General features: G+C 29.8%; 3 protein-coding genes and 1 long non-coding RNA gene across 4 annotated transcripts; 1 reads left to right on the top strand and 3 right to left on the bottom strand.

Moving 5' to 3' along the window:
* Positions 1-24,557: 24,557 nt before the first annotated feature.
* On the bottom strand, positions 24,558-25,076 carry LOC136083464 (uncharacterized). Its single transcript, XM_065802864.1, has one exon. It carries the CDS (start codon positions 25,074-25,076, stop codon positions 24,558-24,560), a length of 519 nt encoding a protein of 172 aa, XP_065658936.1.
* A 524-nt stretch (positions 25,077-25,600) lies between these two features.
* LOC136083465 (uncharacterized) lies at positions 25,601-26,675 on the bottom strand. The gene is made up of 2 exons (XM_065802866.1): positions 26,155-26,675; positions 25,601-25,793 (listed from the first exon to the last, which is right to left on the bottom strand). Exons 1-2 carry the CDS (start codon positions 26,673-26,675, stop codon positions 25,601-25,603), a joined length of 714 nt encoding a protein of 237 aa, XP_065658938.1.
* A 1,994-nt stretch (positions 26,676-28,669) lies between these two features.
* LOC136083466 (uncharacterized) lies at positions 28,670-31,377 on the bottom strand. Its single transcript, XM_065802867.1, has 2 exons — positions 31,007-31,377; positions 28,670-29,072 (listed from the first exon to the last, which is right to left on the bottom strand). Exons 1-2 carry the CDS (start codon positions 31,375-31,377, stop codon positions 28,670-28,672), a joined length of 774 nt encoding a protein of 257 aa, XP_065658939.1.
* Positions 31,378-47,237: 15,860 nt separating this feature from the next.
* LOC136084382 (uncharacterized) lies at positions 47,238-69,363 on the top strand. Its single transcript, XR_010640528.1, has 2 exons — positions 47,238-47,572; positions 69,138-69,363. It is a non-coding gene; the product is annotated as an uncharacterized LOC136084382 (long non-coding RNA).
* Positions 69,364-72,089: the final 2,726 nt, after the last annotated feature.

Raw genomic sequence — 72,089 nt, forward strand, 5'->3', positions numbered from 1 at the left:
TTTTTGTAAACAAGATTCACGACAATTTTTTATTTTATTTTATCTTAGGTGCCCCAAGAAGTCCTTATGGTCTTATCGCAAAGCACCACAGATCGCTAGTTTTGGCGGCAAGCTGGCTAACCACTGCTCTAAGGCTGCTAAAATATTGTTACTCAGAAAAAAATCGAGAAAAATGTATGGTAATAATAAAAAACTGTTGGCACGTTTAGACCACCTGTTGGCCTAACAAAAACTTTCAAGTAATATCAGCAACATTATCGAATGGTGTAAAGTCTGGAATATGAAACTCAATGTTGATAAATGTAAAATCGTGCATTTAGGTAAAACAAATCATTTTTATGTCTGCCCAATCCCAGCTAAAAAACTTTTTGAATGGAAAGTCTTGATGCTTCAGAAAAAATTCTTTCAAAAATATCGTTTACAAAAGAATTCATGATTGTCATTGCCTTTAAAGTAACTTCAACATCCGGATGGACTTGCTTTTGTACATTATATTATTATTATAAATACATTGTTTAAGCATTTTTATATTTAAATAATGTATTTATAATAATAATATTAGGGTTACCATACGCCCTAGGAGAGTTTGCTAAGCTATATGACAGTCAATCATAGTAGAATTTAATCACGGCAGCAAACGTAAAACTAAAGAACTAAATGTTATTGACAACTAGGCGCAAAAAAACATATTTTAGCGCGCGCTCCTTTGTAAAAAGACGTCTGGTAACCCTAAATAATATGTTTATAAATAATAGATTTACTAATTTATTATTGCTCTGTTCTTTATTTAAATTTTATTAAAGGAAAAGTCGTAAAACTTATCTGACTTTAATGAAAAGTATAAATGAAAAGAAACCCTAAAAATGACAAGGAAAAATACAAAACCAAAAAAATCAAAAACTTTTTGATATACATATAAAAATATATATTTTTTTTACTAATATATTTATAATAAATTACATATTATATAAGTCATAAATAATATATTTACTAATTTAATACAGCTCTGTTCTTAACTTACATATATATATATATATATATATATATATATATATATATATATATATATATATATATATATATATATATATATATATATATATACATATACAACATTTTTAATAGCACTTAAAATTCCGTACAAGTGTTCGCGATTTGATACCATCTTCGAACAGATAAACAATATTGGTAAAAATGGAGACGCGAATTTTCTCTTTAAATTCTATTTCGTGGTGCTCTGATATAAAGCCGTTAGATTCTTTTGGGTTACCTTAATACTATTTTAAAAAAACAACAACCATATTTTGCATATACAAGTAAATATCTATAACACTTGTAAAAGGTTCAACTTTTTTCGACGGTATTATAGTAAAGAGGTGGCATTTTAAATATAAGTAACTACCGGGGATGCAAAGTCCGGAGTCCAGAAGTCCTATTTAAATAAGTTCAGAAATTTATTAACTTAAAGTTGTTTAGCCAGTTACGCAAATTTAAACCGCAAATATAAATTATTCATAAATATTAAACGTGTTTTTGGCATATATCACCTGTAGCATACATTGTTTTAAAGAATATAAGAGGTGAATCAAAGCATATCCAGCAAAATCTTTGGTGTAATCTGAGAGCTAGATGCCGAATAATGCTCCGGCAAAAATATTTCTACATTAAAACCTGCGTTTTATGTATAAATATTTTGCTAAATTAACATAAATAATTTATTAGCGCGTTTTGCTAATGATTTTGTTTAAACTAACAGATACGGTTTTACTAATAAAAAAAGGATGAAGTCATTTTTTTAAACGTAAGTCGTTTTTTTAGATATTCTTTTTAAGAACAGTTTTGAAGTATCATTTTACAAGTGTAGCATTGACAATTATTAAATGTGTTTGAGCATATCGTTAGAATAAAATTCGTAAAATTTTTTGATTTGTTTTTTGTTTTGTTCCATAGGCGTAGCGGAGAGTACATAACTTGACTAATATAACTTTAGGCTCAGCATTGCGTGCATACATCGACTGAGGGTTTAGATTTGAGAAGGAACTCTTTTTATTAAAAAAGTTTTTTAAAAATTTGAAATTTAAAATATTTGGATTAAGGTTGTAAATCAAAACAATCGAAAGCGTTTCTTTGTATTTTTTTTTTAATTATATAAACAGCAAAATATGATAAAAAAGAGGAAAAAAAATTGTTTTGAAGAGTTTGATGTAAATATAAAAGTATATAATAGATTGACGGAAATATAAAATTAAAAAAGTTGTCGATTAAAAATCAAAATTGCCATAACCTATTGAAAACTGTATACGATTTTGAAAATTGTATACGATTTTCAAAAGTTAAAAGTTAGGTTAAATTATAGGCTACAGCTAATTATAGGCTATATATTCGAAAAATATGACCACATAAAGTTTAAACCTCCCTCAATATGAGGGGGTTGCAAAATTTATATGGTAATATTTTTTTTAACGCTAAAACATTTTACTATGAAACTTAAAATTTATCGATAAACATAAGTCTAGTTGAAAATAGTACAAAAAATAATTCATCAACTTGTTGATGAATTATTTTTTGTACTATTTTCTCTCTAACTCTCATGTTTGGGACAAGGACGGGGCTAAAATCTTTTGGCTTTTTTGTTCCCAGGCTCCAATCATCGCAATTTTTTGCAAAGCATTCTTATTTGACGAAAGTAAAACATATATATATTTGAAGTTTGCTCTATGTCTGGAAGTTATATATCTCGAAGACAAAAAAATGCTGGCGCTACCTCCCCCCTTCCTCCTCATACAGCAAACTCTCCATGCTTGGTCCATGCATGGGGACCAATGTATATATAATTATATATATATATATATATATATATATATATATATATATATATATATATATATATATATATATATATATATATATCTATATATATATATATATATATATATATATATATATATATATATATATATATATATATATATATATATATATATATATATATATATACACACACATACATATATACATACATATTTACATACATACATATGCATACAAATATACATATACACACACATATACACGCATACATATGTATATATATATATATATATATATATATATACACATATATACATTTACACTCATACATACACAACCATACATAAACATACGCATATACACATACATACGTACATACATACATACATACATACATACATACATACATACATACATACATACATACATACATACATACATACATACATACATACATACATACATACATACATACATACATACATACATACATACATACATACATACATACATACATACATACATACATACATACATACATACATACATACATACATACATACATACATACATACATACATAAATACATAAATACATACATACATATATACATACATATATATACATACAAATATACATATACACATACACACAATACATACTTATACACAATCTCACATATATGTAAATAAACACACATAAATAAGTAAACACATTATACATACACACATACATACACACAATGCACACTCAGGTTCATACAAATATGTATGGAACAGAAGGGTAAGGAGTAGAAGAAGAGATAACTGAATAGGTTTAAAATAAGGGAAAACTAAAAGCCATTATATTTTAGAAAAATAGACAGAATTAATTGAAGATGCGAGATAGTGATAACGCTGTGTTAGAATTTTATTGAGTTTTTATGAAGGATAAATTTTTTGATATAGCATTAAGCCACAATCTTCTTCTCTTTGGATCAGCAGGCAAAATATAAAAACTTCAGTTCGGATGACTTTCAACATTGGTTAAACAATTAAAAACACAGCATCCTTTCACCATTTTTAAGCGCAATTATTGCCCCCATATCATAATGGTAGCCGTTTGGTTTGCTAAAGTGACGTCACGTTCGCCGCAAGGATACTTTATTTATATTATTATTATATATTATATTTTTTATTTTATATAAAATAAATAATATAATAAATATAACTTATGAAAATATATTACATAATATCATAATATTTGATTTGATTTTAAAAGTATTACTTTTAAAATAAAAACTTACTTTAAGTAAGTAAATGTTTTTTTTGAGGATCTCCAATCATTTATACTTTATATTATTTATTTTTTATTTATATCATTTATAGTATAAGTAAATAATATATGTATAGTTATGTTTAAGTATTTATATAATTATATATATACATAATTACATAAATATAATATTATTATAATGTATAAAGATATACATTTATATAATAACTGTATATATACATAAATATAATGTTAAATATAATATACATATATATATATATATATATATATATATATATATATATATATATATATATATATATATATATATATATATATATATATATATATATATATATATATATATATATATATATATATATGTATTTATACCATTTACTGGTGAAGCTACAGTTAAGCGGCATAAAATAATTTTATTTTTTGGTTGTTGTGCTCTCGTGTGAAGACTTGCTCAAAGTAGTGACTTTTTAAGATAAACTTAAGGAATATTTATTGGCTTCAGTATATACATCGACTATCTTATAGCCTGCTGCTACAAGGAGTGCAGCTACATCATCTATCCTATAGCCTGTTGCTACAAGGGAGTGTTGCTAAATCGATTATCTTATAGCCTGCTGCTACAAGGAAGTGCTGCTACACCGACTATGGGTTTGGCATGGGGCAGCAATCTTTTTTCTTTTATTATTTCACTTAATATTCCTAATGGTTAAAAAGCCTCCTCTGACAAGAGCGCAACAAGTGAAAAAATAAAATTATTTTAGGCCGCTTAATTGTAGAATTACCCCATTTACTTATATCAATGGGTAAATCTGCAGTTTAGCGGCATAAAACAATTTTATTTTTTTGCTTGTTGTGAGACTTGCTCAAAGTGGTGACTTTTTAATATAAACATAAGGAATATTTGAATAAACTATTTATTTTTTTATTATTTAATAGACTGTCTGCCCCAACCAAACCCTCAGTCGATGTTGCGGCACTTCCTTGTAGCAGCATACTACAAGATAGTCAATGTAGCAGCACTCCCTTGTAGTTAAAACAAATTCCTGGCAAAATCAATAGTAAGTAAATTAATAGACAATTATTTTGAGGTCATTAAGTGGATCACATCTAAATACCTTGTTTTAAATTTTGAACAGTTGCAGTTCAAAAACATGAAAAAGAGCATGTAATACAGATGTTGAGAGGTCCATAAAGCGATGGCTAATGCAAGCTCCTGACAGAAATGTTGGTTGGGCAAAATGTGCCATAAAAGTGTAAGCTAAAAATACTTGATGGTTTTTTTATTTGTTTTAACTTTTCTCTGATATTTTATATATTTTTCTTGAAATATGTTTTCATTGTTACAATGTTTTTATTGTATTAGTCAAGCATTACAGAGTATTGGATTTTATAGTTTATACTCATTTTTACAGTTTATTTTATATTTTATTCTTCGTTTACTTTACTTATTTTTATTTATTTTGGTTACAATTTTATACTTTTTTTAGGAGCTTGACTTAGACATTTTGCGTGACTGGTTTTAAATCATATGTAGATTAAACGTTTCCTTTTAATTATGCCAATAAGTGTAGAATCATAATTGTTCTCATCATCATTATTATTATTTGTTTAGTTTTTTTAAATATTTTTTCATACATAAAAACCAATGTGATTGAGTTAATTGTTAGAATTGAATTGAATAATGATGTTAGCTTATCAATGTAATCAAGAATGAAAACTAATGATGTAAAAGGTAAAATGAAGATAACACAATATTGTGAATAAATTAGTTTTTTAATCTATAGATAAGTTATAATATATAAATATATTGCTACTTTTTAATGTAAGTTTAGTGCTTTAATATGTATTTATTATTAGAAATAAGGAGCAAAACTTCTTAAATGACTTTTAAATCACCTGGCACATCTTCAGGAGAAAAAGGTTGCAGTAAATCGGAGGTTGAGTAGTATTAAGCATTAGCACATGAAGACATCAAATAATATTAATGATCTTCATTTATGCTTTTGCTTTATTCCTTTGCAAGTTAAACGTGTTTAATGCATTGAAATCTTTTATTGAAATACAGAATGGTTATATTTGTGTAGATCACTATGTATTTATAGTTTCAAGATAATTGGAATCTGTTTTAATAACTTTTATATGTAGTATTTCATTGAGAGTTTTTTTTTCGAAAACAACACAACTATCTAATGTTATCATGGAGTCAATGAGTTCTGATTTATTGGATAAGTAACGTAAGATATTCTTTTTATATTGCATTCCAATAAATTTCATTGATATAGAAACTAATATATAAAAATAAAAGAAAACAACAAAAAAAAACTCATCAAGTGTATGAGTTTTTTGTTGTTGTTTTTTTTTATTTTTTATACTTCTTTTTCTTTTTTTTTTTGTATTCCTTATAATATGTAAGAATATGTATTACTTAATTAATGTAGAAGAGATAAATCTATTACTTTCTTGTTTCATCTTGTTACAAAGTTTTATAGTTTGTTTTACAACTACTTTACTTTCAGCTATTTTGGTTACAATTTTATACTTTTTTTACGACTTCTTCACTTTTGGCTATTTTTTTTTGGGTGACTTGGTTGTAATTGCTAAATCTATCAGCTTTACAGGCAGAAAAATATGGATATTAAAAAGTGCCAAACGTTAGTTCAGGCAAGCCTCAAATTGAAATGATGGTAGAAGTTTAACCGTTCGCTAACTTTAAACTTTTATATATATTGTATTGCAAGGCAATTTTATTGAAATAAAAATATTTAGTAATATAAAACTTATTGCTAAAACCACTGTATATTTATAGTTTAAAATGACCCACATTCCATTTTATATCACCCATGCAATTTTTTTATGTAGGCAAACATCATCCCGCTTCACCTTTTTCTTTCTGACTTGTTTTACTTTAAAATCTTTAAGTTAAAATCCTGCATTTGTCTCCCAAAAGTCTCTGAGTTAAAATCTCGCGTTTATTAAAGTATTGGTTGTTAAAAAAATAGCAATAAAAGTTAAAAACAAACAGAATAAACCAAAAGTAGCATAAGAAAAGGCAATGGCAAAGCATCGGCTAAACGCCGTTCAAAAAACGGCTGCTATGCATGGACCGTACCTTAAACGGTGAGCAAGACTTGGATTGAACGATGCTTATCAGCCGATGGTGGGTCAGTAATGACGCCAATGGTGGGTCATGCATAGGCCAAGTATGGCGAGTTTGCTGGGCCTGGGCAACAGTATAAGCATCGGTCAATGAAATCTATGAGTTTCTTTGCCTACCACCCCCTCCGTCCCTAATAAACTTAGAATAATAATACTTAAAATATTAATCTTCGACTGTCCCCTGTCCAATAGAATACACAAGCAATGGTATCAGCAAAATTAATTCGTTTGGTCAATTTAAAATGTTTCATTTATAAAATTTCTATTATGCCAAAACCTCTGGTATTTTTTGTCAACTTTTTATTTTTACTTCAAGTTTTACTAAACTGTATGCAAAAAAATTTGGTATCTGATATAGTGAAATTTAGTTTAAAATTTATTAAAACTGAAATAAGCACATTGATAACTATCGGGCGTCTGATAAATCAAAAAAAAAAAAATAGACCTAAAAGTATGAGCTGACATAGAGAAAAGAAAATTTCATTTATAAAGAATGACCAAAGTGTAGAAAAGAAACTTTAAAAATATATTAAATTTAACAAAAACAAAATTTTTACAACAAAAAGTTTTGTTTAAATTTGTACTAAAAAATTTATTTCTTACACTTGTTTGCATTTTAAAGTTATTAAATGCTCTCCAATGCGGGTTAAGGAAAAATAATTAAATCTAGTTTTATTAATAATCAAACAAATTTTTAGGGTAGATTAGGGTAATATGAGCACCCTGGTAGAATGAGCATATTTAGATATCTTAGATGTAAGCAGTGAAGTTAAAGTGGCTTTGTATTTTTTGAATCCATCCTTTGTGGTGATAACAGGATTCAGTACAATTAGTACAAATTTATATTAAGTAATTAGCGGCTATCATCTAATTAAAACACTGTTAAATTTTTTGCGTTAATAAAGTAATACGATCGCGCATGAATAAATCTGTCGCGCATGAATAAATCTATCTACATGTTTTAGCTTAAAGATTTGGAATTAGTATTATTTAAGGGTGTTGTAATTAATCATTTTGAGAAATTTTTGATTAACAATTAATTGGTTTATAAAAAAGCGATTAATCGATTATTAATCGATTAATTTATGAAAAATAAAAATAAAATTTTTCTTCAACAACACAATAAATAGTATTATTTGAGTTTTTTATAATATAAATTAATTTTGTTTCAAAGTAATAAAACATTTCACTGTAATAAGAATGGTTATAATATTATAATCGTTAAAAGAGGCAAAGAGTTTAATTTATATAGTTATTGAAAATATAATAAGTTTTATAACTAATTCGTAATACATTAGTAAAAAACGTTTCAAAAGTTCAAATATAAGTTTTATAAGAAATTTTTAATATAAGTAAATTTAAATTTCTGTAAAAGATATATATCGAAGAAAGCATAACGAATCAATAGTTTCATCATTTAAGGATGTTCTTAATTTAGTTAAAAAAAGCCCTGCCGCACTAAAACATCTTTCAGCTTTGACCGACGATGGTAGAATAGTTAACAAAGCATTATACATTTGTTCAAATAAATGACTTCCACTTCTTTTGTTAATTTTTTCAAAAATGCTCATTTTTTTTTTAATAGATGAAACGTTATTTTGAAAATTTACTACAGTCGAAACATTGGTGTTTTTCTTTGACAAAATGCGATTCAATTCTTCTTTTTTTGTTATGTTTTCAGTACATTCATATTTAGCCGCATCTTCTCGATTTGAACTATTTTCATTAACATTCTCATCTATGAGAAATAAACGATAAACAATTTCTTTAATTGTTAGAGCAATTTCGTTTTTTGTTGATTGTTTTAATATTGCATTTTTTTGTGTAAGTGCTTCTAGGTAAGTGTTGGGATCATCTAAATATTCTAACAAGCCTTCTACATTAATAATTCTACGTTCAAATATTCTTTTAATTGCTGTTTCATAGAATTTCATACCAGTTTCACTTGATTAAGTTTTCAATTTAGAAAGTAAAAATTCAAATATTTTTAAAGCATCAATTATATTGCAATCTCACCTTCCCAATGCAAGTGAACTTACCTCAATGATTTCTAATGATTCTACAATTTCCTCAACCTGCCTAATTTCACAATTTGTTGAATATAAATGAATAACTGACAAATTTATTATTACTGATTTTATTATTTCTTTTAACTCCAAGAACTGCTTAAACATTGCCAAACTTGGTTACAACGAGTACATATATCAATTATCATCACTTTTTCCTTTCTCAGTTTTTCTTGACACTCTCTTTGCAGAAAATCATTTTTTACTGGTATTTTCTAAAAAAACGAGCAATTTTTTTAATTTTATTTATTGCTGATGAAAAATCTTGAACAAATTCGATTTCACAATTGTCAGGAGCTACTTCAAGCCAACTTTGTCCTTCGCTTTTTTCAAAATCTTCCTCATCATCATCACATTTGTCACTTATTGAAGAGTTATCAAGTTCTGTTTCAAAATATTCGTCATCAGGTTCTACTAAATGTGTATGATTAGCATATAAAACAGCTACCATAGCCAAATGTATTCCATGACTATGACAAATTTGATGATAAATACCCATCAATCGTCTCATTTTTTTCATTACAGACGATCCATCTGTTATAACTGCGATTATGTGGTTTTTGAGCTGCAAACCAAACTCGTCTAGTTTTTTAATAACAATCTCAATCTCAAGTGATAATGATAATGAAAATTTCTCATCGTCTTCTATTCTCTTTTTTGAATCACTTTTTAATTTTTCTCTAATCTGGTCAGCATACTCAAGTGCAATACTTTTAATTCCTTGTCTTGTTAATGGCATTTTTAAATCTTGAGCTTTCCATCCTTTCATAATTTTTTCACTATTTGCTAAAGTTGAAAACGGTATTTTATCTAAAGCTGTTAGCTTTTCAAGAATTAACCCAGGACAAAAATTTCGTTTTTGAAAATAGGATGAAACTATCAACTGAGAATTAGTTTGTGCAACTAATGAGCTTCCTGAAGCAGGCTCTAATAGAAGGTCGTGCTTGAGTTGCATGTGGTACGTTAAAGATGTAGTTGATAAATGCGATTTAAATTTGGTGCCACAATGCTTGCATTTTAAAGTTCGTGAATCATTTATATTTTCTAATAAATGAACCCAAACCTTAGACTTTCTTTTTTTTGGCTGCACCCATATATTATTGCTGTTGCATATATTGTGTGATAAATCCTAAAATTATAATATAATATATAAAAATATTTGCAGGTACACTATAATTCAAAATAGAACACACATTCCCACGAAAATACATTCAAAAAGATAATTATGAACATACCATTACGAAGTAAAACACAAGGATTAAAGTTTTTTTAAAAGTAACAAATGTAAATATTCAAGACGTTCTTGGAAATTATGGCTTATTCAGTTAGTTCCGTGGTTTAACATGAAACAGTTACGAAATCCAGTGTCGACGATCCGGTGTATAAAGTCGGAAAAATTCTAAAGTGCTTATTTTTATAAACCTAATGATAATATAAAAAGTCGATTTATCGTTCTAATTTTTCGAATAATCGATTAATTAATCAAATGAAAAATAAACGATTAATCAATTAATCAATAACACCACTGTTGTAAAAAATGACCAAAAACTACTTTGACAGGGTGAAACTACAATGTTTCCTGACTCCAAAAATGTAAAATTTGAAATCTAACTATTTCGTCCAAGGAAATCATTTTGAATTTTAGTTTTTAGTACTTTGCACAATAGGGCAAAATGACAGCTTTTTAAATTTTGCATTTTTACAGCATTCAAAAACTCTCCAAAATTAGCATTTATTACTCTAAGACATAACAGTCTATATAGCAAGTATAATTTGTATTTATTTTAACTCAGAAGATAAAATTTTACCTACAATTTCATGGTTGAACTATATTATAAACATTTTGTTGCATCAAAATTGTAAATAAGCTAAAAATTCCGAGAAAAGGCAGTGAACATGTTTATTTTAAGTTTTGCATCAAAATTGTAAACAAGCCGAAAATTCCGGGAATAGGCAGTGAACATGTTTGTTTTAAGTTTTGCATCAAAATTGTAAACAAGCTAAAAATTCCGGGAATTGGCAGTGAACATGTTTATTTAAAGTGTTTCACTTATCAGTTGCGTGAGAAAAATTTCAAAATGCCAAATTTTTCAAAAAATCATGAAGGTTGTCGGAAATCTGTCTGTGTCTTGTGTCTGAAGAAGTGCTCTCGAGAGTTGACACAGTTCCTTGTTGAAAAGATCCTCAAGCATTACCATACAAGTCTTGATTTGACTGATACCAGAGTGCCAAGAGGCATTTGTGACTTATGTCGAACAATTCTTCGGAGAAAAGATGAAGGAAAAAATGTTAACCTGCAACCTTTGTTTCTTTTCTCATCTATAAAAGTTAGACCACCAACAAGAGATCAAGGTTGCAACTGTCTTATTTGTCAAGTTGGACATTTGAAGTTGAATGAGAAGAGCCCAGTGGACTATTCTAAACCTGTGGAAGATTGTACCCCAAGATGTGGTGATTGTTTGAGTCTAGTTGGAAGAGGTCTGCCACATCAGTGCACTCCATTCACTTTTAGAGAGAATCTCAAGCAGCTAGCTACAGCTGATCCACTCGCTGCAGAGCAAATAGCTACTCAAGTCATCTCTACTAAACCTTCCACACCTGGTGGTACTGTCAAAATATCGCATCCTAAAGGCGGCCCACCACTTAGAGTTAAAACAGGTGATACTTTTATATATACATATAAAGATGCCAGGTTCAGAGGGAATACCTTTAGTTTTAAAACTTAAAATTACAAAAATTGTTAATATAATTTCATTTTTAGGAAGCTCAAGTGCAAGAGCTCTTTTTCCTGAACCCAGCATCAAAACTGAAGATCTTGTACAAGTTCGGCTAAACACAGGACTGTCCAACCTTGGCATGAAGAAATTGGCATCAACCATCAACAGAGTCAGTGACACCAAGATTGTGGAGACTAGTTTTCTTGCTAAGTTTGAAGCCATTGGCAAACAGTTGTCTGAGTTTTTTACTCAAACCAGCATCCAAGTTTTATCAGAGGGTAACTCCACTGACTTTGTGGTTGTGCATTGCAAGGATCTTGCCGAGCTTTTGAATGAAGTCCTGCTTTCTCGAAGAGTTTTCCAGAATCATATTGTCAAGTTGGGAATTGATGGAGGTGGTGGATTTATGAAAGTTTCTCTTGGCATCATGGAGTTGGATTCTCACTGTGATTCAAGGTCACCACCGCGGAAAAAACTTTTAACTCAGAGGACTGCCAAAGACAGTAGTGTAAAGCGTCAAATGCTTGTGGCTTTATCAGAAGGACTACCAGAAAACTTTGAAAATGTGAGGCAGATCTTGTCTTTAATCAAGTTAGACAAAGTCAACTTTGTTGTCTCATGCGACATGAAACTTGCCAACATCCTTTGTGGCCTTCAAAGCCATGCAAGTACTCAAGTACAGAATCAAAGCATCTTTCTCAATCAGGATCTTTGAGGACACTAGGCTCACTTGTTGCCTGTTATCAAGAGTTTGCTAAGTCTGGTGGTGATATCAAAAGGCAAGATCTTTTGGCAATGTAGTGCATGAGCCTTTGCTATCTGGTTTTGAAAACAAACTCATCTTGGAGCTCATACCACCAATGGAACTTCATCTTCTCCTTGGTGTGGTCAATCACATGTACAAAGCCATGACAGAAGTTTGGCCCAATGTTGTTAAGTGGCCCTCAGCTCTCCACATTCAACAAGAACCATACCATGGTGGGCAGTTTTCAGGGAATGCCTGTCACAAGCTTCTCAGCAATCTTGACCTCCTTCAAAGAATTGCAGAGACTGAGTCTGCTTTTCAAGTCTTTGGAATCATTAATGCCCTTCGAAAGTTTAAGTCTGTGGTGACAGCATGTTTTGGTATGGTTCTGAAGGATAACTTTTCTGAAAAAATTGATCGCTTCAGAGACTTATATTTGGCAATCATGAACATCAGTGTGACTCCAAAAGTTCATGCTGTTTTCTTCCATGTGAAGCAATTCATTGAGATCAAAAGGGCTCCTTGGGCATCTTTATTGAGCAGGCAACAGAATCAATGCATCATAATTTCAGCTCACATTGGCAGAGATACAAAAGAGACCGCAATTATCCTGAGTATGCAAAGAGGCTTCTTTCATGTGTTGTGGACTACAACAGCAAGCATTTGTGAAGAATCAAATATTGAGAAGAATTTATTTTATGTGCCATTTGCTCTTTATGTGTTTAGAATCAAGAGGTTGTTTTTGTGTTTTGGCTTAGAATAACTAAAAGAATTATTTAAGAAAGTGTTTATTATTTCCATCTTGTTAATGAAAAACTATATCAGTTGTGTCAGAATAAACTATTATTCAAGTGAATTTTAGACAGTTATGTTTTGGAGTAATAAATGCTTATTTTGGAGAGTTTTTGAATGCTGTAAAAATGCAAAATTTGAAAAGCTGTCATTTCGCCCTATTGTGCAAAGTACTAAAAACTAAAAATCAAAATTATTTTCTCGGACAAAATAGTTAGATTTCAAATTTTACATTTTTGGAGTCAGGAAACATTGTAGTTTCACCCTGTCGAAGCGGTTTTCTCGGGTCAGCTCAAAGTAGTTTTTGGTCATTTTTTACAACAGTGAACACCCCTAATATTATTTGTCCGTCTTGTCTGTTACGCAACTGATTGAAATCCTGAAGTATGCTATGTATATAATGATTTTTAATAATGTGTGGATATAAAAATAGCCGTTTAAATAGATAATTCTATTTGTTGGTAGCGTACTTTGTAACACGTTTGGTTCCTTCGCTCACTGTATGCTTTGCTAATTCGCCAGGAAGTATTAGATGTACAGCTGCTTGAATTTCTCGAGAAGAAATAGTTGATTTTCTGCTTTGATTAGAAAGTCTCGATGCTTCAGACGCAATTCGTTCAAAAATATCGTTAACAAGAGTATTTATGATGTCATCATCTTAGAGGAAATTCCAACATCAGGTTGGACTTACTTTAACAGGTTGTATATGTAAACAGCGTTGCCACTTTAGGCCTAACGACTTTTGACTCCTTTGACATTCTGATAAGACCTAAAAGGATTTAATTAGTGTTGTTACGACTATTAAATAATTCGACTGTCGACTAAATTGACTAATATGTTTTCTAAAATTAACTAAAATTCACTAATACATTTTTGAAATCGACTAAGTCGACTAAAGGTCGATTTAGTCGAAGTATGGAAATAATTTATTTTTTTGAAATAAACACTTATAAAAATAATAAAGTAATTTAAATTTCCTTTCTAGTTTTAATTACAATATTATTTAAATAATAATGGAGCAAAATAATATGAGAGAAGGGCTGCTTTGACAACGAGCCAATCTATTTCCAGACCCCAATGGTTTTGAGACTGTCTTACTATATTATCACTGTGTCACAAAATGACTTTTAATTCGAAATTCTTTTCCCGAGAAAAATCTTCGAGAGTATAGTAGTACAATTATGTAGGATGTAGTATGTAGAGTATGTTAGAGTTGGCTTTGAAATCTATCATCATCTATCTATTATCATTGTTTGTGAAAGAAAAATTAATTTGAAATTTTTTATTTTTTGGCGTATTGACAAGATCAATTATTCAAATGAAATAAAATATTTTTTTACATAAAAATTGTATATTTTTGTCACATAAGTTACTAACAAAAGTAAGCAACTTGTTTAAGAAAGAAGGTGTTCAACTTACCTGACTGCTTGACTAACAAAATATAAAAATTCGTCCTGCAACAAGAGAATCACCATGTAATTGCATGATTTGTTGTGTGGGAAAAGCCAAGTTTAGAAGCCCTCAGCTGATTGGAACAAAAAACACAACCAGTCAGCCGAAAGAACAGCCAGTTGTTGAGAAACGTTGTTCAGCATGCTTTTCACTGATTGAAAGTGGGATTCCACATAACTTTACTTCAATACGCCAAAAAGAATACTTCAACAGAACTTGCTTAAAGTTACTGCAAAAGACATAAAAGCAGCAGAAAGAGTAGCTGCTTCTGTTATAGCCAACAGGGTTCCTTCACCCCATGGCACTGAGCGTCTTAGTCAAGGAATAGGAAAGGCATCTTCCAGCTACTCCAGTAGAAAAATATTTTCTTTTAGTCATACATGCTTAATTTGCTTTTGTTTTAGTAACCTTTTTATTACACAAAAAACTTTATAAAATGAGAAACTTTGTTATGTTGATGTAAAATGTTTTTCCAGGGCCATCAAGACAAAGAGAACTTTTTCCAGCAGCTACATCCACCTTGACTGCTCAACAACTTCTACAAGTTCAAAACCAGACTAGGCTTTCAAGCACTTTACAAAAGAGCTCCACAGCAAGTAGTTAAAAAAAACTTCAGAAAATTAAATTTAAGTCTCTTGGAAGCATCTTTTTGACTTGTTTGTCACCTCTTTCAGACACATTTTAACGTCTATTGGTGTACAGCAAAGACGTTGAAGCTCAAGAAAACACTTTAGTGTAGATCAGAAGTTCTTAATCAAATGAAACTATCAAGATGGGGGATTCCTAAAAGTGTCTCTAAATGTTCTTTACTTAGAACCAAATGCTTCTCCCCCAAATAAGAAACCTCTCTTCAAGGACTCAGCAGTGAAGCATCAAATTCTGGTGGCTATCGCAAAAAACCACTCTGAAAATTATGACCATGTAAAGTAGATCATGGAAAAATTGATTATTGAGAGATTGTCTTTTATGGTGTCAAATGGCATGAAGCTTGCAAATATTAATTGTGATTTGCAATCTCACTCAAGTTTTCACCCTTGTATTTTGCATGATATTGAGTCAAAGAATCTTTATCAGAGTGGTGAGCTCCGAGAATTAGGCTCAATTCAAACCGATTTTACAGGCTTCCAAGCAGCAGGTGCCTAAACGAAAAAGGCCAGGGACTTTCAGAACGTTGTGCATAAGTCAGTTATTAAGTTACCTGAAGGAACACTCATCTTAGACTTCATTTCACCCATTGATCTTCACTTGCTTCTTGGTATTTTTAACCACCTCTTCAAGAGTTTGTGTCTGCCATGGTAAAACGCACCAGAGTGGCCAAAAATGACGAACTTTCAACGACAATTTTTTCACGGAGGGCAATTTGCAGGCAATAAGTGCAGAAAGCTTTTACAAAATGTTGGCTTGCTTCAAAACTTGTGCAAAGCATGCTTGTTTTTTAGCATTTCCACTCATTGATACATTTAGAAAGTTTTATGCCTCCATTGGAAATGTTCCTCAAGACAACTATCGCATTTTCATTGAAAAATTCAAGGATTCCTAAATTAAGCTTCCAAACACGAGTGTCACTCCCAAAGCGCATGCTGTCTTTTTTCATGTAACACAGTTTATTGATTGTCACTACCACCTACTGGGCATCAAGAACAAGCGACAGAATCACTTCACCATGACTTCAACCATTACTGACAACGGTTCAAAAAGCCCAATAACCATCCAGACAACTCTAAGAATTTTCTAAACTATTTGATTGATTAAAACAGCAAGCATTTATTTTAACTTTTTTCTTGAGAATACTTTATTATATCAACAATGTGATTGTATAGATGACATTTAGATTGCTTCAGGACCCCGAGCCAGCTTGGAGCGGCCCTGGAGAGTAAACAAAAAACTAGGTAATAGTTATAAATGTGCATACTATTGTTATTAAATGAACATATAATAACTAAAGATTAAAAAGTTTAACTAAATCAAAAGATATAAGGATTTTAAGATTTTTACTCGAGTAAATTGACTTTTAGTCAATTAGTAGGAAGTCCATAGTCGATTAAATCGACTATTCTATTTTTTTAAAGTCGACTTTGGACTAGTCGACTTTTAGCCGATTTAGCCGAAGTCGATAACAACACTAAATTTAATATTAGAGAACTTTTTGCGGTTTTGATTTGTAACATTTGCAGAACTGAGTTGTGGTTTCCAAATTGAGAGCATAAATTTAAAACTTCCAAATTAGAAAATTTGAAAATTGATTTTTTTTCACGTAAAAAACAGTTGTTAAAAATAAAAAAATTTGTTACGCGGCAACTGAATTCGTTTTCTTTTTGTTTCATTTTTATGAAAAACAATAAAATGAAAAAAATCAAACTTAAAAAAGTACAATGTTCAAAACCATTGCCCATTATTTTAGTTTAATTTTTTTTGTCGGTAAGATATAAAGTAACTTACATAACAGTAATTTCTATATCACTTTTTTGTATTTATTATTTTTAAATAAAAACAAATCAGAAATTATAATTTTGATTTAAGACGTTTTTTCAAGTCAAGCAACTTAGGGGTCGTCCATAAAGTACGTACGCTCATAGGGGGTAGGGGGGAGGTTTTCAAAAAGCGTACGAAAGCGTATCGGAGGGGGGGGGAGGGTTCAATTTAAAAGTACGTACTTCGATTTTCTAATTTATCACAATTAACCAGCTAATCAATAGAAAAGTTATATTCTGACAAAAGATTCTAGTTTGCCAACATAAAAAGATGTATGGTATATGGAGTAGAGGGTATAGTTTTCCTCTATGCACACACATGTATGGGCGCCCTAAGAATTTTTTGATGTTCCAGATAGAACACTTTCACACATCGTGCAAACTCATAACTTAAGTTTGTTTATACCTATGCCAAATGAGGAGAACTTGCAAAATATCGGGATGGCGGAGGCCTGTGAACAAAAAGCCTTAAAACGCTTACCCTCCCCTGCCCATATGTGAGGGCACTAATGTAGTAAAATTTTCAACTTTACCATCTAAAACTTAGTTTAAATTTATTGACATATTTTAATTTTTGTAGAAAAATATTGTAAATTACAAAAGTTATGACCATGCAAATTTTCCGACCCCCAAAACGAGAGGGGTTTAAATTTTGCATGGTCATAACTTTTTTCTGTCTATATATCATAAAATCTGTCGATAAATTTAAATTTAGTTTTAGATGGTAAAGTTAAAAATTTTGCTACATATTTCTCTCACGTTTGGGCAAGTAAGGGGGGAGGCAAACGTTTTAGGGCTTTTGTTCCCAGGCCTCCGCCATCCAAATTTTTTGCAAGGCCACCTCATTTGGCATATTAACAAACTTAAGTTTGCACGATGTGTAAAAGCGTTCTATCTGGAACATCAAAAAATCCTGAGAGGGCCCATGCACACATGCCACCTCTTATATACTGGCCCTGAGTAAGACCTGAGGGCCGTGGTTGATGGGACGGAGTCCCCCCCAAAAAAAAAACGTGTCAATGGCGTCTCAAAATCTTCCAAATTTGACCGCTAGGTTTTGCTAAAATAAAAAGCTTCTTAAATTAGCAAAAGGGCACAAAATTTGCTGTTGCCCCCTCCCACTAGGTTTTACCCTTTGTTTTCAATATTACTGATCTCACGTAAGACTCGTTTTTTACTTACTAAAGGTGCCTGAAAAAAAACGTCCACCTTAAGTACAGTTTATTTACATTTGATTCGTTATGAAAACATAAAAAAGGTCTACATGGATTTCACCGGGAATCGATCCTGTATCTCCGTCGACTATTTTCGCCGCATTAACCTCTCGCCCAAATACATACTTACTTTCGCAGTATTTTAAATTTATTTAAATTATTATTTGCATATATATACTTAAAGACATTTTTAAAATGCGCAAACAAAGGGCTTTGGGGTCGTATAAAGTATCTAAGGTACCCTCCGTCTTTTTTTTTTTTAAATAAACTTTTTAATTGAAAAAAAAAAATAAAGCAGGGATGGGGGGATATTAGAGGGGGGGGGTATTTGAGAAACTTACGTACTTTTAAGGGGGGGATGGGGGCATAAAAGTACGCATGGCAACAGGGGGGAGGGAAGGGGGGTGATTTCAAAATTTTTGACGTACGTACTTTATGGACCACCCCTTACTTGCAGCATCTAAAAAGTAGGGGAGAGCGGGGTTGGTTGTCAAGCGGATTGGTTGTCACAAAGTTTATTACAGGAAATGTATGTAAGGTTTAGAACATTAAAACCATACAATCAAAGTTGTATAAAAAAAACATTTTCACTGTAATTTTCAGCTTTTTCTAGCGTGTAGAAAAAAAGTTATTCGCTTTTATAGGTTTTTGATATGAAAAAGTTATATTTCGCTCACTTTGAAATTCTCTTTTACCAAAACGAAAATTATTTTATTGTGCTTTAAATGTACATTTTTTAATCCACAAAAAATTCTCATGAAATTCACACGCTTTTAGGTAAAGTTACAGATGTCTTACAACTTACATAGAAGGAGTTGCTTGTCACAAAGTATATGGGAACGGTTGTCACAATTTCCTCAACTCCGTACGCTGCAAACTAAACTGCAAACAAAAAATTCAATCATACTACCTGAGAGTATTAGGCCTCTGCCTAAAGCAGGTCCAACGTTAGCGTCAAAAAGAGGTAGGAAAAAGCGTTCATCAATGATTCTTATTAATTAACCTCTCTTTAAAAACATTCCTTAAGTTACGTACAACAAATTAGGCATAAAAAAAAGAAATTTGAAAAAAAATGAATTAATTGCATATATTTATATTATTTTAACTGACAAAAAATTTACAATAAAAGGAAATCATGTTTTTTTATAAATCGTATAAATGCGTCAATCGTAAATCTTAAAGAAAAAAAAAATGGAATTATGATAGCATAATTACAAAAAAATAAATAAAATAAAAAACCACATAAAAACTCAAAATCGATTTACCTATTTATATTAACCTATGTTGACATGGCAGTTAATATAAACATTTATCGAAAATGTAACTATAAAATCTGTTTCATAGTACAAAAGGATTAACAATACTTAAAAAAAATAAAAATCAAATTAAGATATAAATTGCATTTTTGGCAAAATGTCTTGGCTTTTAGTAAATAAATAAAAGCAGTAAGTTCCAATAATGAAACTACCAATTTTGCTTTGCGAAACAATTGTTCCTATTTCTATAACAATGAAATAAAAGAATTTCTTTCTCGGGATCATTTAAATGTTATTCATTTTAACATTAGAAGTCTTAAAAAAACTTTGAAAATTTGTGTAATTTAATAGAGGAAACTTCAAATACATTTAGTATAATTTGCTTAACTGAAACGTGGTGTGAATTTGATGACGCTAAATCTAATTTAAATCTCCATATTCGAGGTTTTAATATGATCCCACTAGCGCGTAAAGCAAATAAACGCGGAGGTGGTGTATTTTTTTATATAACGGAAAATTTGAGGTTTTTTATTAGGCCTGAGATAAGTATTTCTGATGACAATAAAGAAATTTTAACAATTGAACTTTCAACCAATAGTTCTAAAAACATACTTATAAGCTGCTGTTATCGCCCACCATCCGGCCATATTGAAAGTTTTAATGCATTTTTGTGTTATGATATTTTAAAAAATAGTTTTAAGAAAAAAAAACTGAATTATATAATTGGTGACGTAAATTTAAATTGTTTTGAATATCACGTTAATAACAACATTAAAAAATTTTACGATGACTTTTTCGAACATGGAGCAATTCCGCTAATTAACAAACCTACTAGAGTAACCTCAACTTCAGCTACCTTAATTAATAACATTATAACAACCGAAATCTTTAATGAAACTCTTAAAAATGGTATAATAAAAAGTGACGTTTCTGACCACTTCCCTATTTTTTTCTCTATTAATATTGACAACAAATTATTACAAGAACATAAAAAAGTCATTATTAAACGTTTTTTCACCGATGCAAATCTAGCATTGTTTAAGGATCAATTATCTTTAATAAATTGGAACCATATTAACAGTTCATTTGAAGCTAATGAAGTATACGATACATTCTTTCAAACTTTCTATGAAATATAGGATGCAAATTTTCCAAAACATGAATTTATTATAACCAATAAAAGTTTAAAGTCACCATGGGTCAATAAAGATCTTAGGAAATCCTTCAAAAATAAAACAAAAACTGTATATAAAGTACTTAAAAAAAACCAACACCAGAAAATAAAGTTATTTATAAAAATTACGCTAAAATGTTTGAAAGTCAAAGAAAAAAATTTAAAAAAAGATATTACTATGATTTACTAGAAAAATATAAACATAATTCAAAATGCACATGGCAAATTATAAGTCAAATTACTGGAAATAGTAAATTAAAATTATGCTCTGTGCCTAACACTATAAAAGTTGATGGCGTATTTTTATATGAATCCAAACAAATTGCAAGAGAATTAAATAAATATTTCGTGTCTGTTGGCCCTAATTTAGCCAAAAATATTCCAAATATGATTAATCCAATAAATGATTACGTGTTTCCATTAATCTCTAGTTTAGATAAATTTGAAGTATCTTCTTCAGAATTTGAAAGTGCTTTTAAAATGCTTAAAACTAATAAAGCAGTTGGTCCTGATGATATAAATTGTAATATAGTCATAGATTCATGCGATACCATAAAATGTATTCTTTTTAAAGTTTTTAAATGTTCTATAAATCAAGGAATTTTCCCCGATCAGTTGAAAATAGCCAAAATAAAGCCTATATTTAAAGGAGGTAAACCATCAAATGTCAGTAATTATCGACCAATATCTATCCTCTCTGTTCTTTCAAAAATTTTAGAAAGAATTCTGTTCAACCAAATATCTAATCATCTTGATGTTAATAATATACTTTACAAAAATCAATACGGTTTTAAAAGAAGTAACTCTACTGAACATGCAATAATTCATCTTACTCGTAGTATAACTGATTCATTCGAAAAGTCAGAGTTTACTTTAGGCGTCTTTATAGACCTATCTAAGGCTTTCGACACAGTTGACCATGAAATACTGTTTAAAAAACTTGAACATTATGGTATCACCGGTAATGCTTTAAAACTACTAAAAAGCTATTTAAAACATCGCAAACAATTTGTCTATGTCGACGGATCTTCTTCACAAGATTATCTAAATATAACCTGTGGTGTTCCACAGGGATCTATATTAGGGCCCTTATTATTTCTGATTTATGTTAACGATCTCCATGAAGTCTCAAAAATAACAACTATAATGTTTGCTGATGATACAGACCTATTCCTATCTAATAATAACATCAATAAACTTTTTTATGATATGAACATTGAACTAACAAAAATATCAGACTGGTTCAAGTAAAATAAACTTTCACTCAACCTTGATAAACTAAATGGATTTTCTTTCATCCACAATTTAAGAAACATTTACTTCCAAGTAATTTGCCTCTTCTTCATATTGATAATATTCAAATAAAAAGAGTAATTTTCACAAACTTCTTAGGTATCATTGTAGATGAAAATCTATCATGGAAGAATCACATCGGACATTTATGCAACGAAATTGCAAAAAGCATTGGAGTTTTATATAAAGCAAGAAGTGTTTTAAACAAGCACTCATTAACTCAACTATATTACTCTTTTATACACTGTCATATTAATTATGCTAATATTGCATGGGGTAGTACCCATAAAAGTAGTCAGCAGAAGCATATTGCACGCCTTATAAATTTCAAAAATCGTTTTACTCACTTAAGGCCACTCTTATTTAACATGAATGTTTTTAATATATATCAAGTAAATGTTTATAATGTTCTTTGTTTCATGTTTAAATGTAAAACCAACTCATCTCCAGGTTCCTTTTTTGATTTATATTCTTTAAAAGAAAAAAATAAATATTCTTTAAGAAATGATAATTTTATTAAACAACCAAAATTTCAAACAAACTTCGGTAAATTTTGCATTTCTTTTCGTGGAGCTTATTTATGGAACCGAATAATTTGAAAAAATTTTGATTTTTCTCATGAATGGAATTATTATATGTTCAAAAGAAAACTAAAAAATGTAATTTTCTCAATTGAAAAAATTTTTATATACTTTTAATTGTACCCAGTTTCGTCATCACTCATTTATATTTTACTTTTATACAATATTGACTTAAAGTTTATGTGAGAAACTATATTTAAACACCATTATTTGAATTTTGTTAAAAGTTCCACTGACATTATTTGTACAGTAGTCAATTATTATTTACTTGTTTACTTTAATTTTCATTTTAATTCGTAATATTTGTAAATAATTTGCATCACGAACGGAAAAGTTTAAAATTTGTATTTATTTATTTTATTTATATTTACTAAGTTCAAAGTTCTTCAACAGCGGTTCTCGGTGACAAGACCTGTATAGTCTTCTTTGAGTATCCGCGTTCTTTATCTTTATTCTATATTTTTATTTATTTTTAACAATTTCTTTGCATGTAATTTTTCTTATTGATATGTTTGTAAATATTGTGTTAAATATTGTAATAAAGAACAAACAAACAAACAAAAAACAAAAAAAAAATCATTTTTAATAATAGACACCAACGTGAAGGTAAGCCAAGCAGTCTATCAACACAAAACATCACAGCAATAACACATAACAATAGAATATTTACACCCTTCATCCTAAAATCCAGCGAAAATAACGAACCAAATTAAAATATGAAGGATAAAATTAGAGAACCAATTTAAAGTTAACTATATTTATCTTTTTACTAAACATATAAATACATGAAAGTATATTTGCTTATATATTCAATATTAGTTAATCAATTACTTCAAATTTAGGACATTAAATCGCCCTAGATTTAAAGATCAAGGTTGCATACTCTCTCATACACACTACGCTAAACATTAACAGGTATTATGTGTTTCCAGAATAATTAAAAAAAGGCTGGACAACACAACCTAGCTCTAAAGCAGTAACACCGCCTAGCACTAAATACTGCCAAGTCACACCTCTGCTATAAGTACACCGCTTGGCTGGCAGGGTTATCAATCTTGCCCAACATAATGCCAAGTCACACTACTTTCAAAACATAGAAACAACATAATTTTAACATATATACAACTATAAACAAATATGGTTTTATATAACAAATATAAACACATTTTTATAACAATACAAAATGACAGATATATTTATCAAAAACTATGAAAAAAAAAAGTTGAAATAATAAATAAAGTTATACATACAAAATGTGCTCACAACCTACAAACAGTAAATTTTCGAAATGAAAATCTAAAGACTATAAGTTAAGAACATTAGAAAATATAACATTATTTGTGTAATACTTTCCACCTACCATACCTTAAATGAGATGTTTATCAATTTTGAAAAACAAACTATTAAATGCTCTAGTTCTTGAACATGCAACATATAGTTGACCATGAGAGAAACACGGTTTTTTGAGATATATTTCAACTCTATCAAATGTTTGACCTTGACTTTTATTAATTGTCATTGAATAAGCCAATCTGACAGGAAACTGACGATGTTTCAGAACAAAAGGTAAACTAGAATCTGAGCCAACTGAACTCGAGGAACAAAAACCCGATTACCACCGGAAACACCTATCAAAACCTCTGCATCAATATAATTATTTTGAAGAGCACAAACTTTCATTCGAGTACCATTGCATAGCCCAGCTTTGAGATCTAAATTCCTAAGTAGCATAATTACACAGCCAATTTTCAATTTTAAACAATGAGGTGGCATACCTGAAGGAGTTAAGCTGTTCAAAAACTCAACAGGAAAGTTATTTCTTTCATTAAGGTCATCAGTATCAAATTGATCGGCACTTACATAAATTTTGACCTCACCCGGCAGACATTCAAGCACTTCTTCATTGATTGATAATGAATCAACATTAGTTGGTGTTAAAATCACGCGTTTAGAATAGTCATTTTGATCAGCATCTCCAAAAATCTTTTCAACAATCGACTCGTTTTCTCTAATAATGCACCGATTTGGTATATCAATGCATCCTTTAAAAGGATCCTCTTCTTTGACAGGCATTGTTCCACTACCAAGTTTTAATTGCCATGTAAATTTCTGCACCCATCGCTACTGTGAGGAACATTTTAAACACGATTATACAATTTCAGCTGGTTGTCCTCTTTTTACAACAGGCAGTATTTGCCTGAAGTCATCACCAAAAAAAATGACTTTTCCTCCAAACAGAAAGTTGTTGTTGCAAACATCTTTTAACAACCTATCAATTGCATTTAAGGCATGTTTAGGTATCATGGATGTTTTATCAAGCAAAAACAAACTAACTTGTTTCAAATAATGTCCATGTAAAGAGTTAGGGGTTACATTACATGTGCTTTTATCCAATATTGGACAGGAAGTTTGAATAAACCATGCAATGTAGATCCATTTGTAAGAAGAGTTGCTGCTATGCCAGTCCATGCAGCTGTAGCAGATTTAAAGCCCCTACTTATGGTTTCAGCAACCAAATAACTATTCGTAAACGTTTTTTCACTACCAGCTTGTCCATCCCATAAAAACAATCTGGAATTTTGATTTTCTACACTTGGTTACTCGTTCAATGCAGCAAGGACAGCATTACTTACATTTAATTGATTGACATTAAGAAGCGGTCTCATTCTATTAGCTTCATCAATTAATTGCTGAACATTATCATTTAAATTTTCTAGATTAAAATCTATGAATTCATCAACAACAGGCAAATTATAATCAGATAGCGTTTTACCACTTTGATTAATAATCCTTTCGATTTAACGAAGAGTAGCTTGTTCAGCTAATATAAATGGCTAAGATAAATGAAATCCTTCATCAAAAAAGCTTTGTATGTATTCCAAAGATACAAATATTCGCCACAGCGCCTCAGGTGCACTAACATAACGACAATCTAAAAAAGTATTTACTTCATGGTGATTAAGCTGTTCATTTATCAAAACACTCGCACAATCGTGTCCTTTGTATATGTATTTGTACAAGTATTTAACAGCCTTTGCAGACATGCAAGCTTCAACATTAATGTGGGCTTGATATTTCTTAGATAACCAAGGATGGTAAGGTACCACCCAACGGTTATCTAAATTTGTTGCCTTTAATATTGATAACCAACCCATCATCATGACATCTGTATTGTGGATGACCATTGTGAACGGCTACTGTGTTGGCATTAAATTCTTTAGGATAGTTTTTGCTGCACACTCCATCTTTTATGCAGGGAGAATTAGGATTCAGTATCCCACATGGGCCGTGAATCATGCAAGTTTTAATAATATCATAAAGTTCACGATTAACAACCGGATCTGGAATTTCTGCGCATATTAAATTATTGATTTCCTGAGCTTTTTCAAGTTTATCATCATTGGCTAAATGAAGTAAAATATGGGCATGCGGCAAACCACGCTTTTGAAACTCAATAGCCTGAACATGCGTTACAACTTTGCCTAATACACCATGTTTGAATATATCATTGAGGAGGTTATTTAACTTGAGTTTAAATACTCGAGTGACCAAATCAGGTCTATCATTTGCAGTCTGACCTGGATATAAATTTTCTGTTATTTCATGCCATTTTGGGTTGCAAGTAAAAGTAATAAAAAGATCTGGTTTACCATACTTTTTAATAATTGCCATAGCACCTTCAAAATTTTCTTTTAAAGCTCTAGGACTTCCTATTTAAGATGATGGCAAAGTAACTACTCGCCCTGGTCTAACATTACGTTCGTTCGCAATGTTGTTAACATGTTAATGTAAGGCATCATACTGCTCGCTTCTCAGTTTATTTTGATTACTTCTGATAAAAGCAAGACGCTGGCCTTCAATTTTTAAATATGCATCTACAGCATATTGCTGAAATGGTTTCTTGCCATAAAATAATGAACAGAAAAATTGACTAACAGTAAGTCTATAATTGTAGAACTGAGATAATGTAACATGATTTCTAACCAGTGTGGCACGCTCAGGGTTATACACAAACTGATTATGCCAAACAGCATCATTTCTTGGGAAAAAGAGAGGATAAATTATAGGATCTAAGTTGGCTGACATACTTGATACAATTTTTAAAGGATGACCTCTTGGGTAAATAACAACTTCCCTGGAAGTTGAAGGAGCACCATCTTTGCCAACAAATACAACTGCAACTTCATCGTGTGAAGGTAGATTATAGCGACGCTTATCACCCCCTTCAAGTAAAGACAGTTTTACAACAGAAGCTTGGCAACCTTCTATAGCCGCTTGACGAATTTCTTCATCTTCTACTTCAGCCATATTTTTAAATGCAAGAGCAAATGGACTTTGTTCAGTAATTATAGTTTGCAATTGGAATATTAAATCACGTAAACAAAGATCATTACCACATTGTTGCATTCTAAAATTTACAGCTGCAAGTGGATCATATATATATAGTTGAGAATATATTAGTGGAATATCTTGATCTGGCCTAAGATTACCTACACGATGATATATCTGGCCACATAATTTAAAACATGGAGGCCCATGAGTTATTAGTTATACTACAATTGCTTTAAAAGAAGCGAAAGAAAGACAGGCATTATCATTTTGGCGACGATTAACTTTATCTTTTTATGATTAAGCCTATTTCTTTCATTTTGTAAATGAATAATTTCATCTCGCCTAAGTCTATTTCTTTCATTTCGTCTACGATTATTTTCAACACACCTTATAGCACTTACATCCTCTTGTAAATACATAACTTAATCTAGCCTATCATCCATTTCAATGTCATCATTATCATTAAACATATTTATCAAAGCAACACTAATTATTTCTTTGTTTTACTACTCCAGCGTTAACAATAAAATAAAAAAACTTAATAAATAACTAAAAAAATCTTATTCGAAAAATTATAAAACAAAGAAACCAAATAAGTGTAAAATAAAACTAATTTTCCATCATCAAAAGTAATACAACTGTATTACTTTTTCTCAAGTTTATTTAATTAAAGTTAGGAAAAACCTGCAATCATATTAGCAAAGACTTATAAAAAAAACTTAAAATTTATTTTGTTTCTAATAAAAAAAATTTAGAAACAAACAAATATCCTTTTTTATTAGAAAAAGTGAAGTGTTTCTAATAAATTATATATATATATATATATATATATATATATATATATATATATATATATATATATATATATATATACATACATACATATATATACATACATATATCCTTGGAGTCGCGGACAGCATCATAGTTCATGTGTTGGGAGAAAACATTAAACAAAACGCATAATTAAACTTATAAATGCGTTATGTAGAAAACAGGTTATTAAGGCGGGTTTGTAACCCCCCCTCCCTCCAACAAACAAACTATGACACTGCTGCAAATCCAAGGATATATATATATATATATATATATATATATATATATATATATATATATATATATATATATATATATATATATATATATATATATATATATATATATATATATATATATTGAACTATTTAATAGTGAACATATGAAAATCAAAATTTTCTTTATAATATAGCATATTTTATAAATAAACCTCTACAATTTCCATGGTACAACAACTTGATTATGATTAATAACAACTCTGTAAACATGAATCTTCTAATAATCTAAATCTTAATAAATTACAAACAATTTGGAGCCAACTTAATTCGATTAACAAATATCCGTTTACCACCGGAAACACCTATCAAAACCTTTACATCAATATAATTATTTCGAAGAGCACAAATTTTCATTCGAGTGCCATTACATAACCCAGCTTTGAGATCTAAATTTCTAAGTAGCATAATTACACAACGAATTTTCAATTTTAAACAATGAGGAGGCATACTTGAAGGAGTTAAGCTGTTCAAAAACTCAACAGGAAAGTTATTTCTTTTATTAATGTCATCAGTCTCAATTTGATCAGCACTTAAATAAATTTTGACTTCATCCGGTAGACATTCAAGCACTTCTTCATTAATTGATAATGAATCCACATTAGTGGGTGTTAAAATGTACACATTAGATAAAATACATTTCATACTATTATAAAAACATTTATATAAACACATTTATAAAACAACTTTATAACATATATCATCACATACACGTATTTATCAAAAACTTTTTAACTTTGAGCATAGTATAAACACATATGCAAACTTTAACAACTATAAAACAACATTTATTAGCATCAAATATTTTTAATGTAACAAAGAATGCAGATTACAATTCACAACATTGGAATGAAAAAGATGAAACCATTTAAGAAAAAAATCAAAAATTTCTAATAAACAAAAATACAGATACCTTAAAATGAAGCATAACACAACATTCTTTTGACAAATTCCAGAAGAATTTTTTTTAATTTTTCTATTCCTTATTATTTTTCCTAAGAATGTAAAATGTACAAATAGATATAGAGAAATATAAAATAGAATGAAATAAACGCAAACATATGTATATAAACTTACATGACCACAAACAACAGTCTTATTTTATTTAACTTTTCATATTAAATACATAAATAAAATTTTATTCTTATTATTCTTTCTACAAAAAATAATCTTAATCTATAAATAATCTCAAAATCTTAATCTATAAATAATCTAACTAATGAAAACAGGCTATAAAAATTAGAAAAATAAAAACAACCAACAACAAACAAACGATTGTTTAAATTTTTATTTTAAACAATGAACAACATCAATACTTCTTGAGAATAAAAGTACATTAACTCTAGTTTGCTTGCTGACCCTACTCAAAAGACCGCATGGAACATATAACTTGCGCGTAAGAAAAGAAATAGAATCTAGAAACTACTTAAAATTAAAGAAATAGTGTATTTTACAGAATACAGACTCGTAAGTAACAATACGAACAATGGGCGTAACTATGCGTAACTATGCGCACTAATAATATTTACTAGCGTATTAACATTTAGATTTTAATTGAATGTGAGCTCGCTGAGAGCATTGACTTTGCATTATTAATAAATTGTTTTATTTCAACATAGCGGTAATAGACGTCCGTAAGACATCTGTATAAACGTTACAAGTTCTTATGATGTTCTTAAGACTTTTAACCAGCGTTCTGTATCCGCTGGAAGTGAAATCTCGCAGAAAAAAATTTTTATAAACTAGCAGAAGAGTAAGTTTTTTTCTTAAGTGGCAACTACTCTCAAATTTCAAAACTACACATATAAAGTAACTTTCTCTTTAGTCACATAAGAAATATTATACTGACATTAAAAATATCAAAAAATATATAAAATGGTTGCTCGTTGCTATGGTAACCAAAAAAAATAGCTGAAAATACCACAAAAACTGTGTTTACGCCGTAAAAAAATAAAGACTTGTGAGTAAAGGAGTGTCAATGAAGTTTTGCAGAACTGTTCTAAATATCTAAACATGTGATATGAACGAAGCAGATTTTTGAACAAATATTTTTTTTTCCATAAAAGGCTACAGACAAATTAGGTTTTTTTAAAAAAAGGTCAAAATGCAAAGAAAAAACTTAATAACTCAAACTCTTAAGTCATATTAGAAATTTTACTCTGATCATATCATAAATATTGGCAAAATGAAGAATCCCTGAAAAATTCATCATGATAGCATGTATAGTTTTCAAGATTTTTTTACCGGCGTGTTTAAAAAGCAAATTCTCAGAAAACGCAAAACAAAAAATAAAATCATAAATAATTGTTCATTTCATAAACATATCGTTAAAAAAATTTCTTTTTAAAGAATATATTAAATAATACCAGATTCATACAATATTCCTTGGACTTTTCTATCGACTTTCGGTCATCATTCTTTAACAATCGTTGACGTCGTAACAACTTTCGTTTAATCTTAAAACTTTCACTCGATTTAAATGATGATAGATTTATTCGTTTTTTGTTTATGAGTCTGCAACCAGCTAAAGTAAAATGTCCTGGTTTCATATTTAGTTTTTCATAAATTAAAATTACAAACTTCATACCAATGTTATAATTGGCAACAGCATCGTTCACTCCGAACTCTAAACTGGCTAAACCAACATAATTACTTTTTGGTAATCGTTCCCATATTAAATGATTAAAACTTTCATTACAATTCTGGGTTTTGCTATGCAGACACTTTACTAATTCAGAACCTTTACTTAAATCAGCATATATTGGCTTGATTTTGTGAATAATATAAACAGGAATTCCTGGTCCAGGTTTGTATACTGAAGTAGACTTAGCTTTATCAATGTTAAATTTGCACCAACTATTGCCTCCAGTAGGGCAGTAAATGTGATAGTTATTTTCCTCAGAAGAAGCTACATGGAAAAGACCTAAAACTGCTAAAACTGTTTTTTTCATTTTATTCAAATCATTTGTATTGCTCCGGATAGCTACACCAAAAAAATTCTGCAAGCGATCAATAACTGCATTGGTTAGTCGACCACGACCACCTAGACCCTTAACACTTTTTTTAACTTACGTAAGCGAGTACCCACTCGTTTTTGGTAATGTCCTACACACTCCAACTTTTTTACCTCCATGTTTGGGTATATATCTTTGATAGAAAGATGGGATTTGCTATCCCCATCGCCAAGAAATTCAGTATATCTTAACTTGTGCTTTTCAATGGAACGTTTAAAAACTCTCACTGCACCAACAGGTTTCATTCCACCAGCTGTACCGTGATAATTGTACAAGCAATATGTTTGTTTTTCCAATTAGCATATGCATCAGGATTTGATTTTTTTAATTTTTCCTTCAAAGAGCATGCTTTACATGACTTATTCATAGATTCAACATCAATTATTTTTCCACTATCTATTAAAATTGCTGTAAAAATACCATTCATTGATTGATATCCTCTTTTCTGCCACGATCCATCACATGATACACCAACATCAACAATATCCTCACCAGTTGCTTTTTATTTTATTTCAGTTGCAGCATCTGACATTGTCTCGTTTGCAACACTTTTCACAACGTTTTTCATTTTTGTTGTAATTTTTGTATAGTTTTTGGGTGTCATGGGTTTAGGCATATTCATGAGCTGAGTAAATTTTTCAATTCCAGTATGACCATGTCCTAATACTCTCATTGCATATATTGTCCTGTTATTAATATCAAAACTTTTATCACAATTATCTGATGTATAAAATTCATGTTTATAATCACAAGATAGTGTAGTACACTTCAAATATAGCAACGATGCTAGACCTTTCTTTTTTTCACAGTGATCACCTAGGTACAGTGCACAGTTTTAACATTGAGCACACATTAACAATGAAAAAACTTTAGATAAAATTTCAGTGCCTATAATTCTGTAACCACTAATTTTTTTAATGTTTTTACTTGGTACATTTCTAATGAATTTAACTTTCTTTACAGATGCGCCTAAAATATTACTGTCATTTAACTCACATCCACTTACATTACATGCATTTTTATTTTTCTGCATATTAAATACTCTTCTTTTTTTGTGATACTTTGTTCTCTGCTTTACTCTATCATTCATTTTTGTGTTTCTAATAACATCCAAATCATCCAAAACATCCAAAGTATTTTATCATATATTTTTGTTTCTGCTGTTGGATAAATTAACTTTGATAACTTGATAAAATCGTAATTGTAAATGGCCTTTGTTTGAATAAAATAAGGAACAGATTATTATTTAGCAAAGAAGATAAAAATCAAAACATATATTTGAAACAGTACTCCAGGATAAGTTCACCAACAAAATATTCACCCCATAGCAACGCGTTGCTATGCAAATATTTTCCTCTTGGGTTTATTAAATTTAAAACTCAGATTTTAGATTGTTAGTATCTTAGACGTACCTAATAGTTATGCTAAAACAATAGTTATGCTAAAAAGCAGATAAAAACATCAGTTAAATATGTTTATCACAAGTGAGATTCTCGAAAAAAATGTTTCTAAGTGCAATATGCCGCCAACAACCTTTGGCAATCTCAACTTATCCCTATGACCCCCCTCCTCCTCCACGACACTAAAACTCAATCCGCCACTGTAAGTACTTTATCTGTTTTTTGGGGGCGGGCAATACCAATACCAATAACAATTATTTTTTCTTACCCTTTATATGTACTCTTCACAATGCTTAAGACTTTTTATTTCACTAATAAATGCTTCAATTAAAAGAGAATTAACTGAATAATAAATACTTTTATTATTATTTTTTCAAGTTAAAATCATTGGTCTCTTTTTTTCAACTTCATTTTTACAAATAACACGTCCTGCTTGAAACTCATCATACAATCAAATTAAATCGCCTTAAACTCCCATAAAGACTGTATATGTAACACTTACCCATAGAATGTCATTATTACCTTTTTAGCATAACTCCATTTAAAATTTACCATTATGATTTAGTCTTATGCATTAAAAATCTATTTTGCACATTATACGCATTCTTCTTCTAATTAAATTTTAAATACAAAGATCTTCCAAAGATCATAAGCAGGCTAGCCTAACTCTAAGTTGATAAAACATTTTTTATTTTTTTTGTATTACAAAATAATAAAAGTTTACAAACTTTATATACTATTTCTGCATAATATATAAACATATACTGAATACAATATTTTTCACATTTTTTCCTCTCTTTATATATACTTCCGTTTTTATATTTTTGTAACATTTTATAACATAAAACATTTTTTATAATATTTATAAAATTATAATATTTATAATATCATTTATAATATAAGTTAATAATAGCGTTTATAATATCAAAAAACGGTTTTTCACATAATTTTTACATTAATTACTCCAAAAATAGTTAACAATATATATGCTTACATTTTAAAAATAATTTCTTGAGTCTCACTAAATATATTTTTTGTTTTTTAATTTTTAATTTTTTTGCATTTTTAATTTTATATTTTTTTGTGTTTTTTATTTGTTTTTGTTTTTGAGCTGTTGTGCGGAAACAAATCGAAAATATGGAAAAAGGTTTAAAAAGAAGTTCATTAAGATTAATTAAAAACTTTTAGTAAAGAAAGATTTTATTAAGTAAAATAAAAAAAAATTCATGACTTTTACAAACACCACGTTACCAAAGTTACAAAAAGCATTTAAATAACATGTTCTATAAATAAGCGCTGACAGTGATTGTCTAATCATAAATAGCAATATATTTGTTGTAAAAAATAAAATGTATTTGCAGGAAACAGGAACACTTAATTTAACGTTTAGTTCTTGCTATGAGCCAGACTATAAGTTTTGCTAATATGTTTTATATAGTATAAGTATTGCTCATATGTCATTAGTTTCAGGCTCCCATTCTCTATTTGACAAAAAACGTTTTTAATTTAAAAAAATTGACAGAGAATGTCCGCAGTGTTTCTAAAAACATGATATTTATTTTTTTAAATAATAATATTCCTGATGTTTCTAATTATTATCCTGATCACTGTCATTATGTCAATTTTCGAATTGTTAAATATATGATGGCATCTGCTGTTCCGTTTTTGTGACTGTCAAACGCAGCTGTGAGGTAGGGTTTTTCTCTGATAATTTCGCAGTTTCAATCAAGAATATCAAACTTATTGGAAAAAAGTTGTTTTAGGATGTCAAGGAGTTATGTTCATGTTTAAAGTATTCCCATATTGTAACAGAAGGAGAACAGTAGACAAAGATGTACAGATTGTCCTCAATTTTTCCGCTATTTTTACATTTGTTGTTTTTATCGATCTGTTGTCTTGTGCTTTTGGAAAGCAAGGCAGCATAAGGTAAGCTGTTAAGAAGAAATCGGAAGCGGATGGTTGTGTTGGTCCATATGCGTGGGAGGTAATTTTTTTTTCCATATCTAGGTCATTGGCATCATTGTTTTTATTGAACTGTTCCAGAAGAGTTCGGCTGGCACGACTGTCTTTTTGTTTTTTGCCACTTTTAAATAAAAGTTTTTTGTTGATTTTAGGGGGATGTTAAACAGGGACCCGTATTAGCCTCAGATTTCAATTGTAGTTTTGTAGTACTGAGAAATTTTGTTGTCCCAGTGTTTTGGAAAAGTGTTTTGTCTTAAAAAATTCCAACTTCGGTTTTGTTTAGTAAATTTTCTAAGTGAACTTGCGGTCCATATGCGTGGGAAGTAATTTTTTGACCCAATACTTTGAAAAGTAATAAGTATTGTAAGTTTTGTCCTCTTCGCATTCTTTTATTTGGAAGAGCATTTTGAGTCGGAGCGCAAGACTTTGCTCCTTCGGTGATAACATTCCGAGACCCCCGCTTTTGACGGGTAAGAAAAGTGTCTCTAGTTTGACCGGGTTGAAATTTTTTTTTTCCACAGATTTTCGAAAATGGCTCCTTGCAAACGCTCTATTACCCAATCTGGATTGGGCAATACGTTTGCTAGAAACCACAGTTGTGACATTTCTAGCGTATTTATCAAAATAGTCTTTCCCCTAAGTGACAAAGTACGCAGTCCCAGAAACTTGAGCTTTTTCTCTATTTTGTTGAGAGCTACTTGCCAGTTGAAATCAATAAAATCGCTCAGTCTGGTATAAAAGGTAACACCTAAATTTTTGAAACCGGTGTCATTGTTCCACTATATGATACATACATATCATACATACATAATTATGCATACACAATACATACATATACACACATACACAATTATGCATACATAATTGTGTATGTCTGTGTACATACATAATGCACATGTATGCATACATAATGCAATACGTACACAATTATGCATACATAAATGACGTTAAAATCATAAAACAGACAAAACATACATAAAGGGACTTACGGGTAAATTAACATTGCGCCAAAATAGCATCTGACATAACACATTTAGTCTGAAATTGCAGTTTGACTTTTTATTATTGTGGTTTGATAATTTTCAAAATAAAAAGTGGAAAACCCTAAAACAGAAAACCCTTAACTAACAAATCCAATCAACAAAAAATTTTGCTATTTGTTTTCATTCTATCCATGATATGGCCGCTTAATAGTACTAAACCATGGAGAGGAAAATTTTTCTGAGAGGGTTAAAAATCTATTTGTATGTTGAAAAACTCTCCGAAAGAGAGAGTAAAAAAGCTCTCCAAAAGAGTTGCAAAAGCTCTTCGAAAGAGAGTGGCTTCAAACTCCGATGGTGAAGTGTCGTCAAACACCCATAGTCATACTACTGTAAAATCGAAATTACTTTTTTAAGTAAATTTTTTTTTAACGGCTCACCTTCAAAAGTACTTATTTTACTTTTTTAAGTAAAAATAAAATTTAAAGTCAATTTTAATGCATACTTTTTCAAGTAACAGTAACGCATTTATGTAACTAAATTTATGTAATTAAGTTTTACGTGTAATATAATTTCTGAAAGGAAAAAAAAAAAAAAAACTACTTTTCAATGTAAGGGAATTATATATTTTAATATGAATTATATATTTTAATATGAAAGTAGTTTAAGCTTAAAAGTAATTTCGGGTTATTGCGGCCATGGCTCAGTGGTTAGAGCACTTGCTTTAAAAGCAGTAGATCCAGGTTCAAAACGAGCTCTGGACATATTTGCGCGTTACGGTAAGGAAGGAGGCGTGAATTTCCTGGTTAAATGCATTTTCGTGGGGCTCTGTGACAAGACCGTTAGGTCTTCTTGGGGCACCTAAATAACAAACAAACAAACAAAACAAAAAAAGTATTTACATCAAAATAAGTAAAAGAGCCAAGCCTAGCTACGATAAAATTTTAATCGAACTTACACTATTCAAAAAAAGTTTAAAAAATCAAAAAATAGTATTGAAAATAAAAATAACTTCATAAAAAAGAAAATAGCTGAACTTGAAGACAAAATCCGCAGAGACTTATCGGGGATTAAGGAGAAAGTTAATGACACATGCGAAGAAAGTGAGCAAAATTTCTTAAAACAAAGCTAAATATTCAAGATCAATTTGTAATCAGTAGAGCTTATCATTTATGCTAGAGTCACTTAGTAAAAAGTAATTATTTTATTTTACGGATTTTCTAACAACAAAAATGGATTCAAATAAGAACGAAAACTTTGAGTCAAATTTTTTCAAATTAGTGGTTTTTCCCTAGACTATGAATCAGATACTGATCTAAATCATTTCCATACAGCTGGAACCTTGTAAAGTAAAGTAAATATTTTTTTACCCGTTTGGATGACGTTAAATCTTTTGCTTGACTATAAATAAATTTGTTCAATTTCTTTAAGAATTTTTTCAAGTTTATCGTTTTTTCTTGCAATTAGGTATTCCTCATTCAGTAATTTTAAATTGAAATTCTATCAAAAGCGCAATCCTTAAAAACTTTTTTTGGAATGGCTTTTGTCTATTACAATACATTTTATATAAACACTCGTTTGATATAATTTTGCCAGCATTATATAAATATAAACTTTGTGGTGATGCAAAAAGAAATATTTTGAATGTGTTTTTTAGATGTGTAATGTGTGGGTAGACTATGTTAATGAGTGCAGTTGAGTATTTTATTATTTTATGAACTTTTTTGCAGGTGCATATTATGCGTGGTAAGCTTTCTTTTGCTTTCATGCATTGGTGACAGAGTTTATCGGTTGTAAACCCTCTATTTTCAAAGATGTGATTTGCTGGTAGTTTAAAATGTATTTGGAATAATTTTCCCATTTTTTTATTTGTGATGTTATTTATTTTTTATTTTGATGTTTTTTATTTTGATGTTTTTTATTATGATTTTATTTGATATTTTGATGTTATTTGATATTTGATGTTATTTGATATTTTGATGTTATTTATTCTGATGTTTTTTATTTGTGACTGTTTTTAAAATGTCTTTATTTCGAGTGATTTACTGCAATTTTATCATATTTTTACGGGTATGCAAGATTTTATAAAGTACTTTTGGTGGAAGTGATTTGGATAGAACGGTTGTTTTTTATATAGGTAGACGAGCTCAGCTCACTAAGCAGCACCATAACCCGCTTCGCAGACCAAGAGTAAGTAAGTTTGAAAAGAAAAAAGGATAGTAGAGTGTAAGTCCGAAGAAGTTGAGCAAGAAAGAGAGCATAGGGAAAGCGGACAGATGGTGCACTCCTGGAAGAAAGTGCAACAAAAAAAAAAGAAAAAAACTTTGGCTAAGTTATGTGCTTATGGTTATTATGGTATTATGGTTATTATGTGGTTATGGTTTTTTATATATAGTATTATTTTATAAATAGTATATTTTTATATATATTCCAAGCTATAAATTAAAGTTATATTTTTTACCAAAATCACATAATAAGTAGAAAATACACAAAACATATATGTAACATAAAAGTTGTTAAAAACTGATAGGTTTACTTTGAAAGTTTTAAAATCTTTTGTTGTGGCTCTTAAGACGATCTTGGTGCATATAAATTAACATAGTTTTTTAAAAAAATGTTTGAAAGTGAAATAGCATGTTTTCTTTCCATATTAAAGTTAAAAGACTCTGATATCAGCATTAGTACATTGCTGAGTGACTTTTGGCAGACTTTACTAACAATTTCATGAAATAATATATGAGAGAAATAGTCCACTGACAAACATTGTCATTTGGTATCTTTAAACCTCCACGATTTATTTCTGCAGTATAATCACCAAATTCTCCATAGAAAAATTTAGCTTCTTCTTGCTCTTCCATTTCATTTCGCACAATATATCCAGCAATATATACTAATCCTGCTTTTGTATCTGTTTGCAAACTCTTTTCTAACTCAGGCAAATTGTAAAATATATCAATAGCATTACTGCTAAGAAAGTATCCACATTTTTGGCAGTTATGTCCACTTTCTGCAGATAAAGAATCAATATCTATACCAATATAGAGACTTAATTTTGCTCTTTGAATTTTATCTTTTTCTATGACATTTTGCACATTGATAAAATATGTGCCTCCAGATCCTAGTCAAAGTTTTCCAAACATTTTTTCTATTGGGTCAGTTGTAAATTTTCTCAGTATTATATACTTAAAAGATTTTAAAAAATTATAAGTTGTTAAAAAAATTAAAAATTTATTAATGGCTACTAAACCACGACACGTTTGAGCTAAAGCTGCACCTGTATCTCTGGTCAACTGAAATTGTCTGTTTCCCTGTTTGCTGGACATTTGTTCTGCCATTGTTGCAAGAGAAAGTAAAAATGTCTGTCTAGCATCTTTTGAAGTTGATATAACTGCTCTGTCTGGATCTTTATATCGAATATCAGCATAAGGTCCTTTTGTATTGACAATTTTCCAGAATCTTACAAATACTTCAATAAAAGTAATGGTATCGTTTGCTTCTTTTATGTTACTGTTGGATTTTAGAGCAGTTGCTGTTTTATCACAAAAGACTTGTAGGCAAGTAGACACTTTTCGTCTCTTAGTAGATTTTGGTGCAACAGACACACTAGTATGTTTAGAAAATTTTACAATTTCCTTTGAATTTAAACAAGCTATTTCCTTTGAATTTGAACAAGCTTAAGATACTAGACCAGCATGCATATTTCGTTTTCCCATCATATTTTTAACGTAACTTTTGACTTTTTCCTGTGATCCATTTATTACGAACAGATTTAAGTAAATGCACAAAGCATATATCAAGAACATATTGTCTTTAGTCAATCATGGATCAACACAATCAAACTTTTTAAATAGTGCTTGGTTTACTCGATTGTTGTCGCATATTAGAGCTACAGGTACCCCTCCAGCGCTCTTTATTCCTTCTAAGACAAATTGAGTTTGTTCGAAAAGCTCACAAACTGGTAAAATTCTGCACAGATATTGCGGCCCCCCATAAAGTGAAACTAACATAAAACTTAAAACAGTTGTTGCTAAAGAGTCTGGTTTATTTACTGCTTTACTAAAGAGCCAGCATGATAAGTAAGCGATGGTTAAACATAGACTTCATCAATTAAAAGTATACACTTTTTTTGCATTTCATTGTCAAGCTTTGCAAAAACTGAGTTTAAAAACTTTATATCGTCCATTGCAGAATCCAGTTTTAGTGTTAGCTTTGTTAAGAGGGAAATACTTGGAAGTTCAAAATCTTCCCTTAATCTTTCATATAATGATCTCGAAATCGCAAAATAATCAAATGCTTAAAAAATTCTTTCTGCGCTGTATTTTTTTTCCCAATTGTAGTAGAGCTCATGTTACGGATGAGCTGCAAAAGATTCATAATTTTTCTGCCTTTTGTTAAGTTATCCAAAAAATTAATAGCTTCTTGTAATTTCGAGCAAGAATCAATTATGAAAATCCTATTTTGAGATAGAGATGCAATTTTATACTCAACTCCACAAAAGTATCCCTCAAAAGTAAGATCATTCTTAATCTTAAGCATAAATCTGACAATCGAAGAATCTTCAAATCGAAGAATCTTCAAAGTCTGATGGCTGAATGACTAGCAAATGTTCACCAGCAAAATACCAAGTTACATCTACTAGACCAAAATCAATTTCTTCATTTTGTAGCTTCTGATGTAATGATTTAAAACATGAAATCTTATCAGCAGCTAAAAACATATTAAGTTCATTGGCTATAATGTTCCGGACAGATGAAGATGCTTTAAAAGTTGTTCTTAATGGTAGTGGAAAAGTAGGTATCAAACTAGGCTTGACACATGTAAAAACATGGAGAATTGCGAGGCCTTTTATGGCCAAATTTGGTAACTGTTGGATATCCAGGTGGAAACTGTCTTTCCCAAATAAATGTATCTGGGCTGTCAGGTACATTATGTCGTGGAAGGGCAATCATCCAACGATTATATTCTTCTTTTTCAGAAGGCAGCCGAAAAACTTTTTCTTTATTTTGCTTTTTGTAATTACCATTACAGTTAGTCACGCAACATTTTTTAGGCATTCTGGATAGATTTTAGATTCAACCAAGATAATATTTTACTTAATTTGAAAATTAACCAAGATGTCACTAGAACTTACAAGATAAGCTTAAGAGTATTAGATTAGCCCCCAGCCCCAGGCCCTGATTAACGCGTTTACGAGGCCTGTTAGCACAGACGGCCATGTATATCGCAATAGCAATAGGAAACATTTGCGTCACAAAACAATGGGAAACATTTGCGTCACGTGGAAATACTCTAATATGATTATACATCAAAATGACAACTGTTTCATCTATCCATTTATATAAAAAAACTTAATTTAGCAAATTATTGTAATTAATATATTTTACTATTTTGTTAAAAACTATTCTATCTATTCAATTACCCTTAAATAACTCCTGTATAACTCCTGTATAACTCCTGTATAACTCCTGTATAACTATATTATATTACAAAAGGTTTTTAAATCATAAAATTGTTCTCGAACTCTACTAAAACAAATTCAAACACCAAAAAATATCAAAACAAAATTGTGAGACAAAAAACGATTTGATTTTTGTCAAAAATGAGAAGTGTAAATCTTTAAGAAAATGGTAAATTTAAAGTGAAGAGAGTAATGGTTGCCAACAATCTCTTGTTCAATCTTTAAATGATCTTTGGTATATACTACAACATGTTGAAAATTCTTTTTACTTTACAATATTCATATTAGTATGTCATATATTGCATTTTTACAAAAACATTATTTTTGATGTCAAAGTTTTTTTACAAATAAGTTATTATTACCCCGCAAACATTTGGTCTAAAAAAGACGAAATGTTTACTGGGTAAATATCTTAAATATGCCTTTTACACGTATTAGACGTTTTTATACTTCTAAAAGACGTCTTTTTTAGTCTAAATGTTTGCTGGGTAAACAAAGCTTGCATATTAATTAAAAAGTTTTCAAATACAGGAGACATTCTTAATTACATAAAATTCATTTATATTTTTCAAAAGTTAGTATTTTATAACTAATAAAACATTTACTGAATAAAGTTAGCCTAAACAAAAATATCGGTTAATAGCCGCTTAATTTTTTAAAACTATTTCAAAAAATGACGCTAAGAATTCCAACCCGCATAGAATTTCAGTATTTTGCGGCGCCTCTGATCTATAACAATTTGTTAAACGTCTAATAAAACGCACTTAAATTCTATTGCGGCGGTAACAATTTTATAATTTTATAAAGTTGCCGAGGTTTTTTACCAACTAATTGTTGATCAAGAAATCCCTACACAAATACTTTGGAAGTGTCTGCTAATTTAATTATTTTGTTTTTCTCAGCCGCATCTTTCCAGGCTTTATTGTGTTGCTGATTAAAAAGTTTAGATTTAGCTGAGCTGTATTGACATTTATTTGGTTGTCGATAATATTAAGGCCAAAATTTCTATCAAAAAGGTGGCCCCCTTTTTCGATAGAAATTTTGGAAATTTCTTTTTTTTTTTTTATGGTATTGTTGTCGCATAAGTATTTTTTAATTTAGTATTAAAAAATACTTATTCGACAACAATACCATATATAATAATCTTTCGATGGATTTGATTTTTTAGCGTTCAGCAACGGAAATGGAAGTACAAAAGCAAGATGGTATATGCTGCTGAGGAAACTATGGTTAATTAAAATTCTTTTCTTTTAAAAAATTTAAAACGTTTTCAACTTATTATTATTTTCTCGATTGTATTAATGCATTCATCTTATTGTTGTTGGGTGTGAAGTTTGTGTTGGAGAAGACGACACCTAAACTTTTGAATAAATAGTCTTTCTAAAAGAAGTTCAAATAACTTTCTTTAATTTCATTTCTTATTTTACCTAGCCAGTTACCCTGGCATTTATTTAATTTTATCTTTGTTCCTGTTGTTAAGTTATTACGAGCAAGGGCTAATCTAAAAGCTATGATTGAATTATCAGTTGTAAGAAAAATATTGGTATCGTCAGCATACTGTTAGAGTTTCGTTCCTTTGTTGTTTATAGTGATGCTTTTTATTTGAGTATTTTTTCTGATATAGCCTGCAAATATCTCCGCTTGTATTATGTACAGAGTCATAGGTATAGTGTTCCCGAAGACACGTGACTTTGAAAATTTTGCCATTATGAAAGGATAAAAATGTAAACAAAGCAGATATAAAAAAAAAAAATAATTGTGCAGTAATTTAAATAGATTTTAATTGCGTGCGTTTTTTTATTTATAAAACGTTATAAAATATTGTTTTTATTACATAATAAGTATTATATATATTAAATATTGATAAAACATTACTTTCAATATGTTTAGGTTCACTATAAAACTTTGAAATCAGTTCAGGAAGGATAATCCTTTTAAAAAACTCCTTCGATATGTTAAGAATATTTTCTATCAAATTTTCATCGCGAGGAATTCTAAGAATTAAAAAGTCCTTTACTGTCCATACAAAAAATCACAGAATTCATATTCAGTAACTCTTGTTACTGAATATGAATACTGTGAGTTGAGTTTGAACTTGATAGTAATATGCATGGTGTTTTTTAAGTGATAGTTCACCACTTTTTTAAGTGAAAGTGACCATTTTTTCTAAATAAAGATAATTAGTTTTTTCATTTTCAACTGAATCTAGTAATATGTTGTTTTTAAGGTTGTATGGACATTTAATTTCTAAACATATTTTTCCACAACAAGAACACTCAACAACACCATGTGGTGACGCACCTATATAACTAAAATTTGTTTTTTATTGTTAATAAATAAACCTGAAAAGCCATTATTATTGATAAATAGACCTGAGTCAAGAACTTCAAAGTTTTTTTAGAGAAAAACATCGATTTCGACCACATCGAAATTGGAGCCAACAACTAGAACTTGATTGCAATCGTGTCAAGTTTTCTATTTTAACTACTTGCTTAGTTGTTAAAGTTAAACTAGGTTAAATAAATTTTCAATAAGATTTCAACTTCATTTAACTAAGAGTTTTTTCTATCTAAGAATATAAATCGCTCATTAAAGGTACTTTAAGACGATCAGATTGTGTAGAGTATGCATGAGCATATTCAGGGATTGTTTTTAAAATAGCTACCTTTGATTTTGATTTATAAAGCTTATTAAAAAATATACTTAGTTCTTGATGTGTTGGCTTTTCAACAGATTTCTTAATGGTAGAACAAACTAATGCAGAAATACTGCAATCATTTGGGTCATCTTCCAAACATTTGTCTAACATTTGTTTTTTGACTATGCTTTATCAAAAATTGATTTCACATAAACGTTTTGATGTTAACAGCGCAAGAGTTTGGGGGTAGCCAGTAAGATTTAAATTTAGTTACTGTTTTAGATTCTTGCATTTTAACAGTTATGTCAATCCAAAATAGAACAGCAGCAATATATGTGCATACTTCAGCAATACCTGCCATGCAATTACAGTGTGCACATACAATTTTACCACTACATTCTGCAACAATCCATGGACTAAGTGGGGCCTCATTAAGACTTTGTGAATGAAACACCTTAAAATACAAATTATAAAGTAATAAATAAATACAAACATTAAAACAATATAAAATTATATGAACATGCTTTATCAATATTTTGTTTCTTACCTTTCCCAAAACAATTCTCAAACTTTCTATGCTAATAACTCCCACATTCCTAACACATCCTTCTAACACTTGATTAAACGCCTCTAATTTATAGGCCTTCATATCCTCAGCTGTATAAGAACATGGTGAAAATACAAGATAATTTACTACATCAGCGTAAGTTACAGGTGGAAAAGTTTCTTCACTGTTTTTGAATTCGCTGTCTGGTATTGAGGAAGGATCTAAACCATTTATAAGAAGAGTTTTTTTTTATCATATCTGCTTTTGGAAGGCAGATCAATTGTTTTGTAATAAGACGTTTCTTTACAGTAGATATTTAAGTTGTTAAACTTGATATTTGTTTTATCTAAATTAAAAAAAGGTTTATACTAATGGAAAGTATTTATAAAGATTATTAAGCCACGCAGATACCAAAATAATTACAAATCACTTTTAAAAAGAATACCGCAAACAGTTTGTTTACATTTTTATCCTCTCATTATGGCAAAATTTTCAAAGTCACATGTCAACAAAAAAACACTCAAAAGTGCAGCCTTGTCTTACTCCTTAGTGAATTTTGGTTTCTTCGGATAAAAAACTATTTATTTTTAAACGCGAGTTAATATTATAGTTTTTCATTGTATGTCAGTCTTATAACTATATTAATAAAATGAATACTAAAGCTAAAAATAAATAAACAATCAAATAAAAAATATTACCTACTCTGACGAATGCTTTTGTTTGATTTATTGATATTATGGATGCGTCTTGATTATTTTTATTTGCTATATGAATGTCTCTGGTGTCGGATATCTATGTCTCTGGTGTCGGTATCTATGTCTCTGGTATCGGATAAGTTTTCGAATATTGTTCTATGAGGATTGCAAGTAGTTTGTGTTTCTTTAATAAAAAATGCAAGTATGTTTTTAAGTCTGTTAGTAAAAAATTTTGTATGAGTTTTGTAGTTTGTAGAATTTGATCTCCATTTGCTGTATTTGGTGTGTTACCTTTTGCATAAATGCACGTTATAAGGGCTCTTTTTGTAAGGCTAGCAGCTTGTTTTCTTTTATTAAATTGTTTAACACAATAAGTAGGGTTTCGCCAAGGATGTCATTCTTTATAGAATTCCGCAGACCGTCGCTTCTGGGTGATTTGCTCGTTTTCATGGATTCATCTTATTAGCTAATTAATTATTTTTCTACTTTTAAAAGTTTTAGTGTTATTTTAACTATATTTGATGTGTTTAAAACGCAGTTTTTGTTACAATTGCATACCAATATTTATATATACCTTTACTTATATTTTATTATATATACCTTTATTTATATATTATTATTATAAAAATAGTCATAACCAAGTTTTTATTCATGCTTCAGTTCGCTTATATTCTTACAGAGTTTTAAAAGTTTTTTTTATCTTTTTCAATTTTAAAGAGTTTTACTAAATCTTTCAGTTCAACTTTCTTCTCTTGTAGTTTTAAACTTACCGCGAACAACAGCACGCACCTGATATTTTATAATCTCTTTGTGCTATTCAAATAACTTTGAAGAATAAAATTTTGGCCTTTTTTTTCTCTCATTTTTCTCTTTTATTTATTTTATTTTTATATTTTTTTGACAAAATTCAAAATTTATTTGTTAATTAATAATTATATTTACGGAAAATTTATAATCATTATTTTATTTTAATGCATTTAATTATATATACGAAAGAAGTCTATACAATTTTTATATATACACATACAAATTTGTATATATGTATTTAGATATATGTGTATATATGCTTTATTATTATTTTTTTACAGCTGTCAATTATGTCCACGAAAATAAAACTGGTCAAGCCAATACAACGCTCATCACTAGTCTATATGAACTTGAAGAATTCTCAAGCACAGGACCCGGTAAAACAGAGCAACTAGAATATAAAATATTTGCAGAATTTCTATCTGTAAAAGCACGCATTGAAATTCTAGAAAACAAAGTCTTGACCTTAGAAGCAGGAAATAAAACCTCACAAAAATCTCTTTGCAAACCAAAAAAAATCCTTAACCGGTATCATTCTCATCACTTCAACCGCAAATCTAATGAAAGTAAAAATAATCAGAATCTATTTCTAAATAAAGTAGCAGATGAGCAGAAATAAAGACAGAAAAAAGAATCAAGTGTTATAGTGGTGGGACTAGAGGTCTCAGACAAATATGACGAAAATAAACAGGCAGCTAAGAATTTCTTAAGAGCTGTTGGTATCGACACCTCAGTTATTATGTCAGAGGTTTTAATTTTAAAAAACCCAACTCAGGAAAATCAAACTCATGCATGTCACAGTTAAAGACTCTGAATCGCATGCCTCGGTCTTATCGAAAGCCAGTCATCACAGTCACATCCCAGTAAACACAGATTGGTTCAGAATTGGTCAAAACTTGGTCAGAATTGGTCAATACAATACAGAATTGGTCAATACAATACAGACGAAATCAGTCGAAAAATGGATAAAACGTTTAGCGACTTATTATTGACTAAGAATCGACGTATGATTTGAAATATATATTTCAAACTTTTTTAAATATACGTGTACTAAACGTCGATCTAACGTTTAGAACATCGACTTACATAAGTCAATATTGTAAACCTTTAATCGACCATAACTAAACGTAAACATTTATAGATTTAAAATCTACGTTTTAAATCTTTAAATATATACGTTTATTAAACTTCGATCAAACGTTTACAATATTGAATAATATAAGTCGTTATTTTAAAAATGTTTGATTGACGTTTAATAAACGTTTATTATCTTATGATTAGTAATAAAGCCATCAGTCAGAAGACTCACATAACAACTCAAGTCACGCGGTTTTAATAGGCATAATTAAAACGAAATAAAAAACTAATTAAAAAAAGTATTTTTTATAGGCCAAATAATTAAATTAGACTTAAACGCGTTTTCAAGATTCACTTCCTTACAACATTTGAAAGCAAAACGACTGATAAATAAATAATAAACGAGTTTCGCGTGCGCCATTTTAATTCATGGAAGTTAAAAAGCTCTTATCGAAACAATCTACCTTCCTAAATGCCAACAAATCAATGGACACCGATGTTTTAGAAACTAATAATGGCGACATTGATACGGTTAAAGTTATGAAAGTCCTGCTGCAAGAACTTTTTTGTAAGTTTTATAAACAAATTAAATTCATTTTGTAAACGCTAGTATGATTGTGTAGGTATTTATCTTTCCAATAATCAAGAGGTTTAATAACTTAATATTCATTTTTTTGTTTTAGATGCAATTTAGCTTAATTTAGTTACATATCTTATTTATAAATTTCATCAGTTTTATAATATATCTTGTTTATAAACTTCATGACCTATATAGCACTTACTACTTATATAAAGTTAAAAAGTTATAACGTAAATTTAATTTACATAAGATTTGATACTTAAATAAACTGAAATTACATTAACAAAATCAAAGAAACTATTTGACAAGATCTAAAAGTTTAATAAACGTTTACTTAGACTAAATATAAACGCTTTAAATACGTTAATTAGACTAGATTTAAACATTAATTAGACAAAATATAAACGCTTTATATATGTATAATAATCCTGTAATAGACGTCTAAAATACGTTTGAATATAGACGTTTTACGGATGTTTGTTCTTAACGTTAATCTGGATTTCATTCTGAACTGATTATTGACCAAATCTGAACGTTTTGTCCGAACGTTGATTTGACGTTTAATAGACGTTAGTGTGTTTGCTGGGATCACACCAGAGTACAAAGATGTGTTTGCAAGAAAAGACCAAACGGAGGCAGAACAATCCGAATTTAACAAACTGAATTGCAAAAAGAAAGAGCAAAATGATGAACTCGCAAAATTAAAGCTGCTCGACTCGCCATGTTGTTTTGTCATCCGTTGACGCCTTAAATACGCTAAGCCATTTAACACACAAGAATCAGCTGCTCACCAAAGATCAATCTTTGTCAACATCAAGAACAATGGAGAGGCTATTGCTAATGACTCAAAATCAAAAATCATAAAAAATATTGTTAATGAAATTTCACCCCCCGCCCCAGCTAGAGCAAACCCTGAATCAGCCTCAACAATCCCAACCGGCACAACCATCAAGCCTCAATGTTAAAAGAAAACTCAAAAATTACCATCAATAAAAGGTTTTGCTGTTGTACCTCATCACCCCGAGTTATCGAAAACTTGTTTAGTAAAGGTTTTCAAGAAAATCAGTTTCTGGGTAAATAATCCATGCTCACTAAATCAAACGAAAATTGACGAATACAATCAACCACCGAGTATAACCGCCCACAACTTATTTTTCTCGCTGAGAAAATTTTTTTGTGTTTTCCGCTTATTTTTGACTATTACTGTAATACATCTTTTAAAAAGTAAAACTTTATTTTAAAATTTTTTTATATTTTTTAAATCTTTTTTCAACCAAAGTATCAACATTTGAAACAAATGTATTAAGTATTTACATTGTCTCTTTTATTCGAAAGTAAAAAGTCTCCTTGTTTACACCATTGAAATATTCAATAAATGGCTAAAAACCTCATATTTTATCTTTCCTTAAGCAGTGAAAATGTTAAAATCAAAGTTTTCATATTATTTTTTGCGCATAACAATTTATTTCCATAATCTCTTTATAGTCATTTCAATAAATTACTAAAAAGAAATGTTTCAGCTTTTATATAACTTCTGCCCTATTCTGTGGCTTTTTAAAAGAAGTAGAAGAGATACTTTTAGTTGAAGCGATTTTTTGATTTTCGCTTCTTTTATCAATCCACAAATATAAGTGTATAAGTGTGTGTGTTCACATATATACATGTAAATGATATATAAACATATATACATGATTTATAAATATGCAAGTATATATTTTTATGCATACATAGAAATATATGTATATTCATATCTGAATGTACATTTATTTAAGTATTTAAATAGATGTATATAAATTCATATATTAATCATAGGTGTATACATGTATTGATATGAACGTACTGTTACAGATATTTAAAACTATGCTGTTGTAAATGTTATTTGTATATGAAGTTAAGTAAAAACATTTGTGCTGATTTTTTTTCAGAGTACAATTTGCCTATTAAAAAATTTAAACAATTTGATGTAACAGATTAATTACAAACACAAATTTAATAATATTTAAAAAAAACGACTTTTAATTTTATAATTGGTCCAAAGACCCCCTCAGGCTTACCCTTTTACCCAGTTTTTGATCTTTAGCACTTTGTCCAGATTTTAAAAACTTACTTTTCAAAAGCTACAGGACAAATACTGTTATTTTCAAAAGATTTAATATGAGTGCCACGAGATAAAACCTGGCGGTCTCTTTGGTTTGTAGTGAAGAATAATAATATAAGCATAATAATTTTCTTTGGATCTTTCCTTAACTACGCTGAACTAGCGTAGCCGAGTGGTTTGCTTGCAGAACTTCTGGACAAAAAAGCTTTGGTTCGAATCCTACAATTTCTTTTAATTTCTTTTCAATTTTTTCAAATACAAAATAAAACACTTTTTAAGTTTTATAGTTATAATAAACACAACATATGTAAAGATATTATGCACTATAACAATGGAAAGGATTTTTTAAAAAGCTAAAAATTCTAAAAATATCAAAGCAATGGGAGAATTTATTGCGTAAACTTGTGTCATGTCCTGCGGATGATCTGAAAAAAGTTATGATCCAAAAGTTAATACAGAAAAAATTGAATAAGACAGAAAGGTGCTGTGGAGTAGGGTGTGTCATAATTTTTTTTTAAGTTTTAACAAAAACCTGATATAAAGAAAACTTGTGTACAACTTATTTATTAAAACTAAAACCAAAAGTAAAAATAAAATATTTAATATAATATGTTTTAAAACTGCATATGTATGCCAAATTTTTCGTTATTAGCTTTGAACTAAACCACAGATATTGCTTTGCGTCCACGCATTTTTAAACGCAAGAAAATGTTTACACCCATTTATTTTGAATTCAATGTGTGATATGTAATACCAAAACTATAAAAAGTTGTCAACTTATAAATTGTCAAACTAATAGTTTTTATATTATTTTTTTATGTCAAAAAAAAAAATTATTAAAAAAAACATTTACGCAAAAGTAGGGTTAGTAATCACATGCTATATTTTTAATCCCGGAATTTCGGCATTACATTTACATACTCCGGAGATCCAGGGATTTTTAAATACCCGTTGTGGAAAGATTTTAACATATTATTTAAGTAATGTTTTAATAAAATTATTAACTTATTCAAAATATGTTAGAAAACACTAATTAAATTACAAGGAAATTCTTTGGTTTTTTAACACAAAACATTTTTCATTATTAAATTAAAAAGAACTCGTTGTTTTTATAGATATAATATAAATATGTAATTTTTTTTTTATTATATTTAAAATAAGTTTTGAGAAGGCAGTGCTCATCCAAAGTTTCATCCGCCATCAACATTATTTTTGTTGCAAAAAGACACAAAAAACTTTTGATTCTACACTGGTTCAATAGTCATTAAAAAGTTATAAGCTTTTCGCAAAAAATAACCACGTATACTTTTATTTTCAATTAGCAGCTTTCCTTTTAAACTTTCAGTAAAAACTTCTTACATCAAATTGGTATGCAATTGGTGTTACGCAAAAGGTTTGAAAATTTGCTATTTAATCATGACAGAGTCAATACATCATCAAGAACTAGAAAAAGGAGTGGGTCAAAGCTTTCTGAGTATATAGAATATGGAACAGATTTTCTGGTATCGGAGTTACCAACGCTAAGAGATCTTCTTTGATATGGTATGGAAAGAAACAATAAAAACGAATAAGAAAAAAACAAAAACAATAGAATTTATCTGATAAAATAATTAATGAATGATGTTTACTGAAAGTTTATTCGTAAATGAATCCATGCAATTGCTTTATTTCTATATCCTGTAACACATATCGAACAACAGTAATATAAAATTACTGCTAGATTGGTGGATGATCGGAATGCAGCCAACCTGGTTGCTAGGGTAAAAGGAAGCTTCAAGGATAAAGAAATTTAAGAAAAACTTGACAAATTATTTGATATACTGAATGGTGATTGCCAAATTATTACTTGTAAAGGGAATTGCACGTGAGAAAAGAAAAAAGGTTCCTAAGAAAGAGTTAGTTTTTAGCTAAAATAGGATCTACCGGTATACATCAAATCGGATTAGCAGACTTCAAAGATTTTTATAAATAGTTATGTTTTTAATTAATTATTAGTTAATAAATCAAAGTTAATTAAACTCCTTTGTAATATTACTTTTAGTTATATTACAAATATCTTCCAGCTTCGACGTAAAACTAACAAAATGTAATTACGTTCAAACAAATTTGACATACGACCATTTTTATTTTACCTATGTTAAGACATAACAGATAAAAAATACATTATTAAAACTACTTGGACTTTAAGTATTTTACAAGTTTTAATGAAAGTTCAATTATTTTATCTACAGTTAAAAAAAAGCGTCTAAAGAAAAAATAAATTGAAGTCAGAAGAAAAGTTTGAATTTGAATTTAGTGAAACATTTATTACGAAACTACTTAGTAACGAGTGTTGCATAACAAACAGTAATACAAAGCTCAATCAAATGTGTTGACAAAATGAAGTTCAGGAAAGTTTAAGAGGACAAAGGAACTATGAAAGTTTTTCTAGCATAGCTTTCGCAAGAATACGGCATGGTACTGGCTTATGGGAAACAGCTGTAATTGCAACGGCAGCTTGTATGGATGCAGGAATTATAAAAGAAGACGATACCAAGTTAGTTATTGGTCACGACAAAGTCAAGCAAGCTCAGAAAAGGTATGCAGCCTCTTTTCGTAGAGTTTGACACTCAATGCAGAACTAGCATTATTGATTGTGTTGTTTTTTTGACGGCAGAATTGATAATGCAAAAGTTCATTTAATACTTGAAAGTTCCACTAAATATTATCTTGTGACAATCAAAAAAGAACATTATACAGTATGTCAAGAGCCCGGTGGTTGATATCTTTCCCATTTCACACAAAGTTTAAAAATATACAAAACACGCTGAAGTAATTGCTAAGAATATATATGAACTTTTAAAATATAATGGTGCCAATAAAAGCAATAAAAGGTGATTCTACTAGTGTAAACACAGGTTAAGTAGAGGAATGCATTGACTGGATGTAAAATTAAAAAGAAAGCTAAACTGGCTGGTTTGCGAACTCCATACAAATGAACTTTGTCTGCGTCATCTGATACCAACTCTTAATGGAGAGACTCTACGCAGCAACAAATGGAGAGGCAGTATTGGAAAATTATTAAATGATATAAATTAACCCATCCTTTAAAAAAACTGATTTTAGAAATCCTCTTATTACTCTAAAGGATGAGTTAATCAAAAATTTATTCTCTGATTAGTTTAAACTAGTCTCTGCCACTAGAAGTGAAAATATACCTGCAGACTTGGCTTTACTTAAAAATGGGTTAATCATTCCGGATGGTTGACAACTGCCAACAGAGCTTCAGAGTTTGGGTCTCAAACCATGAAAATCTAAAAAACCTTAAATTAATAATTGAGTTTGTTGTGGGAAAGTACATGGCTGAAAAATTATATAAATGTTTAAAATTTAAGTTGCACACAGGTTTACTGAAGAACTGAGACACATTCTTTACCAGCTAAACTTTTTAAAACATCAATCAAGTGAAGTAGTTGCACTTGTTATGTCAATAGTTCGACGTTGAGCTTGGTACGCTTTCTCTGAGTCCATGCTTTGCTCAGAGAATGTTGAGGAAAGACAGAACGGTATAGAGTTAATTAACGAAAAACTTGTCTGATAAAAATGTGAGAGCTAGAATAACTTCATGAATAAAACCTGATTCAAAAGCACAAATAAAACTAAACAACTGGACTATCTCCTATGAGATAGTCCAGTTAATGTCTACTAATCGGTCAAAGAAAGATTTGATTTTCATTACAAAAATAAAAAAAAATGTGTAAATTTTGTTTTATCAAAACAATTATATAATAGTTATAATAAAATTTTAATAAAAAGAGTTTTTACTTTATTGAATAATATTAATAACTAAATAATGGATAAATGAATTTAGAAACTATTATAAAAGTTTTAATAATAATAGATAAAAAAAATGTTTAAAAAAAAAAGTTTAAGCCGTCAAAAATATTTAACAAAAATTTAACATTCTTGATTGAAATTTTTTGCAATTTTAAATGAATCCTAAATGATAAATTAGGATTTAGAATTATTGAAAATTATAGGATTCATTTAAATTATTGAAAAATCGCGGAAAAAGCTACTGGGAAATACGATCATCATAATTTCCGGTAGCTTTAGCAGCTTATTGCAAAGTGCAATTAATGAATTAGTTGCAACTTCTCATATTGAAACTTTTTTTTTTTTTTTTTGTAATAAAAAAATATTATTATTTTATTATTAAATATTATATATTTATTAACTAATATTTTGTGTACTGTTACAAGTTAAAAAAAAAACAATGTTTTTTTTAAACTTAAAAAGTGTAAGCTTAGAAATAACTTAACGTTAAAAAAATCCATATTTTAAATAGAGTTACAATTTCGTTTTGCTTGGTTATACTTTATAAATTTAAAAGCTTAAAAATCTTTTTCAAATGAAACTCAAAACCAATTTAATTATAATAAAGCTATTAAATTTATCAAATCTTTGTCAAATTAAGCAAAAAGCTTAGTCTCTATTTGTAGCCCATTTAAGGGATTATTTATAGCTGCCTTACCGAAACTAGAGAGCGCAAGCTAAAAAGTTGTTTTTTTGTAATACTTTTCAATATAACTTTATATTTTTTATTTTGTTTTCGTAAAATATTTTTTATTTGTTTTTTTTTTTGTTTTTTTTTTAGTGGTTTTAAAATCTTTATTGTTTATGTAACTTTTTTAATCAGTACTTTTAATTTTTACTACTATACCAGGATACATACCATATATAACGGGCGAGGTGAAATTAGTTACACAAAAGTTAACTTAGTTTTGCTTGAAACCCATAATATTATATTTCAGCATTCGAATGTAATTTGTATTTTTAAATATTCTAGTTTTATTAAAAAAAAAAATTACTCAAAAAAAATGTTTAACGGCAAAGAAAGAGCAGTTCTTCAATATAATGTCAAAAATTATTTTGTTAAAAAATCCAAAAGCTACCAAAGTTGAAGTTGTTAACCATTATATTAAAAAAGGAATCTGTCACAAAACAGCATATAGTTATATCAATCGACACCTTACAGGACAGTGTTTACAAAAAAATATGGACGCCCATCATCGTGGACTCGAGAAAAAAATCAAAACTTCGCAGGTTGACCAATAATCGAAAAGGTGTAAGTCAAAGAAAACTCGCAAGTAAATTTAACGTCGATCAAAAGACAATTTGTACACAATTGGCCAAAATAAACATTAAGTACCGTATACGTGAAAAAACACCCAAATACAATGATGGACGGCGTCTAAGGGCACAAAAAAGAAGCCGAAAACTCGTAAATCACCTCTATAAAAAACAGTGTGTTTTAATTTTAGACGACAAAGAATATTTTTGTTTCGGCGGCGATGAAATGCCTAGAAACGCTGGATATTACACGGAAAACAAAGACAAATGTCTAGGTAATGTTCGTTTTGCGGGAAAAAAAAAATTTCCAAAAAAAAATTCTTGTTTGGATTGCACAATCTGAGCGTGGAATGTCGAAACCACTCACTAGGTCAACAACATAGGCTGCAATAGAATCAAGCATTTATATCAAAGATGGATGAAAACATCAATTTTGTGCCGATCAATATGAACCCTCCTGATGTCCCTTCAACCCGGTCCAATTGAAGACTTTTGGGGAGTATTGGCTCAGAATGTGTATGAGGGTGGATGGGAGACCAAAAGTTCAAAACAATTGATTAAGCGTATCAATGCGTGTTTGAAAAAAATTAAAGCAACATTTTAAAATCGCTTATAAAGGGTATCAAGACAAAAATAAGATTAATAGCCCACAAGGAAGTGCTATCGGTTTATAAAAAATAATTTTGATAAAATAAATATTGCATTAACTTAAAAAAATTATATTTTAAAAAATTTTGCTTTTATTTTGATTTTTGTGTAACTAATTTCTCCTCACCCGTTACCATAGTTACCATAATATACCATAATCGATGCGATAGTTAATGTTTGTTTTTGCTTTTTTAAGTTGATCATCTTTTTTTTTTTTTTTTTTCTTCTTTTCTTTTTTTATGTCTTTATAACTGTCCATTCACTTGGTCTATTTCTTTCCTTTTCACGTTTTTATATGCTAAACGCTTTTTTTCGAGTTTTAGTTCTTTATATTCAGCTTTTTTTAATTTCACATACCTTATTAACTCCATTTTATTACAGCCATCTAATTTAAACTCGTTTAAGTAGTTATTGTTGCATATGGTTATCTCATCGCTGTTTATAGTTTTGAATTCGATTCAAATTCACTGGCATCAATCACTTGGTTTCGTTCAAATTGGTTGAACTCGTTTAAATTCACTCGTATCAATCAAAAGGTTAACTTTTTCAATATCTGTAATAACATCAATCGCATTTTTTGGGTTAGTTGGGTTATTGAATTGAAATCTGGTGGTTGTGTTTTATTTGTTTTTTTCTCTTTTCTTTGTTTATTTTCTTCAGATAAAGTTTTGATGATGTTATGTTTTTTTTCAGAGTCTTTTATTGTGGTTTTAATTTTTTCGATAGTTTTCAACTGTTGCGATTCTTCCATTGCATTGTCATTATATACTATATTTGTTTTATTATCGACAACGATAATATCACCTTCTGTTATACTACAATCAATTGGTATTTGCGAATTTTCTATATCTATATTCAGTTGTTTTGGTTGGCTTTCTTATGCCACTGGTTTTCGTTTATATCTTTATTGTTTTCGGATACACATTCTGTATCCACCTGAGAGACATCTGTCCTTAAAGTATTCGTACTCTTACATTTTTTTTTTTTTTTCTTTTTTTTTTAATAAACATTTACAGTTTTATATTGTCTCAGGATAATATAACAAAAAGGTTTTACAATAAAGAATATTTACAATATAGAAGTTTTACTGTTTATAATATGTATATTTATAATTTTTTATTTTAAATTTTTCTAATATTTTTTTAATTTTAATTTTATATTTTTTTGTGCTTTTTGTATTTTTTATGTTTTTTTATTTTTTATTTTTTTGAACCTTCCTCCTACTTTTTGTTTTCGTATTGATTAAGAAAAATTTAAAAAAAAGAAAAAAAGAATTAGTACAAAGAAACCATATTTCTAAAAAGCATGCATAATCCTGAGGCTTTCCTTTTACACCAGCATAGACCTTGAAATATGTGAATAATTCTTGTTAACCATAATTTTTTATATAAATTTTTTATAAAAAAAAAAAAAAAAAAGAAGAATTTAAGCAACATGACACAATCCTTTTCTAAGATCGTCAAGCCCAAACGTAATGACAAACGTAAAGTTGTTGGTTAAGTTTAACAATAGCAATCATTAAAACTTTAGAAAAAACTGAGCGCTACCTCGTTCATCAGTAGTTTTTGCTTCAATTTGTTCTTAAACTCATTAAGCGTCGAAGTTGTTATAAGTTCATTAATTAATATTTTATTCCATAATTTCGGCCCACTAGTAAAAATTAAAAATTCAGTTGTCGCAAAATAACTTTTGAGTTTTATCTAACTGTTATTTGAAAATCTGGTTTAATATATATTCCGATTTATTTTGAATAATGGGTAAAATATTTTAGGATATATATTTTTATTAATTTTGAACATAAACATAAGGACTTGAAAGACATTTTATTGATAAACATTCATTATATTTGAATTAACAAATAACGCTTGGGAGTGTGGATAACAATCCACATTGGAAATGATTCTGATTGATTGCATGCTTTTGTTTATTAAATATATTTTAGTTTATTTTCATTTGTACTTATTTTATTTGTGCCAAGCAGTATTTGTATAATTAAGATGGCAATAAATGAACGAAAAATAAAAAAAGCTTTAAGCTGTTTCAATCGAGAAAATCGAATTTATCGGATAAAAATTGTTTTGGGATGTTAAAAAGTTATATACATGTTTAAAATACTCCCATATTTCAACAAAAAGAGGACAGAATAAAAAAGATGTGAATGTTGTCGTCAATTTTACCACAAGTTTTGCATATGTTATTTTTAACTTTACCACAAGTTTTGCATGTTATTTTTAACGATCTGTTGCCTTATGCTTTGGCTAGCGGAAGGTAGACTGTTCTTTAAAAACAAATAAGGGTATTTGTGTTCTGCTGACACGACTGGCTTTTTGGTTTTTGCTACTTCTAATTAAAAAATATTTGTTGACTTTAGGGGATGTTAAACTCTTGTTAAATTGGGACAGACAAGACCCGTTTTTGCCTAAGATTTTAATTGTTGTTTTGTAGTACTGACGTTTTGTTGTCCCAGGGTTTTGAAAATTAATTTGCCTTAAAAAATTCCAGATTTGGTTTTGCTTTGTAAATTTTATAAGTGAACTTGCCAACCAATACTTTGAAAGGTAATAATCGTGGGTTTGGTTATAATAGGTAACAATCGTGGGTCCGCATTCTGTCCGCAAAAGTGTTTTTCTCCTGATCGGATAGAAATTGGTATTTTGCCAAATTTGTCAAAAATAGTACTATACAGACGTTTTATCACCCATATAGGAATGGGCAACACCTTTGCCAGAAACCTTTTGACATTGACATTGCTAATGTATTTATCAACATTGTCTTTTTTTTTTTTTTTTCTTTTATTACAAAATAATAATTATTTACAATTTTTTCTTCAAAATTACATTAACTAAGGTTTTTTAATATAGTAGTTTTACAATATAAAGTTTTTATAAATATTCGTAAATATATACATTTTTTAATATTTATTTATTATACTATATATTTTTTTTATCTTTTATTTTTAATTTTTTTTTGTTTTTTGATTTTATATTTTTTTGTGTTTTTTGTTTTTTATTTTTTTGCCGTTGTGCGGAAAAAAAACCGAGAGTTTAAATTAGGTTAAAAAAAAGGAGAAATTATAAAATAGGCTAAAGAAAGATTCAAAAGGTAAAAGAAGGATTTATATCCAAAACAAATTGTAAAGAATTAAAGGACTTTTACATAAACATTACGTTACGAACACAATAGATAAAAACTTATGTGTTAAAATAATATTTCATAAAATAAGGGCTGGCAGTGATTTGCTAATCATATATAATAATAATAATTTTGTTGTATAACATAAAAAAAATTGCAAGAGGGAAGGAAATCTTTACTAAACATACAACGAGCCGTTGTTTTATTTTACCTCATATGTTTAGTTTCAGACTTCCATTCTCTACTTGACAGAAACATTTTTAATACAAAAAAACACACAGAAAATGTCCGCGGTGTTTCTACGGACATGATAATTATATTTTAAGGTAATAATATTCCTGATGTTCCTAATTATTACCCTGATCACTGCCATTGGGTCAGTTTTTTTGTTACTAAACATGTGGTGGCATCTACTGTTCCATATTGCACTCATCATGGTTTAAGTGATTGTCAACAGCAGCTGCGAAGTGGGGTTTTTCTCCGATAAATTTGCTGTTTCAATCGAGAAAATCAAAATTATCGGAGAAAAGTTGTTTCGGGATGTCAAGGAGTTATATACATGTTTAAAATACTCCCAAATTTCAACAGAAGGAGGACAGTAGGCAAAGATATGCATGTTGTCCTCAATTTTACCACAAGTTTTGCATTTGTTATTTTTGACGATCTGCTGCCTTGTGCTTTTGGCTAGCAAGACCGCAGAAGGTAAACTGTTGCATAAAAAACGAAAGAGGATGTTTTGAGTCGGTCCGCATGCGTGGGAGATGAAGTTTTTTTTCCAAATTTGGGTCCACAGCATTGTTGTTATTGTTGTACCGTTCCAGAGAAGTTCTGCTGGCACGACTGTCTTTTTGTCTTTTGCCACTTCTAAGTAAAAATTTCTTGTTGTTTTTAGGGGGATATTAAAAAGGGACCCGTTTTTACCTAATATTTCAATTGCTGTTTTGTAGTACTGAGAGGTTTTGTTGTCCCAGTGTTTTGGAAAATTTTTCTGCTTTAAATAGTTTCAGCTTTGGTTTTGCTTCGTAAATTTTATAAGTGAACTTGCCAACCAATACTTTGAAAAGTAGTAATAATCGTGAGCTTTTTCCTCTTCGCATTCTTTCAGTTTGCCTCAAAACACTCTTTCAGTTGAAAGAGTGTTTTGAGGCAAAGTGCAAGACTCCTTCGGTGATAAAATTCCAAGACCCCCGCTTTTGACGGGTAAAAAAAGACCAATTACAATCCAGTCTCTCTCTTGACCGGATTGTAATTGGTCTTTTGCCACAGGTTTTCGAAAGTGGCTCAATGCAGACGTTGTATTGCCCATTTGGGAACGGGCTGCACATTTGCCAGAAACCACGCTTTTGAGATTGCTAAGGTATTTATCAACATAGTCTTTTCCTTAAGTGACAAAGTACGTAGTCCAAGAAACTTGAGTTTTTTTTCTATTTTGTTTAGAGTTACTAACCAGTTGAAATTGGTAGTATCGCTCAGTCTGGTGTAAAAAGTAACACCTAATATTTTGAAACCGGTGTTGATGTTCCACTCTATGTCGTTCAATTCCGGGTACATTTTAGGATCAGAACCCCCAAGGGCGAGACCCTTGGTTTTTGAGGCATTGATCACTGAGCCATTTACTTTTTTAAACAGTTTTATTTTTTCGAAAAAAAAAAAAAACGGACTGATATTACGTCTCTGGCAAAAAAGTTCGAATCGTCTGCGTACTGCTGTATTTTGAGGGGTTTAGGTGTACCTGGTAACGGGAAACTCTCTATTCTGCTGTCTGCTCTGATCATCAAAGCGAGAGCTTCAGCGACAAAAACATTCAGCAAGAGAGAGAGAGGGGGTCGCACTGTCTAACTCCTGTTTCCGTAGGAAAGGTCACTGACAGGAAACCGTTATTCAGAACAGATGTCGAAACTTCTGAATATAAGGTGTTGACAAAAGATACAAAGTTTTCTCCGAGATTAAATTTTCGGAGAATCTGAAGCAGAAACGTACGATCGACTTTATCAAACGTCTTTTCTTGATCTATTGACAAAATGAAACTAGGTAGATTTTTAAATTGCGCGTAATCTATAAGATCACGCACTAAATGTTAATTTGAGAATATTGTTCTACCTGGGAATCCGCAAGTTTGATTTGGTTCTATAATTTTCCCCATTACTTTTGCAGGTCTTAGGGCCAGCGCTTTCGTGATTATTTTGTAATCAGCGCCAATTAAGAATATGGGCCTCCAGTTTTTACATTCGGTAAGAACTCCTTGTTTGGGAATCAGTGAATAATTGATTTTTCCATAGAGTGGCTGGTGTTTTTTTCTACGAAAAGTATTTCGTAGGCAAGTTCTTCAAAATCTTTTTCTAAAGTGTGCTAAAAGGTTTTATAAAATTCAGCTGGAAGTTCGTTATAGCCCGGAGATTTTCCGTTTTCAAATTTATAAAGGGCTTCTTTCAGTTCCACGCCAGTTAGGCGGGTATTTAAAAATTGATTTTCATCATCACTTAAACGTTTAGTGATGTGTGACAAGACATTGTTATGGCTGTCTTTGCATAAACTTGTTTTGGTGAAAATGTTTTTATAATATGAAACACGGGAGTTTAGTATTTTACCAGGTTTACTTGTCAATGTGCCGTCATTCTTGCGAATTTCGGTGATTGACTTGTTCCGCTGTTGAATTTCTAAATTACACAAAAATTTTGATTGTTTTTCTCCTTCTTCGATTAGTTTTTGTTTGGTGCGAATAAACGCTCCGGGAAACTGGAGCAAGAAAAGAGCATGGCGTTTTTCTTTGATGCTATCTAAATTCGGGTTTGTGTTTTGTCGCTCACGTTGGATTTCGTTTTCATTCCTTTGATGTTTTCTTTATTTTTCGCACTTTCCTGTATCGATATGTGTTGTAATTCAGCTCTAACAAAAAGTTTGCAGTCGTCCCATTATTTTAAAACTGACGTATAGGACCGTTTTTTAGTTTGCCAATCTTGAATTAAGAGTTTAATTTTCTGCCTATGCACTTCTATTTCCACAAGCCAGCAATTTAATTTCCAGTATCCTGGTCCTCTCCTGGTTTTACTAAAACTGACAGTTGTTGACACAAACTCGTGGTCAGAAAAAGGGTTGGTGAGAATTTTGTTGTATGTTGTTTTTTTGGCGACTTTATGAGGGCAGTAGATTCTGTCGAGTCTACATTTAACCGTCTGATTGGGCCATATGAATTCTCTTTTGTTGGGAAATTTGTTACGAAAAACATCAACTAGGTTATACTTACATTGGAAGACCCCGAGTTCAGCAATGCCGAAGGTGTGATAGTTAGCGTTGTTTGAGCTTTCTGTGTCAAGAGGCAGGCTTTCGACCATGTTGAAATCCCCCGCCATTAGGACGGGTAGTCCTGCGTCCTGCGAGAAGTCTTCAAGATCGCCAAAAAAGAGGCGCCTATCTCTCGGCACATTAGGCGCGTAAATGTTCAGCACCTGCATTTCGTGTTCGTTAATTTTTATCATGAAATTTAATATTCTTCTGTTTTTGTCCCTTTTTACTTTGTTTAAAGAAACATTGGATTTAGAGAGAACTGCCATCCCACAACAGTTATGAATCGGACCAGAGTTCCAAATAGAATCGCCAGTCCATTTGTCACTCCACTGTTTAACAGTCCGGATTTTGTTTCCTGAAGGAGCATAAGATCGAAGGTGGACTTTTTGAGAAACCCAAAAAAATTATCGCGTTTGTCTTGGTCGTTTAGACCGTTTATGTTGCACATTAAAATATTAATAGCCATGATGAAGAGGATCAAGTTTCCTAGTTTGAAAACTCGTGTGCCTTAAACATGAATATAATAATTTTACAACCCGACATAAAAAACACGAAAGAGTCTTCGTTTGAACTGACGTAATACGAACAATAGGACGCACTGGACCATAACATTCCACAAAAAAGCGCGAACTACAACAATACGAATTACGACAGCTTAAGCGCTTTTTCAAAAACGTGACATGCATAATTGATGAAGTTAAAAATAGAACGGAAAAAAATAATTTTTGTAGAAAGAAAAAGAAATTAGAGTTTAGAACAAATCAATTCGAAATAATAGCCTAGTTTGAGAACAAAGCTAAAAAAATAAGATAAAGGAAAAAATAAGAAAGAGAAAAAATCTTACAATATCTTTTCCGCACCAATTTGGCTATTGTAATGTTCATCTATTACTAGCAAATCAATTTCGTCTTCATTCGACATTTCCTCATTTTCTTCTGAAAAAAAAACTTCCTCTAAAGACATGGCTACTTTTAAATCCGTGGTGTTTATGAGTTTTTTGGGGGTTCGACATTCCAACTGCCCCAAACGTTTTCTCGTTGGTTGGGTGGATTGTGCCTTTTCGGTTTTTAAACTATTTTCTTTCTCGTTGATGATTTCCTTTCCAGAATTAGTGCCAACATCGATCTCGACACTGACGTTGTTAAATTTGGTTTCTAAAATTTCTCTGTTGATCTGCGGTGTTGTAGGTTGTAATGGATTGGTGGGTGGAACGGTTTGGTTTGTTAATTTAGGGTTGGGTTTGGCCTGGCCAGGATGTTTATATCTTAAGTTAAGACCGTCAACGTTTTGATAACGGGATAACAGATTTAGAGTGGAGTTGTGCCAGTTCTTGATAATAGCTATCACGTTACCAGTGAAAATGTCTTCTTCGTGGATCTTGCATTTCTGTAGATAGAACGAATCAAACTCACTTCGTCCTGCAGCTAGGTGTTTGCCAAGCAGAATGATAGCGCTTTGGCAGCCATTCCTAAGGGTACCTATTGGAATGTTCTGAACCAGGGCGTGGACCTTTCGTACATATTTTTGCTGAAATTTTATATAAATGCCTTTAATTTCTATTTCTGTTTCTAGAAAAGATGTCAAAGAGGAGTTGTTTGCAACCGCAAACTCAAAAAGCTTGTTGGAGTAGTGTCTAGTCACTCCCCAAACATTACTTAGTTGCTTTTTTTCAGCCAAGCTAGAAAGAAAATCATTAGCGGAACAGTTTAGATCTCCATACCGACAAACAAGCATGTTTGAATTATCGATCTCGAACTTCGTGTTGAAAATACCGAGATTGCTTTTCGTATGTACAGTAGGGTGCATCAAATGCCCCGTACTTTCAAAAATCGATCTGTCCCTATTCTTAAAACTTTCAATTGGTTCTCACAAAACACTCTGTTAAATTTTTTCAAAATTGAATGAGATTTAGAGGGGCCACCTCAAGTCTGAAACTTGCAACGATACCCTAAACAGAAGAAAAAAAAGTTTTTCAAATGTATGTCATGTTGGATCTCAAAAGAAGCGAAATTTTATATAAATTTCAAAAATAATAAAAATTTTACACAAGAATTATTATTTTAAATTTTATTACATAAAAATTATTATTTTTTAACAAAAAATTATAAAATAAAATTTTTTTAATGGTTTTTGTCAAAAATTTTTTGTAAGTCATTTTTAACAAAAAATGATATTTATTTTTGTAATTTTTATAAAATTTTGCTTGTTTTGAGACCCAACATGACATACATTTGAAAAACTTTTTTTTTTTCTGTTTAGGGTCTCATTGCAAGTTTCAGACTTGAGGTGGCCCCTCTAAATTCAATTTTGAAAAAATTTAACAGAGTGCTTTGTGAGAACCAATTGAAAGTTTTAAGAATAGAGACAGATCAATTTTTAAAAGTACGGGGCATTTGATGCACCCTAATGTACAGCCGTGTTACCAGACGCAAGAGCGCCAGCATCACTTTTAGCCATTTAATAAAAAATCCACTCAATCAAAATAGACGTAATAAAAATAATCTTTAATAAAACAATAAACAGCAAAAAAACCACAAGGAAGACTAATTTAAAGACTATTTAGAATTTCCTTAAAAGCTAGCTGAGCGCTGCCAGTAATTATTACATCAACATTGTCTTTTTTATTTTATTTTATTAAATTTTATTAAAAAAATTTTTGTTAATTTTTGCAGTTTTAATTTTTAATGTTATACCTTTGCTTTTTATCTTAGTTTAAAGTTTATGGATACTGTATTTTTTATTTATTTGTATTTTATTAATTTTTGAATTTTTTAAAAATTTTTCAATATTTTTTATTTTCTAATATAATTTTTATAATTTTAATTTCTAAAGTATTACTTTTGTTTTTTGTATTAGTTTTAAGTCCAGTCATCATGTTTGTATGAAGAACTTTTTTGGATTTGTGTATTGCTTTTAATATAATCCCTTGATTGTCCGATGGGTATCTTATTTGCTTTGTTTCTTTTTATTCTTTTTAGTCTTTCGAGTTTTCTCTGATCATATTCTGCTTTTTTGTATGCCTTAAATATTAATAGTTTATCTTCCGAGCACTTTGTTTTATCGAAACCGTAGAATAAATTAAAGTTGTAAATATGCCTCCCAGTATAATCTAAGCAAAGATATTCTGAGGGAAGTTCGATTATTTTTTCTGGTTCTTCTACTTTTTCTTTTAACGTTATGTTTGCTTCATTTACGATGTTGTTGTTGTGAGGTTCGATTTTGTTTTCAAAATTATTATTGTTAAAACTTTGGCTTTCTTCCATGTGAGCTTCTGTTTCTTGTGTTTGAGAATTTATTTCAGGTGTCTTTGGTTTTGTTTTATTTATGTTATTGGTATCGTTGTTTATAATTTGGTTTTCGAGAGAGTTTTGGCATATCACCATAGGGGCTTCTGATTCTTGTGTTTTAGAAAATTTAACTGTTGGTTTAGGTATTTCTTCCGATGTTTCTGGTCATTAGTTTCCGTTACTTTTTTTCTAGGTTCTTTGGTCACTTCTATAAAACTTTCTTTTGGTTTTTGGTTCTCTCCTTTGTTTTGACCGGCATGGATTATCCTGACGTTAAATCCACATAGTCTTAAAGATCTTGGTATTGGTTTAATTAATTGATCCATCATGGCAACTAGTATTCTTGTATAGTAGGGTGTTCCGTTTTTAGGCGTTTTGCGATATACTGCTCTTGTGTGTATGTGAAAATTGTTTAAAATTATTTTTACTTGATTCTAAATTATTTGAAATAAAATTATTTCTTATATTAAAAATTAAAAAAAAATTATAGAATCTTAAACTTAATAAAATTATTAATAAAAATAATAATAATAATAAAACAAGATAGTGATTGAAATATAAGGATAAGTCTAGTTGAGACATTTTAAGTTTTGTTAATCGATCAATTTATAATTTTTTCTAGAGAAACAGAATAAATAGAAATAGGCATAAAAGTATGATTAAAACCACATAATTCTGAACATTGACCAAAAAATTTACCAGGTCTATTAATAATAAAATTTAATTGATTCAAACGACCTGGAATAGCATCTACTTTTTACAGTTAAAGAAGGTTCAACATTTTCATCAATAGAATTTAATAGAAATATAGAAGGTATAGCTATAATAATTAATATAATAGCAGGTATTAATGTTCACACAATTTCAATAAAATTATTTTCTAATAAAAATTTGTTATAATTTTTGTTAACAATTACAGAAAATAATAATCATGCTACCAATACAAGAATAATCACCATATAAAACATAGTATCATCATGAAAAAATATTAAATTATTACTACAAGATGAAGCACTTTCCTAAAAAGAAAGTTGGTTTGTTTCAGGAATATCTTTATAAATAAAATTATTAAATAATAAACAAGTGAAAAAACTTATTAAAAATATTAAATTTTTCATAAACAGAGGGTATTGAATTTGAACCAATACCAATAATTTTGAAGACTATTTGATCTACTTAATCGACCCTCTTTATTAAATAATTACTTTAAATTTTTAGATTCTTTCAAAATCTTTTTATTAGTTTTTTTAATTAACTAGAAGAAACTTTATTCCTTTCGTACTAAACGTTTAAGTAATTTTATAATTGTAGATAGAAACCTTCCTGTCTTGCGACGGAATGAACTCAAATCATGTAAGGTCGAACAGACCTACCGTCAATAACTACTGCATTATTAGGATATCTTAATTCAACATAGAGGTGACAAACTTTGTTTTTGATAAGGACTCTAAAACAAAATTATCCTGTTATCCCTAAGGTAGCTTTTATTAAATAATCGTTACTTATTGTTTGTTATAATAACGGGTCATTATAGCCTACTATAGCAATTGTTAAATTGTTTAATTATACAATAAATAAATTTATTATATTGCATATTTTTGTTATTTTTAAAAAACAGTCGCCCCAACTAAACTACCAAACTTTCTAATTTTAATAATTTTTTATTATTTTAAAAAAAAAAGTTTATAGTAAAGCTCTATAGGGTCTCTTCGTCTTACAATTTTAAATAGCATCTTAACTATTATTTCAACTTTAAAATTTTTTTCTTAAGACAGTGAAAAATTCTTTTAAAAAAAAATTACTTATATAAATTTCATGAAAAACCAGCTATCTCTTAACTCGATTAGTTTTTCACTGCCAATTGCAAATTATCCAAAAATATTTATCATTTATTTTTTCATTCTATAAATTATTCACAATTAGATCGTTAAGTTTCGGGAATAATTAACTCTATAAATTATTTAGCCATGTAGCTTGCTAATTAATATTTTATAAGCCCATTATACAAAAGGTAAATGATTTTCATTTTTTAATATGAATTATTTATTAATTTCCTTCACAATACTAGTTCTATAGATATAATCATTTTATAAATTCAAAGAAAAAATTACGATTTCAATCGCCTTTACATTCATAATACTATTTTGTAATTACTAAGATGTTTCAGTTCATTTTAAGTTTAATCATTTATGAAAAGATTTTAACAATATTATTAACATTGTTCTTATTGATTATTCTATTTTTATAATTTAAATATTTAATTTAAAAATAAAGAGAAAGGAATCGAACCCTTATATTCTGGTCATGAGCCAAATACTTTTCCATTAGCTTACTCTTCTTCTTTAAGAAGATCAAATAATTAAAATTTTTCAAAATTTTCCTATATATGCATTATTAACTACCTACCTCTTTGGTTTTCTTCTCCTCTAAAAGAGGATCACCCACTCCCCCCAGTCCAGGCGCAGCACTGGCGCACCCCCTGCTGCGGCTAACGCAGGGGGGCTCCGCGCCGCACCAATCCCCCGCACCACCAACCCCCCGCACCACCAACCCCCCCGTCTTATGAACATAAGACGACCATCAAATAATACCAAATGAAAAACTTAATCATCTAGGCTTTATTTGGGATACACAAAAATCTATTTTTGCCTCAATCAATAGAACAAATATTAACAATAGGGTATCAAATTTCCAAACAATAATGCTCTGATTCAATCTGGTATCCGGTTTGTACATCCATCTTCAATTATTGAGTTATATACATCTTTAGCAGTATAGCAAAAACTATATAAACTCTCTAGAGACACCTGCAGGTGAAACCAGGGCCCTACACAGGGCCCTAGAAGGCGGTATTATTTTGGGAGCCGAGAGTTTGGCCCACTTAAGGTTTTAGTATTGCCGCTTAGCCGAGGTCAAGCGGCATGGTTTATCTCCATTTAACGTCCGTAGTGGACGGAACGCTCATAGATTTCCGGACGTAAAAAGAATCTATCGGTTTTGATCTTTTGCTGTTTCTGTTTTCTTACTACACCGTAACCAATTGATAGAGATGGTCCGGAGCCGAAATAAGAACAGATACTACAATTGATCATATCCATTAGGCCGAGAAGCGATTTTTGCCATTAGGCCTAGAGCGAGTTTTTTTTTTTTTAATTTAACAATATATATACATTTATGTTATAAAAAGAATTTACACGTTGGGTACTTTACAAAGACATGGTGGTTTTCTGCAATATATTTACAAGTTTTGTCTTTAAGAAATACCATATATAATAAATGAATATTCTACGGGTTCCATAAATTGAGGGGTTTCATAAACAATATTACAAGACGGGTAGCTTAAATATATAAAGGGAGTTATATAAAACGCTATATAGATTGTTTAAGGCTCAAAATAAAAAAATAGTCTGGGAGAGTTTACGTTCACGGGTAACTAATAATATATTTTAAAAGGCTTCCTTATATAGCAAGAAACTTTAAAGTTGTATTGACAAAAGTTAATTTTTTAATTAGTTATTAAAATTATTACATAAAATAAAAAAACAACTGGTAAAGATTTTGTATCAAACTCAATATTGAATGTAAAGGTTTTAAAATATATAATACTTTAGTTTCAAAAAGAGTTAATAGTACTTGTTTAAATTAGCTGTTCATTTAAAATATAACTTAATGTAGAGCGCATGCGTTCTATATAATAAAAAAAATTAATCTATAATAAAATTTAAAGTTGCAGTTGCTTATTGCACTGTCTATTGGAAAAATTTAGAGATTTTTCTATACTATTTTTTCCAGAGTATTTATTATACTGGAGTTTCCAGGTGAATTTAATTTCTTTTAGTATATTTTTTGCAGGAATATTATGATTTTCTTATTTTTTGGCAGGAATATTACGATTTTCTTTAAGTTAGGAGTTTCTACATCTCCATAACTCATTAATGGTAATGTGTGTTAGGGTTGTTATATATTTTGCAATAAATTTTTTTTTTGGTAGGTCATCTATGTTTATCAGGAAAAGGGCATGTACCGAATTAAATGGTTTCGAAGGTAGAAGTTTTTCATAAATGTTTCTTAGTACTTTACACACAGTTCTAGCTTTGCTGCTGAAGATAAAGAGGTGAAGAGTGTAAATTTTTATCATTTTTGCATTTGGAGTTTCCATGGAATTGCCTACGTTTAACTTTGCATGTATTTATTTTTTCTAAAGTCTATATGTGTAATTTGTTTATTTTTGCTTGTTCCCTGAGCATAAGAGTCAAAGTTCCTTTCGCGGAAAAATCCTTGGTGGCACTTACTTATTAACCCTTATTATCAGGTAATTCCAAAATGTCCCTTTTAATGGGTTCAGAGTATATACTCTGCGAAAGGCAGATAGAGATTGTTTTATCTATTTTTTTGAGGTCTTGTTTTGAGTTAGTTTTCCACATACCACACCATGAAAGAGATTGCTGACTAAGATTCGTTTGCATTTCAAGGAAATGCAATTTTGGAAATTTATTTGGAGCTTTTCTGTGGGAGTGTGCCAGTTTATTCTGCGTGTATAGGCAAAATCTGTGTGGAATGTAATTTCGAGTATTTTTAAACCTGCCTAGTTTGACCAGTTTATAGTAAAACTTTTTTGATTGAGTGTTCTCGTATCCTAGGTAGTTAAACCTAAGTTTTTGTTTTGTTTCTGTTAATGTTTGATCCCGCTCAAAGTCCTTGAGAAGATTAAAAATTTCATTAATTAAGTTTTTGGCTTTGTACAAATAAGGTTGTATCATCTGCGTACTGTATTACTTTAAGGCTTGTTTTGATTCCTGGCAGCAGGATGCCGTCTATAAACCTATTAGACTGAAATTCGCGAGGAAGCGTTTTACTCCCAGGCAGTACAGCAAAAGGAGTATTGGGTCTCTTTGACGGACACCTCTCTCAATTTTTAAGGGTTTGCCCTTCATAAACCTTCCTGTTTATGATAATGGATTGAGTGTTATTCATAAATTGTTAAATTACGTATATAAAATTTTGACCCAAATTAAATTTTTCGAGGATTTTATTAAAAAAAGTTTCAATCAGTTTCGTCAAATGCTTTTTCCTGATCGATAGTGATCAGGCAGCTTCCAATACATTTGTGCAATGAATAACATCTCTGGCAAGAATTATATTTAGAAGATGTTTCTTCCGGATACTGAATGATCGGGCGACCGATCTCTTTGCTATGCGCAGACTAAAAATGAATTGCTTTCGCAATTTATTTTTAGTCTGCGCATAGCAGTGAGATTGGTCTCCAGTTTTGTATTAGTGCTCGGTTCCCATCTTTGGGTAGTAGAAAGATGAGGGCCGTTTTTTGTGTTCAAGATAACTCGTTGTTTAAGTTAAAAATTTTATTTGTCAAATAGGTTAGTCAGCTCCTCACCGCATATGTGCGAATACTCTTGGTAACGCACAATTGGGATGCCGTCAATGCCTGGGTTTTTCCCTTTGCCTTAGGATTTTGCGGCATTATGGAGTTCCTCACTGTTTAATCATTGTGGAGTTCCTCAATCTTTAAAAAACCGTTTCGATCATCGTTTAGAATATTTTGGAATGTTTTTCGTATCTTTTGATTTTCTCTTTCTATTCAAAAAAGAGATTTTTTGGGTTGCCTTCTTCATATTTAATTTGCTTTGTTCTCACAAATATTTCTGTCGATGCAGAGCTTTTTTTCTCCTTTAGGAGTTGCTTAACTTATTTATATTCTATGCCAGTTTTACTTTTTTTAAATTCTATTCGTTTTCCTAGTAACGTCCCTCGATGTTTTCTTGAAGAATGTTTTTTCATGGAGAAGCGAGCTTTTTAGGTATTGTGGTTTATTCTCCTCCGGCTAATTGCCTTACAGAGACCACCATACCAAGGCACGCAAAGACATGTTCAGCCCCCAAGAAGGAGCGTCATAACCGCTTCACGGCCGAGAGTAATGTGCGTTAAGGAAGAACGAAGTTATATTAGAGCAAAAGATGGAAGTAATCGTGTTAGAAAGATAGCATAGAAAAAACGGACAGGATTGCACGTGATGTTAGATTGTGCAAATATAATTCAGCTGTTTCCTAAGAACAGGAATTATTTGAGATCCGAGCTGAGAAGCGAGCTTTTTAGTTTATATATAGGTTTTTTGATACATCCATTGAAAGTGTAAGAAAATAAATTGTAAAAGTAGATTATATTACTTGTGGGCTCGATTTAAAACGTAACTTCGTGTAAATCTTGCCAACGACGTTAATCGTGAATATCCGTCAAGTCGCTCTGACGTCAATTAAAAACCATCAAAACCAAAAAAAAAAACACAAAAATACATAATGTAAAGTAATATAAATATTTATCTAACCTCTTCTCTACTTTTATTGACTTTTAAGTTTGAATTCTCTACCACTTTTGCGTAAATTAACCGCCAAAATGCTTATAATAAATTATAGATAACTTTTACACGGAGTTTATATCGTTTAGTTTTTATTATTGATAATTTCTACATATATGCAAACGTACATACGATATAAACATACAATGATATCACAAATTATCTGTTGAACCATGCTTAAAACATTTTACAAAAAGATTTACTTACTAATTAAAAATAATTTATTATTTACTGAAGCTCAATAAGGTACTTAGAAATAAAATAAAACAACCGAGAAAACGCGATAATTTTTTTGGGTTTCTCAAAAAGTCTACCTTCGATCTTATCCTCCTTCAGGAAACAAAATCCGGACCGTCAACTGTTAAATAGTGGAGTGACGAATGGACTGGCGAGTCTATTTGGAACTCTAGTCCGAGTCATAACTGTTGTGGGGTGGCGATACTCGCTAAATCCAATGTTTCTTTACAAGAACTAAGAAGGAACAAAAACGGAAGAATATTAAATGTCATGATAAAAATTGACGAACACGAAATGCAGGTGCTGAACATTTACGCACCTAATGTGCCGAGAGAA

Source organism: Hydra vulgaris, chromosome 08 (assembly GCF_038396675.1).
Source record: "Hydra vulgaris chromosome 08, alternate assembly HydraT2T_AEP".
NCBI classification, from domain to species: domain Eukaryota; kingdom Metazoa; phylum Cnidaria; class Hydrozoa; order Anthoathecata; family Hydridae; genus Hydra; species Hydra vulgaris.

Excerpts from the sequence above, each read along its gene's own strand:
- LOC136083464 (XM_065802864.1), bottom strand. The coding sequence starts at position 25,076 with ATGCCTGTCAAAGAAGAGGATCCTTTTAAAGGATGCATTGATATACCA.
- LOC136083465 (XM_065802866.1), bottom strand. The coding sequence starts at position 26,675 with ATGGCAATTATTAAAAAGTATGGTAAACCAGATCTTTTTATTACTTTT. Across the intron at positions 25,794-26,154 it reads TACAGATGTCATGATGATGG|GATTATTAATCAAAGTGGTA; the intron begins GTTGGTTATCAA and ends TTAAATCGAAAG.
- LOC136083466 (XM_065802867.1), bottom strand. The coding sequence starts at position 31,377 with ATGAAAAAAACAGTTTTAGCAGTTTTAGGTCTTTTCCATGTAGCTTCT. Across the intron at positions 29,073-31,006 it reads AATTATAACATTGGTATGAA|TATGAAATGTATTTTATCTA; the intron begins GTTTGTAATTTT and ends TTTTTATAATAG.